The following is a 69,642-nucleotide window of genomic DNA, read 5'->3' as shown; positions in this document are numbered from 1 at the left end:
GTGACAGTCAGACACTGGGCTAGGGGCCAGGAGAAGCCCTGGCCTAGCTGGATCGTGACTCTGGCCAGGGGCTCGGCCAGGCATGGGTGACGTGAAGCCTTATTACGCTAGACACTGAGTCTAAGCTCAATTCAACCCGCTCAAGGAAGCTGGAAGAACCGGAGGTGACGAAGCACTCACTCAGTACCTGACACACGCGATCTCTCAATAAACATCAGCCCAAATGTGCAGCCTGGCAGGGTCAGATCTTATCCCTTTTTTATGGAAGGGGAAACTGAGTTTAAGTGCTTGGCCCAAGGTCTCTAACTCCGAAACCCAGGTTCTGTCCATCGAATCGCCACCTCCCCTGAGCGTGCCCACGAAACCAAGTCACCAACGGTGGACCTCCAGGCAGCGCTGGAGGCCTCCCACATACACGTAGCAAAGATGACACCGGCACCAAGCCTTCTTCCAGCTCTTCCTGCCCTTGGAGGACTCACCGGTTGGGGGGCCCTGAGCAGAGAGCCGGCGGGAGGCCATGTTGCTGTGCACAGAGGTGCCCAGGTCTACATCGGAGAGGGAGAGTTCAGACAGGGCTGAGGCCACACTGCTTGTGAGGCCTGTCATGGAGAAGAAGAGGTCTGTGGGCCAGAGGAAGGGGGTCAGAGACAGCCGGGCTCAGCCCCCTGACTCCTGCGCCCACAGTAGACACCCCGCAAATTGCTGGCTCTGGCTCCACACCCACCAGTGCTCTCCAAGTTGACAAGGGGGTTCGAAAGGGGGTCTGAGCTGAGGGGCTCAGCTACAGTCCCCGCCTGCAGCTGCTGATTCAGATCCTGTTCAATCAGCCACAGATCTTCAGCACCTAGTGGGCGGCTCTTGTTCAGCTTGTCGACCAGGCCCTCGGGGTCTACGGGGGAGGACACTTCCTTGTGTCAGTCCAGTCTGGCAGGTGCCTTCCCAGCCATCCCACTCCCTGGACCACCCAGAGGCCTCACCTGCAAGGCTCAGTGCGCCAAAAAGTTCCTGAAGCTGCTGGAGCTGCCGTGGGGTCAGGAGCAGGTGCAGGGAGCCCAGCTGCCCACACACCTCCAGCTGGGGGTGGAGGAAGCAACCATGGAGCCCACACCAGCCACTGCCGCCACCCACATGCCCTCACCCTGAGGAGGTAGGACGCCGGTTGCCAGGCTAAGCTCTGCCACCAACTAGCTGTGTGACCCTGGCTCCAACGTGAACACTCTGGGCCTCAGTTTCTCCACTTGCCTAGAAGGCAGTAATTTCCCCCACTCAACAACCCCGCTCCGTCCCAGGGAAGATCGGCATTGCTGAGGAGGATTCTGAAATGGGGCATACTCCTTCTTCCCCAGGGGCCTGGAGACCCACCTTGGGGCCTGGGAAGGCCTCATTTTGCTTCAACTTCACTGTCAGCTCCAGGCACCCTGAGCAGCTGCCAATCTGCAAGGGAGGCTCTGGGGGTCCTTCCTGGGAGACAAGAAGACATGGGAGGGGAGGGATTGAAAAGATGCAGCCAAACATGGTCAGAAGGGATGGAGAGGGGCAGATGGGTCAAGGGCCAGAGAGGACAGGGATTAGAAGGAGAAAGAGACGGTGAGGACCAGAGTCGGCCCACCTGTGGGCGGAGCTCCTCGAAGTGCAGGCAGACCCCTGCCAGCTGCAGCAGCTTGTGGAGGAAGGCAGGGGGCTGGTGCACATCCACGGGCGGAGCCTGGCTTGGGTCTCGCACGGCCTCATCGCAGTACTCTAGTCTGGGGAGTGTAGGATCAGCTCCTGCCCAGGCCACCCTCTCCCCACACAGCATTCTGTTCTAGGAGTCTGGGGTCAGTGAAGTCTGGCCTGCGGAGCCGTCCCATCATAGCCAGGCCATCCTGGACCTCCGTGGCCATTGCTCCCCAGACCCTCAGCGTGTCACCTGATCCCGGGGGCCCAGCCACCCTGGGCTTCTACCACTTGGCCCCGGGATACCACTCCAGGCTCACAACACAGCTCGCTGACCCCTGTCCCGGCCACAGCCCACGCCCACCCAGACTTGCCCTGACACTTCCCAGGAGCCCAGGCTGGGGGTGCAGGCGGGGCCAGGGCCACTCAGCAGCACCTCACTCCCCCTCTTCCTCACGCCGGCCCCCCAGCTCAGCCTGCCCCTACCTTTGCACGTGGGCTTCCACTGCCACGCCACGCTCCCCACCACCGGGCGAGTGTTCCACCCTCACGACAGCATCCAAGAAGGTCACCTTGATCCTTCGCAGTACTGAGGGGTGGGGAGGGGTCTCAGGTCAGGCAGAGCAGCAAGGGCCAGAGAGAGTTTCCCTGTCAGGCGGCAGGGTACTGTCCGAGGCCCTTGCCCTGCGGGCCACGGAGGGGCGACAGTGGCTGGGCGGGGCCTGCTCACCAGTCTCAATGGTCTGGGCAAACATCTCCAGTCCTTCCAGGGGCTGTGGTGGCTCAGAGGGCTCGGGCAGCCCATCCCGCAGGCACTCCTGGGCCAGCTGCATGCTCGTGGTCATGCACGAGGCCCAGCTCTGTGAGTCGGCAGCCCCCGGCCCTGCAGGTAGGAAGAGGGTCTCAGGGCCGGCAGGCCCAGTCAGCCCCCGGGTGCCCAGGCCCACTCGCACCGCCTGCTCCCCCACCCCCACCCCCGCCCCAGCTTTGCTCTGCCCTCACCCGGGCCCTGGCGGGGCTGTAAGGTGAGCTGGAGGCCTGACACGTGCACGGTGCAGTGGTCGGTGAGCAGCGCGGCCCAGGGCACGGCCACCTCGATAGAGCCCACGAAGCCTTCCACCAGCTCCAATGGCGACTCCATGGACTCCAGCACCTCATTCACAGACTGGGAGCAGGCAGGAGACAAAGCCAGCTCAGGGAAGCCCCAAACCCAGCCGTCTCCCTGGCTGCTGCACTCCTTGCCTGGCTGTTCCATCTTGGAGAGCACCCTCGCTCCCCGTGTCCGTCCACATGCTACCTACAAAATCCTACCTTTGCTCAACTGATCCCTACTCTTGGCCCGCCCTATTACCGTACAGTCCAATGTGCCCAGTCTTTCAAACCAGAGGAGGGGAGAGCTGAAGGACAAAGAGGAGGAAGCCAGGCAGAGGGGATGGAAGGTAGGGTTTCAGGCATGGGCATAGCACATGCAAAGGCCTGGCAGAGAGAGCAGCAGCAGCCCACATTTATCTGGGCGAGCGTGGAGTTTAAGGGGAGTGTCCAGGAGAGGCAGGCAGGGGGCTGACCTGAGCTGGAGGGGGCCCCCCAACTCCAAACACTTGGGGTAGCTGTACTCTCTCTGAGGCACAAGGCTAGAGCCCCTGGCTACAAATAGGGGAGCAGCCCCCCCACCAGTCTGGGAGCTCCCTGAGGGCAGGAGCCCACCTGCCTTCTCTGTGTGACTCCAGGTGCTCTGTGGGGCGCCACCCAGAGAGGGCCTCAGTAAACACTTGTTGGATCCATGAATGAAATACACGGCAGAGCTAGAAGGCCCACAGACATCACGTGCAAATTCCTCACCTACAGATCCACAGATGGGGAAACTTGAGGCCTAAGGAGAAGGGACTAGCCTAGTCACCCAGTGTACTATGGGAACTGAGACTGAGACCCAGGCACTTGGCTTCTTTGGGGGTCTGCAAGGGAGGGGCTGCAGGCGTGGCAGCCTGGAGAAGGGCGGGTATATTGGGAAAGCACTTGCATTCCACCAGGGCCCAACTCCTCCCTGGAGGCCAGGCAGGAAAGCAGCCTAGCTAGGAGCCAATACAAATCCCCAACCAGAGGGCAGGGCGGGTGGAAGTATAGAAAGGCAGCCTAGAGGTCTGGGCCAGCCTAAGAGGCTGAAGTCAGAGGTCAGAAAAGGTCTTCGGCACTGGGATTCACAGGCAAGAGGTGCCACCAAGTCTGGGCTCAGGGGTCTCCGCCTACCCCACGTTTGCTCAGGAAGACCTGGTCTACCCTAAAGCCCAGCTTTCCCTGCCCAGACTGTATTGAGGCCAGGCACCCTGTCTGCTCCCCCAGAAACCTGTGAAGCCCCTGTCCCCATACCCACCCCTGTTGCTCTGGACTGGAGGGTTGACCCAGTGCCAGCCCTGGTCTGGCGCCTCTAACTGGTGGCTCCTTTGCAACTTCCCAGGTCAGCTGAACCGTGAGACACAGCTCCTCACTGCCCCCAGCCGCAGGCCTCTGACCCAGAGCTTATTCCTCTCTGCTTCCCCAGCATCTCTCTCCTCTCTGCCTAAGGCCAGGTTTCTCCACCTTTCCTCAAGGGCTTTCCTCTAGGTGGGGATGCTGATGCCCAAGCTCCTCCCCAAACACCCATTCAGTCCATCCCACTCTCCTAAAAGCAGGAAGTAGGCAGCAGTGGCAGTCACACAACGTGTTGATCAACAGGGGTGCTGACGCGATTGTTGACATCCATATCCGGAGATGAACGCCACCCACCAAGCCAGGGTCGTGGGGTCAGGAGGTCAGGGCACCTTTCCCACAGGTGCCCACAGCAGGGCCCTGGACCCCTGCCAGACTTCCCTAACCAGCTGTATGCCCCAACTCTGTCACTTCCCTGGCCTGGTCCCACCAGAGCTCCCTAGTTTCCGAGGTTCCTCCTCACCCTCTCCTTAGCCCCTTGGCACCACGCTCAACTCAGGCCCCCAATTTGATACACTAATTCTGGCATTCTCCAGACAAGTGACATCCTGCTCCCCAGCTTCAGTTTCTCCTCCTGTGAAGTAGAGGCAGGGGCCCCTTCTGTCCAGCTTCTGGCTCTGGAGGCGATCAGCTGACCCCTGGAAAGGGCCGGACGCCCAAGGCCTCTCCACTCCGGTGCCTGGTCCCCTAGTCCAACCCTTTCGCAGGGAGCCTCAGGATGCTGCGCCCCCCAGTCCGACCCTTCCAGGGCTCGGGCCTGGATCCTCACCCAGATCTCCAGGTGTATATCCCGCAGGACAACGCTGCCCTTGTACAGATCGAGGCTGAGCTGGTCCAGGCTGAGGTGCTCCTGGAAGAAGTGACCCAAGTAGTGGTGCAGCAAGTAGCGGCAGACCCGCTCTTTCACACAGTTCGACCACGGCCATAGCCATCGTGACATCTCGGAGACCGCCGGGCCCGGGCCGCCTCCACTCGCCGCCCGCCGGCGTTCCCCGTCCGGTTGCGCTGTTCACTAGAGCCCCCGGCTCACCCCGCCGCTTCTCTTAGCGCCAGGCCGCACCCCCGGACGCCTGACCACGCCCCCCACGCTCACTGCCATTGGTCACTGCAAAGGGCAAGGCCTACTGATTGGCCGCGGGGGCGGAGCCTTCAGGCGTGAAAAAGGGACTGGGCTCTCGGTAAGATATAGGGCTCCCAATATTAATTTACGCTTGCGTATAAATTCTGTGTGGGAAGACCTTTAACCTCTCTTCTACGGGCTACGGGAAGGCTGTTGCTTGAGGTGCCAGCCCCTCAAAGGAATGCGCATGTGCTGACTCGTCCGACTAGTACTTGAGGTAGTTGGCGAGGATTTAAAGGGACAGTGTCCCACTAAACTTCGTAAAAAGCTTTCCAGAGGCATAGTTAGTGTGAGCCCAGTACGCATCTCTAGAAATGATAAAGTGAAAACATTTGCATTTTACAAAACGCTTAACATTCCGCTATCTCATTCAACCCCCACAGCAACCTCTAAGGTGGAGATTATTGTCACCATTTTACAGATAAGGAAACAGATTTGTAAAGGTTGCTGTGAGTCCACTGTGAAGGGGGTCTCACCTGGAATGCTTGACTGGAGATTAACTGATCTTCCCTTCTCTCTGTACTTGGTCAGGGCTCCAGCCCCTCCCTGTAATAATAGTAATAATGGTTTTTAATATCTCTAATCCTAGAATTCAATAAAGAATGGATTCTAACCCCCTTGAGCAGAGGTTTATTGTTTTGCACAGCCCTTGAGCTAAGAATGTGTTTGTTTTTTAAAAATATTTATTTATTTATTTATTTTGGCTGCCCCGGGTCTTGGTAGCGGCACATGGGATCTTCATTGCGGCATGCGGACTTCTTAGTTGCAGCACGTGGACTCTTTAGTTGTGGCATGCGAACTCTTAGTTGTGGCATGCATGCAGGATCTAGTTCCCCAACCAGGGATCGAACCCGGGCCTCCTGCATTGGGAGTGCGGAGTCTTATCCACTGGACCACCAGGGAAGCCCCCTAAGAATGGTTTTTACATATTCGAATAGTTGGGAAAAAAATCAAAAGAATATGATTTCATGACGTGAAAATCATATGAAATTCACAGTGTGTCCACAAATAAAGTTTTAGTAGAAGACAGCCATGCTCATTTGATTAAGTACTCTATAGGGCTGCTTTCTTGCTATAGCAGAGTTGAGTACTTGAGACAGAGGCCTGCAAAGCCTAAAATATTTATTTTCTGGCCCTTTACAGGAGAGGTTTGCCCACTCCTGCTCTACAGGTTTAGTCACACAAGTTCCCTTACGTCATGATGACTTAGGAGATACCACAGGTAATTATAATTTCATTTTAGCCTTACTAGGGAGAGGGACTCTACTGCGATCTAAAGCCAAAAGTTGGCCGGAAACAAGGGCAACCACCCTGGCCTGAGGGTCAGGGATCTGGATTCCAGTCCCAGCTCTGTGTGGCCTCAGGCAAGTCACTGCTCCTATCGGTGAGACTGTTTTATGCCCCTTAGCCTGGGGTTGGGTTAGTAGGCCAGACGGCTCATTACCTGGAAGGGGTCTGAGAGAACTGTGGGAAACACTAGGAAGGCCCCATTCTAGGAGACTGGCTAATAAGATGGCTGCTCAGAAAATGCTTGTGGAATGAATCAAGAGGTCTGCCTAACCCCCATGACAGGCCAGGGGCAGAGCTGTGTTCATCGAGTGTTCATTAAATTAATAATAAAAGTAATAAACACCATGAATTGAGCCCATGTGATGTCCTGGACCCTGGGCTTGTCACTTTACATGCATGACTTCATCTGCTCTTCACCACACAGGCTCATGAGGGAGGCACTGTTGCAGCAGAAATAGAAATGAAGTTTTCCCTCTCCTGAGAACAAGGTAAATAAAGGGAACAGTGAACAGGCTAGAGAAGAAACATAACCTGGCCTGAAAGAGTGAGTCAATCCTAGTTTTATTTTAACTGTTACTAAACTGTAATGTCTGTAGTTAGATTTGCCCTTCACAAAACTAACCTATCACCACTAATCCTGTGTAATTTACATTCTGCACCTGGTATTTGCTTTCCCTATAATCTCTAGTAGCAAATCACCCCTTGTAGCTGTTTGCATTTCAGAAAAGAGGTCCCAGACCAATTACCCAGAGACTAACGGACCCAATTACCAGCTTGCCTGACTGCAGCAGTGACTGTTTTGAAATAATGCAAGAAGAATGCAAGACATTCACCATTTTGATCCTTATCACTTACTTCAGACTGCGAACTCCCCTATAAGGATCCCTGTAATTCCCCAGGAAGGGGGGCACAGTTCTTGAGGTGCTAGCCTACTGTGTCTTCCCTTTGCCTGGCAAAGAAAATAAAAAAAGCCTCCCTATTTCTTACCTTCCAAATCTCTGTCTCCGTATTTTTATTCGGCATTGGTGTACAGGGAGCCAAGATTTTGGCAACAGCACTATTAATACCCCCATTTTACGGAGAGGAAAACTGAGGTTGTGTGCCTAAGTGCCTGTGGAGCAAGTGAATGAACAAGCATCACTTCTCCTCCCAAAGGCAGTGGGAATAGAAGGGAGATTCTGGAGTCTAGGAAAAGTTGTCCTTATGTTCCGTCTAAGAGGGAGCTACCATTCCCCTGCAGTGGGAATGGAGAGTACCACCTGCAAAAGGTGGGGACACCGGGCCATTCCCTATATCCAGACAGACCTCCAATCTGGGGTGGCTGCTTCCTAGGTTGGCTTTCTGCCACTGAGGCTGCATTCAAATCTTGTCTTTCATTGTAACTTTACTAGGAGCCACATCTGTCTCTCAGAAGTGGGTGCTTGTGAGTCCACTCCTAAGCCTGATTCCCTCTGTGGCCAGGACACAGTGCAGTGTCTGTGCCACAACAGAGAAGTAGATAGGACTCAGAGGGATAGAAAGTTCCTTCCTGCCACCTCCCCCTAGACAATACACAGTGAACTCCACAGAAATCCAACAAATACAGTAGCCCTGGGCACTGGACAACTGGATCTCAGAGAACTCAGGGGTCTGGAAAAGTATGGGGCCAGGGTTCCTCCCCACAGAAAGAAAAGGAGAGGGCCAGGCTTTGTGGGGCTTCTTGGGGGCCTCCCCACATCAGATAGGTGGGAACTTATAAGGCAAACCAGGTTCTCTAGGCCTCAGGGGCCCTAGAGGGAGGCTCTCCCTTCCCTAGGAATGGCCCACCCAGAAGAAGCCCCTCTGGGAATTTCCTCAGTGGGATCATGATAGGTGTAAAATTGATCACGGAAGGTAGCCTGGGGGCTGTGGCTTTTGACTTGGCCATGGTGGAGGGCCTGGATTTTGCATTTTGTCTAAATTGTGGTAAAATATACATGATAAATTTTACCATTTCTGAAAGTACAATTCAGTAGTGCTAAGTGTATTCACATTGCTGTGGAACTAATCTCCTGAACTTTTTCATTTGCAAAACTGAAATTCTATACTCATTAAACAACAACACCAAACTGGGTGAATTTTGTGGTATGTGAATGATACCCCAAGAAAGATGATTTAAAAAATAATTTTTAACTCCCCACCCCCCATGTGACATTGTATCTATTCTGAGACACAGTTCAAAGGCTAGTTCTTGCAGGAAGTCTTATGTGTGTCCTCCACACTTCAGTACCCCAGTCCTCAAACTGAGCACCCCCTTTGTACAAAGCACCAACCCTCCATGGCCAACCTGGCCTGGAGACCCTCAGAGTTCAGGGCACTAGCCCCCAGGGGACCTGGGATAGGGGGCTGGCACTGGCGTGCTCCTGACTTAGGACATGGGAGGTGGGGGCCTGGACCGTGGTCCCAGCTTTGATGGTAGGCTATGTAACCCTGGGCAAAGCACTTCTCCTCTCTGGGCCTCGGGGTCCTCACCTGGTTGTAGAAGGCTTGGTGGGCCTGCCCTCCCCCAGCTTCTTCTGCAGGGGCATGGGAGAGGCTTCATCTCCTGAGCCTGGGAGATGGGCAAGGAGAAGATTATGGGTTTCCAGTTGACAGACGAGGTCACCAAGAGCCAGATAGACAAGACCTGCTGAGCAAGGGGTTTCATCCTGGATCTCAGCCTGGCTAAACTGTGGCCTTTGCTCTTTATTGCTCCAGTAGGTGAGTACCTCTTGGGTACCCAGGCTCCCTCTGCAGCAGGGAAGGTGGCTAGGTGGTTCCACTGGGGTACTGAGTGGTCAAAAAGGCCTAAGGCAGAGTGAGGAAGACTCTAAAAAGGGCCCCAGCCCACTCCCTGACTTCATCGTGAGGTTTCATTGCCCACTCCTGATGCTCACATGGACCAGTTGTTTATTTAGGCAAAACTGCTGGGTGGAAGCAGAAGAAAGAAGAACTACAATTCTGCAGCCTGTGGAGGGAAAACCGCATTCACAGAAAGACAGACAAAATGAAAAAGCAGAGGACTTTGTACCAGATGAAAGAACAAGATAAAACCCCAGAAAGACAACTAAATGAAGTGGAGATAGGCACTTTCCAGAACAGTAATTCAGAATAATGATAGTGAAGATGATCCAGGACCTCAGAAAAAGAATGGAGGCAAAGATCGAGAAGATGCAAGAAATGTTTACCAAAAACCGAGAAGAATTAAAGAACAAACACCTAGAAGCATTAAAAAACAAACACCTAGAAGAATTAAAGAACAAACAAACAGAGATGAACAATACAATAACTGAAATGAAAACTACACTAGAAGGAATCAATAGCAGAATAACTGAGGCAGAAAAACGGATAAGAGACCTGGAAGAAAGAATGGTGGAATTCACTGCTGCGGAACAGAATAAAGAAAAAAGAATGAAAAGAAATGAAGACAACTTAAGAGACCTCTGGGACAACATTAAACGCAACAACATTCACATCATAGGGGTCCCAGAAGGAGAAGAGAGAGAGAAAGGACCCGAGATTATAGTTGAAAACTTCCCTAACATGGGAAAGGAAATAGCCACCCAAGTCCAGGAAGCACAGAGAGTCCCAGGCAGGATAAACCCAAGGAGAAACACGCCAAGACACATAGTAATCAAATTGACAAAAATTAAAGACAAAGAAAAATTATTGAAAGCAACAAGGGGAAAATGACAAATAACATACAAGGGAACTCCCATAAAGTTAACAGCTGATTTCTCAGCAGAAACTCTACAAGCCAGAAGGGAGTGGCACGATATATTTAAAGTGATGAAAGGGAAGAACCTACAACCAAGATTACTCTACCCAGCAAGAAACTCATTCAGATTCAACAGAGAAATCAAAAGTTTTACAGACAAGCAAAAGCTAAGAGAATTCAGCACCACCAAACCATCTCTACAACAAAGTTCCTTTAGGAACTTTTCTAAGTGGGAAACACAAGAGAAGAAAAGGACCTACAAAAACAAACCCATAACAGTTAAGAAAATGGTAATAGGAACATACATATCGATAATTACCTTAAACGTGAATGGGTTAAATGCTCCAACCAAAAGACACAGGCTCGCTGAATGGATACAAAAACAAGACCCATCTATATGCTGTCTACAAGAGACCCACTTCAGACCTAGGGACACATACAGACTGAAAGTGAGGGGATGGAAAAAGATATTCCATACAAATGGAAATCAAAAGAAAGCTGGAGTAGCAATACTCATATCAGATAAAACAGACTTTAAAATAAAGAATGTTACAAGAGACAAGGAAGGACACTACATAATGATCAAGGGATCAATCCAAGAAAAAGATATAACAATTATAAATATATATGCACCCAACATAGGAGCACCTCAATACATAAGGCAACTGCTAACAGCTATAAAAGAGGAAATTGACAATAACACAATAATAGTGGGGGGCTTTAACACCTCACTTACACCAATGGAGAGGTCATCCAGAGAGAAAATTAATAAGGAAACACAAGCTTTAAATGAAACAATAGACCAGATAGATTTAATTGATATTTATAGGACATTCCATCCAAAAACAGCAGATTACACTTTCTTCTCAAGTGCACATGGAACATTCTCCAGGATGGATCACATCCTGGGTCAGATATCAAGCCTCAGTAAATTTAAGAAAAGTGAAATCGGGCTTCCCTGGTGGCGCAGTGGTTGAGAGTCCGCCTGCCGATGCAGGGGACACGGGTTCGTGCCCCGGTCTGGGAAGATCCCACATGCTGCGGAGCGGCTAGGCCCGTGAGCCATGGCTGCTGGGCCTGCGCGTCCAGAGCCTGTGCTCCGCAACGGGAGAGGCCACAGCAGTGAGAAGCCCACGTAATGCAAAAAAAAAAAAAAAAAAAAAAAAGAAAAGTGAAATCATATCAAGCATCTTTTCCGACTACAACACTATGAGATGAGAAATAAATTACAAGGAAAAAACCGTAAAAAACACAAACACATGGAGGCTAAACAATACATTACTAAATAACCAAGAGATCACTGAAGAAATCAAAGAGGAAATCAAAAAATACCTAGAGAAAAATGACAACGAAAACATGGCGATCCAAAACCTATGGGATGCAGCAAAAGCAGTTCTAAGAGGAAAGTTTATAGCAATACAAGCCTACCTCAAGAAACAAGAAAAATCTCAAATAAACAATCTAACCTTACACCTAAAGGAACTAGAGAAAGAAGAACAAACAAAACCCAAAGTTAGCAGAAGGAAAGAAATCATAAAGATCAGAGCAGAAATAAATGATATAGAAACAAAGAAAACAGTAGCAAAGATCAATAAAACTAAATGCTGGTTCTTTGAGAAGATAAACAAAATTGATAAACCTTTAGCCAGACTCATCAAGAAATAGAGGGAGAGGACTCAAATCAATAAAATTATAAATGAAAAAGGAGAAGTTAAAACGGCCACCGCAGAAATACAAAGCATCATAAGAGACTCCTACAAGCAACTCTATGCCAGTAAAATGGACAACCTGGAAGAAATGGACAAATTCTTAGAAAGGTATAATCTTCCAAGACTGAACCAGGAAGAAATAGAAAATATGAACAGACTAATCACAAGTAACAAAATTGAAACTGTGACTAAAAATCTTCCAACAAACAAAAGTCCAGGACCAGATGGCTCCACAGGTGAATTCTATCAAACATTTAGAGAAGAGCTAACACCCATCCTTCTCAAACTCTTCCAAAAACTTGCAGAGGAAGGAACACTCCCAAACTCATTCTATGAGGCCACCATCACCCTGATACCAAAACCAGACAAAGATACTAGAAAAAATGAAAATTACAGACCAGTATCACTGATGAATACAGATGCAAAAAACCTCAACAAAATACTTGCAAACGGAATCCGACAACACATTAAAAGGATCATACACCATGATCGAGTGGGATTTATCCCAGGGATGCAAGGATTCTTCAATATACACAAATCAATCAATGTGATACACCATATTAACAAATTGAGGAATAAAAACCATATGATCATCTCAATAGATGCAGTAAAAGCTTTTGACAAAATTCAACACCCATTTATGATAAAAAAAAAACTCTCCAGAAAGTGGCCATAGAGGGAATCTACCTCAACATAATAAAGGCCCTATACAACAAACCCACAGCAAACATCATTCTCAATGGTGAAAAACTGAAAGCATTTCCTCTAAGATCAGGAACAAGACAAGGATGTCTACTCTCACCACTATTATTCAACATAGTTTTGGAAGTCCTAGCCATGGCAGTCAGAGAAGAAAAAGAAATGAAAGGAATACAAATTGGAAAAGAAGGAATAAAACTGTCACTGTTTGCAGATAACAAGATACTATACATAGAGAATCCTAAAGATGCCACCAGAAAACTACTAGAGCTAATCAATGAATTTGGTAAAGTTGCAGGATACAAAATTAATGGACAGAAATCTCTTGCATTGGTATACACTAACAACGAAAGATCAGAGGGCTTCCCTGGTGGCGCAGTGGTTGAGAGTCCGCCTGCTGATGCAGGGGACACAGATTCGTGCCCCGGTCCAGGAAGATCCCACGTGCCGCGGAGAGGCTAGGCCCGTGAGCCATGGCCGCTGAGCCTGTGCATCCGGAGCCTGTGCTCTGCAACGGGAGAGGCCACAGCAGTGAGAGGCCCACGTAATGCAAAAAAAAAAAAAAAAAGAAAGATCAGAAAGAGAAATTAAGGAAACAATCCCATTCACCTTTGCAACAAAAAGAATAAAATACCTAGGAATAAACGTACCTGAGAAGGTAAAAGACCTGTATGCAGAAAACTATAAGACACTGATGAAAGAAATCAAAGATGACAGAAACAGATGGAGAGATATACCATGTTCTTGGACTGGAAGAATCAGTATTGTGAAAATGACTATACTACCCAAAGCAATCTACAGCTTCAGTGCAATCCCTATCAAATTACCAGTGGCATTTTTTACAGAACTAGAACAAAAAAATCTTAAAATTTGTATGGAAACACAAAAGACCCCGAATAGCCAAAGCAGTCTTGAAGGAAGAAAATGGAGCTGGAGGAATCAGACTCCCTGACTTCAGACTATACTACAAAGCTACAGTAATCAAGACAATATGGTACTGGCACAAAAACAGAAACATAGATCAATGGAACAGGATAGAAAGCCCAGAGATAAACCCACGCACCTATGGTCAACTAATCTATGACAAAGGAGGCAAGGATATACAATGGAGAAAAGACAGTCTCTTCAATAAGTGGTGCTGGGAAAACTGGACTGCTACATGTAAAAGAATGAAATTAGAACACTCCCTAACACCATACACCAAAATAAACTCAAAAGGGATTAGAGACCTAAATGTAAGACCAGACACTATAAAACTCTTAGAGGAAAACATAGGAAGAACATTCTTTGACATAAATCATAGCAAGATCTTTTTTGATCCACCTCCTAGAGTAATGAAAATAAAAACAAAAGTAAACAAATGGGACCTAATGAAACTTAAATCTTTTGAAAGCAAAGGAAACTACAAACAAGATGAAAAGACAACCCTTAGAATGGGAGAAAATATTTGCAAATGAATCAACCGACAAAGGATTAATCTCCAAAATATATAAACCATTTATGCAGCTCAATATTAAAAAAAAAACCAATCCAAAAATGGGCAGAAGACCTAAATAGACATTTCTCCAAAGAAGACTTTCAGATGTTCAAGAAGCACATGAAAAGCTGCTCAACATCACTAATTATTAGAGAAATGCAAATCAAAACTACAATGGGGTATCACCTCACACCGGTTAGAATGGGCATCATCAGAAAATCTACAAACAACAAATGCTGGAGAGGGTGCGGAGAAAAGGGAACCCTCTTGCACTGTTGGTGGGAATGGAAATTCATACAGCCACTATGGAGAACAGTATGGAGGTTCCTTAAGAAACTAAACATAGAATTACCATATGACCCAGCAATCCCAGTACTGGGCATATACCCAGAGAAAACCATAATTCAAAAAGACACATGCACCCCAATGTTCATTGCAGCACTATTTACAATAGCTAGGTCATGGAAGCAACCTAAATGCCCGTGGACAGACGAATGGATAAAGAAGATGTGGTACATATATACAACGGAATATTACTCAGCCATAAAAAGGAACAAAATTGGGTCATTTGTAGAGACGTGGATGGATCCAGAGACTGTCATACAGAGTGTAGTAGGTCAGAAAGAGAAAAACAAATATTGTATATTAACGCATATGTGTGGAACCTAGAAAAATGGTACAGAGGAACTGGTTTGCAGGGCAGAAATAGAGACACAGATGTAGAGAACAAATATATGGACACCAAGGGGGGAAAGCGGCGGGTGGGGTGTGTGTGGGGTGGGATGAACTGGGAGATTGGGATTCACATGTATACACTAATATGTATAAAATAGATAACTAATAATAACCTGCTGTATAAAAAATAAATAAAATAAAATTCAAGAAACAAAACAAAACAAAATTGCTGGGTGGAGATTTCACAGCGTAGTGTAGGGGATGGAGTCCAGGGGAATGAAAGGTGTTGGGGTCCAGAGTGCTAGGAAGGGGGTCCCGGACTACAAGCTGGAAAATTTTGGCAGGAATGCCAAACTCCTGAAAGTCCACCTGTGCCTTGGATACCCTGCAGCAGGATTTTGAACAGGAGACCCCAGTAGCACATCTTGGGTCCCAGAGGGCCTGGGAGTTCCATCCAGGGAGGCTAGCTTGCCTGGGGTGGGGTGGCAGAACCAAGGAGCACCCCCTGCTCTGATGCTTTGCCACTCCTAGGCTGGCCCTTTAAACCCAGATCATGATGTCACCTTAGACAGCAAGGGACGGGAGGGGGACTGCAGGCCTGAGGAAGGACTGCATTTCCCAGCAGCCTTGGGTGCACCACACCCCTCCCAGCAGGCACTGGCTCACTGCAGACTATTAACCAGTCCAGTGCCAGTTTCTACTGGGGTTTTGAAGCGTCCAGCCATTCTGTAGTGAGGGTGGGGTTCCCTTGGGGGTGGAATGCCTGGGGCACAGATGGAGCAGGCCAAATCTTTGGGCCTGACATAGGATTGGGCCTCTTTCCTGCCGGAGTCCTGGCATCGCCCCCAGCTTCCTGGTGCAGACTCCTGAGTCTTCCTCTCTCCCTATGCAGTCTCCCTTGCAGAAAGCAGGAACCCAGCGCCAGTTGGACCCCTTCCCGCTCAGCTTCAGTCTTGTCCCTGGGTGCCCGCAGGAATTACCCCTTTGGTCAGGCAGCCGCTTTTATCGGTGAGGGGACTACATCTCCCAGCTGCCCCGGGCGGGAACTTCCTGACGCAGCACCCCACCCACCCACCCCCGCCCCCGGCCCCCAAACCCGCGGGGATGTGCGGGCCGACTGGGGGAGGTGACTTGATGTCATCGTGAGCAGCTGGGCGGCGGGTGCCGGTGCGCACAGAGCCGGGCCTCCTGTGGTGCTGCGCGGGTCGGGTGCCACGACTTGAGGAGAGGTCTGCGCGCTGCCCCGGCCAGCCCAGAGCCCGTCGGGCGCCCGCATCCCGACCCGGGGCTGAGTTGGGTGCACGCTCCGGCCCCCCCGGAGCCAGAGAGAGAACCCAGGAGCGCCGCCGCCCAGCGCCAGCGCCCTGAACCGGACCGCGGCTCGGGAGCCCTGAACAGCTGCTCCCCTCCCCACCGGCAGCCCCTGGAGGGTCGGCGACCAAAGTCTGGGCGTCTGAGAAGTGAGTGGCCCCCCCTCGAGAGGCAGATGAGATCTGGGGGCGAGGAAGGAGAAACTGAGGGGGGGGGGAGGCTGCGGGTCGTGGGGGGGGTCAGGGGGATGGGACCCTCATTCTTGGGGAAGTCCCTGGTGACCGGATTAGTGGAGCAGAAACGGGGGCCCCATTCTGTTAGGGGCCAGGGATGAGGAACGAGGTCCCCGTTCCAGGTAGGGTCTGGCTGGCGGGAGAGGCCCTATTTCGAGATGGGTTGTTTTGGAGTCTGGGGCCTTTCAGTCCGGGAGAAGGGAGGGCCCTGTCTCCTGTGGGAGAGGGCTGCACCTCTCTTTAGGGTCTGGGCCAGGGTAGGAGGGAAAGAAGACTTGGGCGCTCCGCCGCAGCCCCACACGCTGTCCTGAAAGAACTGACAGGCTCTCTCTGTCTCTTTCTTGCTGACCTCTCTGCCCTGACTTCTGTTTTAAAAGAGCCAGGGTGGGAACCCTAACTGGACTCTTCCGACCCTCAGGAAGGACCTGAGACCTGAGCCATCCTCCTCTCTACCGTGCTTGCCCCCCAGGACTGGGCAGTTGCCAGAGGCCCTGGGGGGGGGGGGCCAGGACTGTGCTTGTGCTCCTCCCCACCGCACAGGATGGGCCCAAGTTAGTCAGCCCAGCCTCACGCAGCGTCCTGCAGGCCCAGAGGGAAGCTCAGGGGCTCTGAAGGCTTGGCCCACCGCCTGACCGCCATGGAGACGAAGCTGCCCCCCGCGAGCACCCCCGGCAGCCCCTCGTCCCCAGGGCTGTCCCCGGTGCCCCCACCCGACAAGGTGGACGGCTTCTCCCGCCGTTCCCTCCGCAGGGCCCGGCCCCGGCGGTCCCACAGCTCCTCTCAATTCCGCTATCAGAGCAACCAGCAGGAACTCATCCCACTACCCCTGCTCAAAGGTGAGCCCGGCTCTTGGCCCCGGGGCTACCTGAGTCCTGGAGTGGGCAAGTGAGGTTTGGGGGTGGGGGGGTGGGAAGCAGCTGGCAGCTGCGATCAGAGGGAGTCTGGACGGCCCCTTCCAGGCCAGGGACTCCACGACCTGACCGCCACCCCCCAGCCCTCTACCCTCTCTGCTGACGCATGGCCTGACTGGCCTGTCATCCTTGGAGGTGGGGCATCTGGAGGTGGCGCCACCCTGGGGGGCAGACCAGGGCCAAGGGTGGGGCCTACCGCTTGGGTTCCAGGAGGCCACTAGCAGCCCAGCTGCTGCCGGGGTCCTGGGGCAGGTGCTTAGCATGCTTCCCTGCAGTCACCGTGAAGTCCCCCCAACTCTGGGCTACAGGCCCCAGCTGGCTGAGGCAGAGGGCACCCGAGAGGTCCTCGGTGCTGGCTCTTCTCCCCACTTCTGGCTCTTAGAACAGAGTGCCGCCTGTGAGAGGGAGGCAGTGGCTGTTTGGGCACCTGTGGAAAGCCCAGGCAGCCAGGGTCTGTTACCGTGCTTTACAATCAGGCTGTCATGTCCTCCGAGCCTAGGTTGGGATGAAGAGCTGAGGCTCCTTTACTTCACAAGAATGGAGGGTGGGACAGGAGTTGTTTGCTTTCTGCAAGGAGTGGGAGATGGCACACAAGCATGGGGTCTGGGGGGCAGAGGAGCCTGCCTGAGGGATTAGGAGGGCCCACCCCTGCCCAGCGCTGTGGCAGCTGGGGCCCAGGCTCAGCCCCCTCCTTCCTCCCCAGATGTGCCAGCCTCTGAGCTGCATGAGCTGCTGAGCCGGAAGCTGGCCCAGTGTGGGGTGATGTTTGACTTCTTGGACTGTGTGGCTGACCTGAAGGGGAAGGAGGTGAAGCGGGCGGCGCTCAATGAGCTGGTGGAGTGTGTGGGGAGCACTCGGGGGGTCCTCATTGAGCCTGTCTACCCAGACATCATCCGCATGGTGAGCACCTGGCACCTGGCCTCTGGGGGAGGGCTTGGTGCCCATGGGAACCCTAAGCCTGCCTGCGAAGCCCCCGTGTGGAGAATAAACCCACAGTCTTTGGCTTGGCCTCAAGGCCCGCATCTTGCTCCCCCGCAACCCCTGTCCCAGCCCCACTGCTGCCCAGCACCCAGCTAGTGTAGGTTACTCAGTGCCTCCTGGGCTTGTCCCACTCTGCGCTTTTGCTTATGCTCTCCTGAGGCCTGGTGTGCACTCCCACCACGTTCCTTATCGCCATGGCCTGGCTCAGGTGCTGCCTCTTGCATGAAGCCTCTCTCAATGCCCAAGCTAGAAATCTCCCTTTTGCTGCTTAGAATGTCCTTAGACCTTACCACTTTCCATCTCATCTTCCCTGCTGGACTGCACCTGATAGCGGGCAGGGATGTATCTCATCCACCCCTGGGTCCCCAACCCTGGGCCCAGGTCTATCCATGAACTAGATGTTCAGGTAATGATTGCCAAGGAGTGAATTGGTTGCTTGGGTAGGTGCTGAGGCCCGTTAAACTTTGGATGAGGGATGTCCTGGTTTCCGCCTTCAAGGGTTCTTCCATAAAGAACCCTGACTGTGTCCCCTCAGATCTCAGTGAATATCTTCCGGACGCTGCCGCCCAGTGAGAACCCTGAATTTGACCCTGAAGAGGATGAGCCCAACCTTGAGCCTTCATGGCCACATCTTCAGGTATGAGGGCTGGGGAAGACAGGGATCTGAGTTTCAGAAGAGATCCGAGGAGAGGGTAGAGGGTCTCCTTAGGCCCTGGACTGTTGGATGAGGGCCACAGGGTGGGATGAGGGGGGAGGCTGCTCCTGAGCTCACCTTTCCGTCTGTTCCCCTCCTCCAGCTGGTATACGAGTTTTTCCTGCGTTTCTTGGAGAGCCCAGACTTCCAGCCCTCCGTGGCCAAGAGATATGTGGATCAAAAGTTTGTCCTGATGGTGAAGTGGGGAGCCCAGGCCGGGTGGTGTCATGGGGCAGGGGCAGGCTCTCTGAGTGGCGTGGGGATAGGATGGAAGCAACCTGGCTTGGCCTCTTTCCTAACTCCTGATCCTGTGTCCCACAGCTCCTGGAGCTATTTGATAGCGAGGACCCTCGGGAGCGTGAGTACCTCAAGACCATCTTGCACAGGGTCTATGGAAAGTTCCTGGGGCTCCGGGCCTACATCCGCAAACAGTGCAGCCATATCTTCCTCCGGTGGGTGCCTGCGGCCTGCCCCGCTGGGACCTGGGGAGGGAGGGAGAGAGCTATGGGGAGAAGACAGAGGCAAAAGCTTCTGGGCTGGGGGGCCCAGTTTTTTCTTGGCAACATATTATATAATTTTTGCTTGTACGAATCCTGTGAGATCAGTGGAGAAAGGGTATTTATTTCCATTTTACAGATGAGGAAATTGAGGCTGAGAGATGAAGTGGTTTGCAGGGACTAGGTCAGTTCAGGGGGCCTAGGATCTAATGTCACACCAGGCCTTAAGGACCCAAAGAATGAGATTCTTTCTGCAAATATGTATTGAGCGCCAATGCCCACTGGGCATCAGGGACCCACACTGCCTTGTAGTTGAGACTGGCTCTTGAGCTAGATGGCCTGTGTTTGAGTTTGGTTCAAATATTTGGGTGAACTTGGGCAAATTATTTAAGCTCTCTCCTAGTTTCCTCGTCTCTAGAATGGGAATGATAACTATACTACACAGAGATAATCATGAAGATGAAATGAGGCAGTGCCTTCAAAGCGCTCAGTATAGCTCCTGGACCAAGGCCGGAACTCTGAAACATTAGCTTTTATTGTTATTAGCTACAAAATAGGTGAGGCATGATCCCTCTCCTCCAGGAGCTCAGTGTATTAGATCCCTTGCTTATTAACTTTGGAGCAAGTTTCATTGAACTGCTGAGCCTTGATTTCTTCATCTATATAATGGATCTAATAAGGTCTACCTCCTGGGATAATTTTGAGAAGTACATAGCACAGAATAGACACTGTAAGTGTTTGTCATTCTTTTGGTTGATTGGCATGAAGAGTGAAGGACTCAGGCTAGGTGCCTGTGGACTGGATGGGGGCCAGGTCATGAGGGTTAGGGTCTCGGGGAGGAAGAGACGAGTTGGAATGCTTCATAGAAGAGAGGTTTGAATAACAGAGGGGAAAGGGTGGGTGGGATGAATTGGGAGATTGGAATTGACATATATACACTATTGATACTATGTATAAAATGGATAGCTAATGAGAACCTACTGTATAGCACAGGGAACTCTACTCAATGCTCTGTGGTAACCTAAATGGGACGGAAATCCAAAAAAGAGGGGATATATGTATACGTATAGCTGATTCACTTTGCTGTACAGTAGAAACTAACACAACATTGTAAAGCAACTATACTCCAATAAAAATTAAAAAAAAAAAAAGAAGAAGGAGAAGAAAGGTTTGAGCTGGGACCCAGAGTGGCACTGGTGGCTGGGCTGAGAAGGGTAATAAAGAGGTGGGTGTGGATCTCAGTGGGGCCTGGTTTGGGGTTTTGGGAGGGGAGCACAGCCTCTGGGTGGGGAGAGAGTTGGATTGATGTGCAGGCTGGGGGTGGGCAGGCAGGATGACAGAGAGGAGGGCTGGGCCTGCTCCAACTGCCTTGAGCCCTTCTGCATCCTTCTCTTCCTCTCAAAGGTTCATCTATGAACTGGAGCACTTCAATGGCGTGGCTGAGCTGCTGGAGATCTTAGGAAGGTGACTCTCTCTGGGCATCAGCTGGAGCATCAGGATTCTGGGAGGAGGGACTGAGGCCGTCATCCCAACCCTCCTCTTCTCTTCTGACCCCTCCTCAGCATCATCAACGGCTTTGCGCTGCCCCTGAAGACCGAGCACAAGCAGTTTCTTGTTCGAGTCCTGATTCCCCTGCACTCTGTCAAGTCGCTGTCTGTCTTTCATGCCCAGGTAAGGCCCAGGCCTGGTCCTGCCACGGCAGAGAGGTCCTGGCAGCCACCCGGGCCTGCAGAGCCAGCCTGACACTCTGATTTCAGCCACACTAAAGCGTGAACTCACGGGATCCTCTCTCACCTTTTTCTTGACTAATTCTGTTCGTCTACCTTAGAGAATCCCCATGACCGTTTAAGGCCGATCTCAGACATTGGCCTCTGAAGACTTCCCAGCCCCCTCCCGCTCGACCTGCCTGGGCAGGATTGAGCTCTCCTCCTTCTGTATTCCCATAGATCATGATACAGATTCCGGCTAAGGAAACTTTTGTAAAATTTGTAAGGACTACTTGGCTGAATGTTTCCCCCGTGAGGTCATTATTGTGTCCCTGCACACCAAGCATGGTGCCTGGTGTATCCTAGGTGGTCAGTAAATGATTGGTGACTAAGAGAATAGACATAGGAAATGAGCCAATGTCTAGCGTCCTGTCCTGGTCCCCTCCTGACCCCTGTCCTCTTTCTCTCTGCCTCCTCCTCCCCCGCCGCGCCCCTCTGCAGCTGGCATACTGTGTGGTACAGTTCCTGGAGAAGGATGCCACTTTGACAGAGCATGTGAGTACCTCTGGGGGGAAGGGCAAGCCCCCACCCCTGCAGGTCTGACTCTTTTCTGCCTCAACCCCTACAGGTGATCCGGGGGCTGCTCAAATACTGGCCAAAAACCTGTACCCAGAAGGAGGTATGAAGAAGGGCTTTTTTTTTTTTTTTTTTTTTTTGCGGTACGCGGGCCTCTCACTGTCGTGGCCTCTCCCGTTGCGGAGCACAGGCTCCGGACGCACAGGCTCAGCGGCCATGGCTCACGGGCCCAGCCACTCCGCAGCATGTGGGATCCTCCCGGACCGGGGCACAAACCCGTGTCCCCTGCATCGGCAGGCGGACTCTCAACCACTGCGCCACCAGGGAAGCCCTGAAGAAGGGCTTTGATATCCACCACGGGGAGGTTGGGAGGGCTCAGCTTCCAGAGGACAGTCAGGTGTGTGTCAGGGAGATGGGAACTGCTGCTCCCTGTGTCCCTGCCCCCACCCCAGGTGATGTTTCTGGGGGAGATGGAAGAGATTCTGGATGTCATTGAGCCCTCCCAGTTCGTGAAGATCCAGGAGCCCCTCTTCAAGCAGGTGGCTCGCTGTGTGTCCAGCCCCCATTTCCAGGTATGGGGCCGGAATGGGTGGGGGTGAGAGCCAGGGTATGGACTGGTAAGGTTGGCAAGTTGACCTAACACAGCTTCCTCTGCCGTCAGTTTCTCCTCTGGACCTTCCTGGGTCTAATAATGGGGAGATGCTGGACTTAGGGTCAGGAGACCTAGGGTCAAGCCTCAGATCCACCTCCCACTGGCTGAGGAGCCTTGAGCAAATCACTTCACCACTCTGAGTCAGATTAGGCTTCCTTATCTGTAGAATGGGCCAACAGGTGGTGATGAGAGCCGAAGAGATGGTAGCATAAACACATTTCATAAACTGAAATGGATGTTTAGCAAACGTCCATGAATGAGATGGATGGTTGTAGTCACTTTTCTGCTTTCTTAGTGACCTTAGATTTCATTAGCACCACTTCAGAGCCCAGCAAGGCTTCTCCACACCATCCAGGCTGGCTGTAACCGGTGTTCTCCTACACGTGTGTGCAGACTTTCTCTCATTTTTATGAGCCATACCTGGTGGTTGTCAATTTTTCCTCACAGTGACTCTGGCACTTCAGTTTACTGAATACCTCATTTGATTCTTACAACAGCCATATGGAGGTAGCTATTATTAGCCCCACTTTACAGATTTGAAAACAGAGGCTGAGGGGTTAAATACTCTGTCCAAAGTCATGTGGCCAGTGTGTAGTGGAGCCAGGATTCACCTCTGAGCGCTGGACTCCTAATCCAGCGTTCTTTTCACCTCACCATGTTGCTTCCTTCCGTGGGTCAGATGAGCCCTAAAGACGGGGTGTGCGGAGGGCAGGGCGCCCTGGGTTTTGGGTTGGGGATGGATACCAGGCCTTGCATGTGCAGGGAAGCCACTGCCAGGCGCCTACTCTGCCATCTCGCTGCCCCAGGTTGCAGAGCGGGCTCTGTATTTCTGGAACAATGAGTATATCCTGAGCCTCATTGAGGACAACTGCCATACTGTGCTGCCTGCTGTGTTTGGGACCCTCTACCAAGTCTCCAAGGAGCACTGGAATCAGTGAGTGCCCGGGCCTTGACCTAACCCACAGAACCTGGGGCAGGGCCAGCCAGTCCAGAACTGGGGTTACTGCTAGTTTACTGCTAGCTGGAGAGGATCAGGGAAGGCATCCGAAGATGGCAGAGGGGTGGTGAAAGGGGCAGGCAGAGGGCAGTGCTTGTGGTGTTCAGGGCTGCATGCTGTATTTGGGACACAGGGACAGGCAGAATGCCAGAGAGGGAGGTGGGACCCAACTGAAATTGCTCTCATCTCTCACCCCCTCCCTTGACCCTGCCAAGAACCATTGTGTCTCTGATCTACAATGTGCTCAAGACCTTCATGGAGATGAATGGGAAGCTATTTGATGAGCTCACAGCCTCCTACAAGCTGGAAAAGCAGCAGTGAGTGCTGGGAGGCTGGACATGGAGGGAGAGGGGAGAAAAGCAGAAAAGAACAAGTTCCTAATGGTTGGAGGGAACCGAAGAGGACAACCCACATCCCATCTGATCAGATGTTTAAAGTCTCTCCCTTTTTTTTTGCCAAGTGCTGGGGCATCCAAGCCCAGTTATCCCCTGCATCCTCCAATTATCCTCCCAAGTACTTCTTCCAGGTATGGAGCATCCTATACTTCAGCTGGGGCCTCTCAGGGCCAGGCTGATCCATTTACTCCATGACCACAGGCTGGGACCAGTCTCTCCTTAGTGCCTTCTCCCCTAAGTGGAGTCTCTTTGCAGGTGGGGTGGTGGTGAGGGAGGCTGAATCGCAGGTGGGGCCCCAGGTAAGAGAACTGCCTCACCCTCTCTCCCCAGGGAACAGCAGAAGGCCCAGGAACGTCAGGAGCTGTGGCAAGGCCTGGAGGAGCTACGGCTACGCCGGTTACAGGGGACCCAGGGGGCCAAAGAGGCCCCGCTCCAGCGGCTTACACCCCAGGTGGCCACCGGTGGAGGTCAGAGCTAAAGATCCTCAGAAGGGGAGGAGCTAAACCCAGAGCTGTCAGTCCCTCCATCTCCCTCCTGCCCAGGGGTCCAGAGAGATACACACCTACTCCTGGCCTTGCCAGAGAGGGCTCGGAGGGCTTCCTGCCTGGCCCGGCGTGGGCAGTTTCCACTGGGGGGAGAGGAGGAGAGATGGGGGTCCTGGCAACAGAACTCTCAGGCCCTCCTGGCAGGACTTGACCAGGGCAAGCTTGACCAGGAAGCTGCCATCGGGGATCTGCCTCTGCCCCACAAAGCTGGGCTACAGACTGCAGGCAGGTCCCACCCCTGCTCCCAGCCTAGGGCAAGGGGACTCGGCCCCTCACCTGCCCCACCTTGTGCCAGCGGGAGGTCCTTCCTCACCCCACCATGGGATCCATGGTCTATTTATTCTCCCCCAGCTCACCTGCAACACAGACATTATCCTGGGCCTGGGGCACCCTCCTTCCTTCCCTCCCCTCCCTTGCCCTGTACATCCTTGTCCCCTTTTTATTTATTGGGCAGGGGGAGGGGTGAGGGCACAGGCAGAGGATTCCCTGTGTCCTGGGGCGGGGGGGGGGTGGTCACAGTAACCATGGTCTGTTCCCCTTTCCCTGGCTGGGGGTAGATTTAATAAAGAGAGAAACTCATGATCTGCTTGCTTTATTTAGGACAAAGAGGGAGACGAAATGATGAAGGACTGGTTAGGAAGCCAGGCAGAGGCGGGGAAGAGGCAGAAACGCCCCTCTGCTCACAGGGTTGGAGCTGTTGTCCTTGCTGAGGTTCAGGATATGTAGGATATACTCCAACATTAAACCCTCTGACCAAGGGGAGGGTGGCGGGAGGAGGATGGGCTAGTAGCGCGAGAGGCGACACATGTCACACTGGCAGGCCCTGGCCGTGAAGATCTCCAGCTCCTCCCTCCGGTCCCCCCCACAACGCAGCTGCACCTTCACCTGTGGGAGAGGTGGGTGTCTGTTCCAGTCCCCTTCCTCAGGCCATCTTAGATCCCCAGCTCCTCTGTCTCCCCTCCCGGCAACGAGCACCACCGAGCTGGGCCCCCTCACCTTCCTCAGGCTGCTGATGGTGCAGCACTGAGAGACGGAGGTGATGTTATGTCGATAGCCACTGGCCACCAGCACCGAGTAACGGGAAGGGAAGGCGCTGGACTCGCAGTGGCCCACACAGGCCTGTGCCACATGGGAGCCCTGGCAGGTGCCTTGGCGGTCACTTCGCACCGTCACATTGAAGGCTAGAAGAAGACAGGCGAGCGGTAGATGGTGCCTTGGCGAAGGCTCGCCCAGCCCCTGTTGCCTGAGCCTCACTGGGTCCCTCCAGGGTGCTGCCTGCCCCTCTGTCCAGTCCATCGGCTCTTTGCTCCCACCCAGCTCTCTGCTCCCAGGGTTACTTACAGTGCAAGTAGCAGCCTGGGATGGCTGCCTGTTGACCCCAGCCTTCAGTGACCGCTAGGACCAGAAAGCAGAGGAGCAGGGTTTGGGAGGACGCCATGGGCATCTGAAACACAGTAGGTAGACAGGTGTCCCTAGATGGGTGTGCAGGTGGGAGGGGGAGTTCTTTCAACACTGCATGCCTCCAGGTGAATGAGGCAGGGCTAGGTTGGTCTGACTGGGGTGAGGCCTGCCTGTGAGGGGCTGTCTTTTCTTTGTACCTGCCTTTGGGTGTGTGTGCATGTGGATGTGCGTGTCTGCCCGTGTCTCTCTGGATGCATGTGAGTGTGCGCAGCTGTCCCAGTGTGACGTGTGTGAGCCCACTGCTGTGATTCTCCCCTGGAATTTCCTCCACCATCTGGGCCACAAACCTTTGCCTCCCTCCATCTGCCCCATCTATCTGCCCGCAGGACCCTTATCTGCAGTCCTCAGGCCCTCCCAGGGCTCTTCCTGCCTCAGTGAGCTCACCAGTTCCAAGGCCCAGGAGCTGAGTGGCTTGTTGAGTGGCTCCTCTGGCCTCCTGCTGGTCTCCAGGCGGTGCTGGCTCTCCGGGTTTTTATTTGCCATCATTCTGGAGCCACGCCTTCTTGGAGATCGGCTTTCAGGCCTGCCTTCTCTGCCTGAAGCCTCACAGCAAAATCACCTGGGAGATCCTGCTCTTCTCTGAGGTGTGGTCCTCTAGGGCGGTTTCTGCTTCCCCTATGTCCAAAAGCTGCTGGTGGCCCAGGGCTCGGAAGTGAGGTGTAGAGAAAAGCCCAGGAGCTGGTGGAGTAGGCAGCGTGTGTGCAGTTGGGGAGGGAGGGCTCTCACTGGGCTGAGTTGTGGCCACCTGGGTTCTCTTCTTTGCTATGTGACCTTGGGCAGGACACTTCTGTTTAGGGCCTTGCCAGCCCATCCTTAAAACTATTAAACCCAGCCCTGCCTGTCTCTTTTACCCACTGCAAAGGAAAGGGTGGAGAGGATATTCTTATGGACAACGGAAATGCTATCAGTGGGGGGTCTCCTGAGAGATGCCTGGTGGCAGAGCCAGGGAGAGTCAGGGGGCTGGTTCTAAGTCCGTTTCAGAGCTTCACTTTCACCGTCAAGTGGATGACTTCTCACCCTGGGGGTCAGCTACAGGGGGAGGCTTCCCCTAGTTTCTGGACTAACAGGGACCTGACTCCTGGAAGTGCCTGAAGCTATCAACCCCAGCAAATCGATCCTTTAGTCCAGCCCTGGCTCTGGTTTTACAGGTGAGGCAACTAAGGCTCAAGAGAAGGAAAGTTACTAAAGGTCACACAGCTAGTTCATGTCAGGGCTGTTCTGGAACCCAGATCTCCTGCTATTCATGCCTGGTGCTAAATTACACTTGGGGCAAGAATGTGGCAAGTTAGAAAAAGACCCCTAGTCAGCAGGAGCCACAGGGGCTGGGGCAGGGTAGTGACCAGAAGGAAGCCTGTGGTGGTTCTGTCCCCACACACCCCAGGGCTACTGGCTCAATGACCTGCTCCGAGAGGCAGACGCAGCCACAGACTGCCAGAGCTGGAAGGCACTGAGAGCTCCTCAGATCCTACCCTTTCATTTTCCAGATGAGAAAAATAAGAACCAGAAAGGAAAGTGACTTTGCCAAGCCTTCATTATAAGCTTGTAAGTCAGAATGGCGCTCAGATCTCCAGATTCTGGAGCTGTGCCTTTGAACAGCTTTGTAAAGTGGGCTGTGTTTGGGACAGCAGGGCAAAGGCTGTAAACACAACTTGTCCCTAGTCCTCCAGTCCTCACGCACGGCGACTTCCCCTTTGGCCCTCCTCCCCTCAGGTCCCAGACCCTTCAGCAGCCCACCTCTTCTCTCCTCCCCAGCCAAGGGAAAGGCGTCAGAACAAGGGGTCTCTGAGGGACTTGAGCAGTCCAGCCCCAGCATTCCCACCCACCGAGAGTAACTTCCAGCATCTGACAGACAATCAGCTCTGTTTAAAGACTAGGGTTGACAAAGGCTTGTTACCTTACAAGGTGGCCCATTCTAATACTGGACATCTCTATGGTTACAAAATGATTCCTTTGGCCCTAACCTACACTGACTTCCAGTTGATCCAATAAACTAATCTGCATTACTGTCAAAAGCCAAAGGGGTAGCTAGGTGAGAAGCATTTACCCACTAAGAGACTGCACTTTGGGGCCAAACTGGGTGAACTGAGGAGACATGATTTCTTGAGGGTCAGCAGGGCTCAGGACATTGAGTCTTGCAAAACTCCATTCTCTAACCTGGCCAGGGGAGTTTAAGGTTTGAGGTCAGGTACGGACCCCACCTACCCAAACTGTTCTGTCAACAACAACCAGGGAGACCCAGGGGAGGTTTCAGGCATTGTTTCCCTGTATCTTGAGGAAAGAGTTGGCTCTCTCGCGCTCTCTCTCTACTCCACTAAAATTCAGTCAATAACTCTTCATAAATAATGTATTTTCATTAGAAATCTAAGTGCTGCAGATGGAAGACCTAACTGGCTCATAGGGCAGTAAAATTCTCAGACTAGAGCATTTTAGAAAGTTATATTCTTAGTGTTTTAAATTGGGGAAGGACATTCCATTGTAAAGGACAAACCCACAAGAGGACTCAGGGAGTTTGGGGCTCTCATTCCCCAGGACTGGAATGTCATAAGCAGGGAGTGGAGTGGGAGGAGTCGCTGCAAGAGATAAAGCTCTTCCCACCGCTGCATTTAGGAGGCTCACTGGCTGCTCCTTCTGAAGAAATACCGAAACGGGAAGAGAGAGCTGCAGGAAGAAGAGCAGAGCAGGTTGAGACTCTAGAGGTCCACTTCCCTTCTCCCAGGTCCCATTAGGGCTCCATTATTAGCTAGGGCATTTTTGCTCTGAGACCACTGAATGGAAATTCAAGTCTGAAACAGCATTTGACAAGGTACCCAAGTTAGAGTATACTCGGGAGGTGGAAATAAAGAAGAACAATTGCAATGGTATGGCTGAGCTCTAGATAGATAAAGGGATTTGCTAACTGTACTCTGCAAAAAGGACTCTGAAGACAGCCTAGATTCAGAGGGGAGAATGGAAAAATTTTGGTAACGAAGTCATCTGAATAACCCAAGCACGATCAGAATAGTTTCTGTCCAAGCAGCATTTGTGGAATCAGGTCCAATGCTGGGCACATTGGGGTGAGGTAGATTGTGTAAAAATGAACAAGACACAGTCTTTGTTAAATTCACAGTTAGGGCCCTAATGCTCACTTCATTTCCATCATCTATCCCGCACAAAATAGAGATTATGCAGGTAATCTGCTTTCTTTTGTATTCTAATTTCCCTGAGAGACTCAGTGGGGCAGGCTCTGGAGCTAGACTGCCCTGGGTCTCAGTTTGATGGCAGGAGAGAAGTCTATCCTACCTTAGAAACCCAAAGAAGCCACTGGTTCCCAGCTCCGTGCGTCCTTCAGGAGGAGGTGGATTGTTTTGCTGCAACGGTGGGATAATCTCCCCTGCTCGGCTGCCCCCCAACTTAGAATCTGCAAGGAAAACACTCAGGCAGGGAAAAGGTGTCAGTCCTCAGCTACTTTTTGGTGAGCAGGAGAAGGCAGGACACCGAGCATGAGCCCAGGGCAGCCTCAAACCAGGATTATTCGAAGCCAGGTGAATTGCTGGTTCTGACCTTCCCAATTTCATCTCAGCTCAGTAAGGTGCTATTCTGACCTTGGAGTATTTTCAAAGTCAGGACCCTGAGATTTTTTTTTTTAAAATAAATTTATTTATTTATTTTTGGCTGCGTTGGGTCTTCGTTGCTGCGTGGGCTTTTCTCCAGTTGCGGTGTGCATGCTTCTCTTGTTGCGGAGCACGGGCTCTAGGCTCGTGGGCTTCAGTAGTTGTGGCTCGCGGGCCCTAGAGCACAGGCTTAGTAGTTGTGGCCCACGGGCTTAGGTGCTCTGTGGCATGTGGGATCTTCCTGGACCAGGGCTTGAACCCGTGTCCCCTGCATTGGCAGGCGGACTCTTAACCACTGCGCCACCAGGGAAGCCCTGCCCCTGAGATTTTTACACTGCTCAAATCCTAGACACCTACCATGGCTGGTGTGTCTACACATGGAATGACAACTTACTGAAGAACTCACTTGCTCACAGGACTGCATCTGTGATAACTGCATCCATACCGAATCCTCATGCTGACTGAAAGATCAGCAAGTTGAAAGGGCGATACCTCAACATGCATTCCCAGCCCTTGCCAAGCATCCACCTGCACCTTCAATATTAACACTAGTGCCTCAAAGGGAAGAGGAGGAGAGACAGCTTCCCAGAGATTGTTCTCTAGGATAGAAAAGTGAAACATACCCCTCCCAACTTTTCTGTAAAACTTATCACACAATATGGAAATGTTCTGAAACTGGGAGCATCAGTTTCGCTATCAGAAGCACAAGAAGGACATGCGTTGCCTCCTTCACTCCTTCTGGGAACTGCGGGGGCTTCTCTTACTCAAGAGCCTGCCCCCAGACTGGAGGACAGCCAACAAGCACCTCCACGGGAGCGAGGCACATCACCCACTGAGCGTGTCCAGACTCAGAGCTCTGTGCTGCTCTGCTCATCAGACGACTAAAGAGGACAGGATGATTATCAGAGGAGAATACATATGAATTTCCCAGAACTTACCCTGGTCCTGAACATCAGTGATATCAAATGCTGGGGTCTCCTGCCATTCCTGCTGGGTTTTTCTTTCTCTGTTCTGATAAAAAGACCAAGAAAAGTCTTAAACTTTACTCCTTTACAGCTTGGGGGTCTGAATGCTATTTGCTGGTAAGGTGATACCACATCAGGGCTGGGGCCTGCCTTCTGACTGCCCAGGCAGGTTCTATTTTTCCTTCTATAGGACTGTCCTTTTCTCATATCGGCTTCCCAAACACTGTCTCTCTAAAATCATAACATCTAAGAGCCAAGAACAAACCAAGCTGGGTATACCTTATCATTCCATGTTTCTGAGTGCCAACTATTGCCAAGGACAGAATATTGAGGTTTCAGAAATCAGGAGGACCTTTACTTTACCTTGGAGAAAAGTATAATCTATGTGGTAAAACTGACGTATAAACTAAATATTTTAAGTCAGTGTGATAAGACTACTCCATCAGTCTATATAGAGTGTCGTGGTTACTGAGGAGGACATGAATAGAGTGGGTAGTGGTTAGTCAAGGAAAACTTCACAGGGAAAGTGTGATTTAAATGGGGCCTTGGTGGATGGCATCAAGGGGTCAGAGACAGCAGGGCATTCCAGAAAGGGACATGATGTACAAGGGCACATTGCCGTTAACATGTAAATATGATCAACATGGCTAGAGCCAGGGCAGCAGAAACATGACTACGGCATAAGCAATCTTATTATTTCTGTCTACTGCTCTATAGACAGACCTTCCTTTGTACTTTGAAGGGGACATCCTACAACCTGGTTCCAAGCCTATAATATACTAGGAGACACCCTGGTAGCCAGAAACATGGTTGATATATTTTCTTTGAGAATCTCTGCCAACTGGCCACTTCCCTCACCCAGGCACAACCTGAGGGCTTGACTGCCCAGCAGTGCTGGGGAGTTAGTTCCTTGAGCCATTTTGCTGGTGAAGAATTCTCTCTCTCTCTTTTTGCTTTTGCCACGCCACGCGGCATGCAGGATCTTAGTTCCCCAACAAGGGACTGAACCCATGCCCGCTGAAGTGGAAGCACAGGTTCTCAACCACTAGACCGCCAGGGAAGTCCCGCTGGTGAAGAATTCTATAGCAAGGGTGTATCTAGGAGGCAGAGGCACAGCAATCCCAGGAAAGTTAGGACAGATCCCCCATCCTAAGCATAAGCTGACATTTCTGTTAAGCTATTCCACAAACCCCTCAAATCCCAGACCACATAGGCAGCCACCTAAATCATACTCCTATAAAAGTGAAAGGTAACTCTGGGGAGGAAGAAGACTACCTCTTAACTCGTCCAGACAGGGTGGAGATGAAACTTAGAGGGCCCAGATTGATTTCTAGCTTGAGGGAATGATTCTCACCAACTTACTATGGTAAGGTATGGAAACTATGGTTTGGGGTTTAAATACTGCTGCATTGGCCCTAATGGAAGCATCTACTAAGGTTGGTAGTGGGGACCAGAAGGGCAAAGGCCCTGGGGCAGAGGTATAGCCTACCTCTGAACCAGGGGAAATTTCCCTCATAAGGCAGCCTTTGTGCTCTCCTGAAATCTTGATAGAGGTTTCCTCAGGCAAATGCTGTTAAGAGAGGAAAACCATTATAGCCTGAATTAAGACTGAGGGTACCATCTAGGACATCCAACAACACATAATACCCTGAAAACATGATGCAGGGTTGTCCGCTGCATGTTCAGGGTCAGATCTGCTGAGAAGTGCAGTTCAAGCAGAGGCTTGAAAAGAAAGCTACGTGCACGGCAGTCCGTTTCACTTCTGGTCCATTCATCTGCTCTCTCGCATTTTTTATCTTTTTAAAGTCTGGATCTCTAGATCTGGGAGCTAAAGTAACAAAGGGAATGAGTCTGTCCTTCCGTCCCATTCTCCTCAAAACACCTCTTATGAACAGAGGCCTTACTCAGGCACAGGCTGTGTTCTTCTAAGCTTTCCCTGCACAGGCTCACTATGTGTACAGACGTGCACAATCCACACTGACTGTGTTTCTACACCTTAACTTCCCCCAAAGGGAAGAGAAGATAGTAGGCATTGGACCATAGGAGTAAATTTAATTCTTCCAGCTCAAGTGACTTACACTAAGAGTCCCTGTGATCACTTTAATTTAGGAGAAGTCTGCTCTCTGGAAACAGGGTCTACAATGGAGACTGCTTGGGCTTTGAGTCAAAATCAATAAACATGTTCCTTTTTTTTTTTTTGCTCAGAGTTTTTTCTAAACCCAGTATCAGGTTGAAAAGGTAATTATGTTGAGTAAGAAACTGTGGGTTCTTAAGGGAGATGATGTGTCAAGCTAAGAATAGGAAGGTACAAAGGGTAGAGAGTGAGGGAAATGTTCCTTTAACAGTAATTATCTTGGTTGTATAAAGTGTCTTTGTTCTCCAGAGCTTCATGTACTCTTCTTGTACTTTCTAATTTCTTCTTCTTCCCTCTCTAAAGGATGAGAGTATAGAAGAGGGAAACCATCTATTTAAATCACTCCATGGGCCAGCTGGCCATGGGCACAACCGGGCTCTGTACCCTGCCCCCGCCCACAGAGGCAGAGGTCTTCATCTTTAAGGGTTCACTCTATTCCAACTAAATGCTAAGCTCCTGGAAAAAAACTAGGTTTTATATGTTTGGGTGCATCCCAGCACCTAACACAATGCCTTGTTAACAGGAGACAGAATTGTTTAGAAATGAAAATCACTTCACTTTTCTACTTTAACATGTTTTAGGGAATTCCTGTGATCTTGAAGGTGGCTTTAAAGCCTTTTAGGATCCAGCCCGTGCTGACCTCTCCAGTGACATTTCTCAGCACTGTACTCTAAGCGCCAGGTGCATTGGCTTCCAGTCACCAAAAGCACTGTACTCTTTCCTCTTAGCCTTAGTTCTTTGAGCTACTCTGAGCTACTCTGGGAACTCTCTTTCACACCACTTGGTCTGAATGAGGTTCTCCTTTGGGGTCCCTTTGTACCCTGTGCTTCCTTTATTCCTGCACGTAGCACATTTATCAGTAATGTCTACCCAGCTTTACACTTTTGGCATTTTTCGGGGAGAGTGTGTGTGATAGCTCTAGTACTTGGCACATAGGAGTCACTCAATAAGTGTTTGTGGAATGAATGCATATGTAAATGTTTGTTCGATAACTGATCATGTTATAGATCCTGAGAAGGTGAGGGAGGTGAGTTGGGAATGTTTGGATACCTAAGGTCAGAGCTGCTTTGGAGCGATGGCAGAGAAGTAAGAAAAGTCACAAATAACAGCTATTTCAAGAAAAAGGGCACTAGTTTAGAGACTACTATGGAAAAGGAGTCCTGAAATGGAGGAGTAGCAGATGTATGAATATCTAAATGGAGAGCAGACCTCACAAAATGAAATGAAATATTATTAGGGCCGGACCATCACTGCTCTAAATGAAGTTTTCTCTTACCAGTATCCTGTGCTGATATATACCTATTTTGTCTGTAAAAACTAGATGTTCCCATACAGATGAACTGGTTTGCTGGGCAGAAACAGAGACACAGATGAAGAGAACAAACGTATGGACACCAAGGGGGGAAAGTGGTGGTGGGGGGTTGGTGGGATGAACTGGGAGATTGGGATTGGCATATATACACTAATATGTATAAAATAGATAACTAATAAGAACCTGCTGTATAAAAAATAAATAAAATAAAATTCAAAATTTCAAAAAAAAAACAAAAACAAAAAACTAGATGTTCCTCGACTCAGAGTCTAGTGCAGATGAAGGCAAAAAGTTTTCTAAAAAAAATTCTAAACTGGATCCTACCTCAATTCAACAGATCTATTTTCTTTTTCAACTGCAGAGTATAAGAAAGCAGCTTTTTAAGCTAAGAGAAGACCTTTTAACAAAAGGATTCATCAATGTGTGTATTATGCAGCTACATTTAGGACAGGTTGTGGCGAGGGTGGAATGGTTGAAAGTTGTTCTGCAGATGGTGAAACGTGAGAATGAGTCCAGTTGAATTCAGTCTGTACTAAGGATCAAGATGTGCTGGTAACAGGAATCCTGACTTGTAATTGAGCAGAAAGAGCCAAGAGTCTGGAAGTCTCCATTTTGGTGCTTACCCTCCTGGTTTCCATAGGGGCCTTCTTTTTGCTGAGCCCTTGGCTGGAAGTCCCCTTCTTGGGCCTGAGGTGGGAGAAAAAAGCCCAGGAAGTGTTACTGGCAGCAGCAACATCACCACATTCAAGCAAATGTGGCCCAAATGAATATTTCAGCAGGTTGGCTATTTTTATGCCACTCCTGGCCTGCAGAATAAATCGTGTGGCCAAACTGTCTTTGGGTGCTGCTTTAATTCACAGTAGAATCACAATTTGAGACATTTTGGGATCTAGGGGTTGAGAAAGGGAAAATCTGATTGACAGCAGGTATCAGATTTTGAAATACTTGGTTGTACATCAAAACACAGAGAAAGGGAAGATGTGAGGCCTCATCTCCATGGATAATTCAGTCGAATGGAACTGACCAAAGCTTCATACCTCCAAGTACCCTCACATCCCACCTGGCTGGGAAGGGAATTTCCTAACTCTTCACTGATGTGTGCACTTGGAGGGTGTAGGGGTCAGCTCCTTCATGGTCTACCCTCACTGCTCCTGTATGTCTTGGGGCCCACACAGTACCAGGAAAAGAACAGCTGCTTTCTGTGAACCTGGGCTGAAAGCACTTTGGGCTGGGAGCAAACCACACCTTGGATTATTCCAGCATCCCTCTCTGGGTGCTAACGTGAACAACTGAATTGTCTTACTGACTCATTCTGTCCCTGACAGAGAATCAAAAGAAGAAAATAAGTAGCCTCTACAACAGCAACTTCAACATGTTAACGGTTGTGCTCAACACTCTCCCTAATTCGCAGCACCTCACCCAGTAATTGATGCATATCCTGTTGCAGACGTTTATGTTTCAGCCTGTACTACCTCTTAAGGTAGAGTTCCAAAAGCTTACTGCTATCTGGGTAAAATAAGATTATATTTTATTCACTCTCACTCTTTTGAGAAACCCTCAAAAGAGGGTTTCTCTATGTTCTTGGATAATATTTTGGGACTTCATATCTTGTGCCTTTTGTGTTTTCCTATAGTACGACCATAGTAAGTACTCAATGAATATTTGTTGGATTCAATTGTACAGATATGTTTACATTTCCTCTCAGTCTTCATCTTTTTTTTCTGGCTGTGCCAGGTGGCTTGTGGGATCTTAGTTCCCCAGCCAGGGATCGAACCCGTGTCCCCTGCAGTGGAAGTTCAGTCTTAATCACTGGACTGCTAGGGAATTCCCTCAGTCTTCATCTTGATGAACAGAAGAATTCTACTTTGCTGAGGAAGGGACCGTGGTCCAATTACACTGCAAACATCAACTTGCTTCCTTCTCTTAGTCCACCCACTAGAATAGGCAGGTATGAATGAAGCCCTGAGACAGAGAGTGACACGCCCAAGGACAAGATCAACCAGCAGCAACAGCTGGCAAAGCCTAACTAGGATGCAGGATTTAGCCCCTCTGCCAAAACCACTGACCTGTCCAGCCCTGGCCTGGTTGGGGAGCTGGGCACTTCTGCGTGTTTTCGTTTCCTCATCATGGCTCCTTCTGCTTTCCTCTCTGCCAGGACCTTTAGAGAGGAACCACATTTCCTGTGACTCTTCCTTTTCCAGAGTTGCTCACATGAGGGCACAGTAAAGAGAACTCCCCATCTTTAAATTGCCAAAGGCAACTTTTAACACCAGCTTTGCAAGTAAGGATAGACATAGTCTCAGAAATCTAGCCAAGGGGAAAAAGAATGTCTCATGTATACAATTCTGATTGGACTTGGGCAACAACCAAGGGGCATAAAAGACGAGACAAGAGCAGGACTTTTGGGACAAGAGAAGGCAATAAAGGCAATTTTCATTTCTTACAGAAGAGGCAAACTTACCAACCCAAGAGGACTGCTGTTTTTTGGTTCTCCTGCAACAGAAAATTTGAATCATAATGCATCAAGACTTTCTGACTATCATTGACGTCTTAGAACTGGTCCTAGACAAAACTTTGGTGCGTGCCCTCTTCCCTACCGCCCAGTACCACTTTTCCTACAAATACTGTGTCCTCAAACTTTCTTCCTCCCTTATTTTATTTTATTTATTTATTTATTTATTTTTGCAGTACGCGGGCCTCTCACTGTTGTGGCCTCTCCCGTTGCGGAGCACAGGCTCCGGACGCGCAGGCTCCGGACGCGCAGGCTCCGGATGCGCAGGCTCAGCGGCCATGGCTCACGGGCCCAGCTGCTCCGTGGCATGTGGGATCTTCCTGGACCTGGGCACGAACCCATGTCCCCTGCATTGGCAGGCGGACTCTCAACCACTGCGCCACCAGGGAAGCCCTTCCTCCCTTATTTTAGAACTACTGTCATCTACAAGCTAAAAATAGTTTGATTCGTACTATATTCTAACTATATGTCACTTAAAAGGGGATGATCCCTATTATGAAAGAAAAAAAGTGGAACTTTCAGCAGCAGTGACAAATGAATTGAGGAGATATTTTGAGGTAAGGCCTTTGTACCTTTTTTCAAATCAAACTGGCAGGTGTCTCCTTATCCCTCTATTTGTAAAAATAGCAGTGGCCCCCAGAGATTAAAAATTGGGAGATATCTTTAAGACACTACTAAGGTGAAAGTCATTAAATACTCTAAAATGGAGGAATTATTTATATAATAAGTGTTTTTCATTGAGTGATTATTCTAAGTCACACTGTACTTTCCACCTTCCAGTATTTATACATTTAATCTTTTTAACAACTCAATGAGATAGGTACTATTATTATTTTTCACCATTTCACAAAGGTGGCATAGAAAGACTGAGTAATTTATCTAAGGTCACAGAGCTATTAAGTGGCAAAGCCACCAAGATTTGAAGCAGGCAGTCTAGTTTGGAGCACATGCTCCTGACTTCTGCAATGTCAGTGTTGGCATCCAATCTGCCTGTTTCACCATATTCAGCTTGCACTGCTAACCCATGGATGTTCAACCTTCCCTTTTTTCTTCTCCACCACCTACACTTCTATCATTCTACTTACCAGCTGACAGGTTTTCATGAAGCCATTTCTTCTCCACGTACAGAGTGAAAACAAATGGATAAGGGACCAAGGCAACCTCTCCGTGTTTGAATTTCAGGTGGGACACTCTCTCCCATTTGCTTTTATCTGGGAAATGTGCTAAGGAGTGAGGAAAGAAGCCAGTACGAATCCCTGAGTACTATTTTAGGGAAAAGACTCCCTCTGGTTTCCCTGACCTACCCTCCAAACTGCCTATGGGTTTGCTGCTTCCATTTGAATCTACAGTGTGAATTGTAGTTCATTTCCACCCAGTAAAGAAAGGATACAGGGAAATACATTGAAGTGTTCTGTAGCAAACGGCTGCAGATTATCCAGGTTTCCCAAGACCACACGAATAGAATCCTGAAAAAAAAAAATTGAAATGACTTTAATACTGTCTAATCTCAGCCAATCTATCAATTTATCCTTATCACTGCTCTTCACATACTCTATACACTTTTAAAGTTGAACTATTTGCTGTTCCCTGAATATGCCTTCTGCTTCTCTATTTCCATGCTCTTGCCTGAAATACCCTTTCAACCCATCAGTATATGACCAAATTCGACCTATCCTTTTATGATACAGTTCAAAAGCCATCTCCTCCAGAAAGTTTTCCCTGATTTCCTGAGTTTTATTAACTATTAGTCTCAAATTTCACAGTACTTAGCCTTGGGCCTTTACTATATTCCATGTACTTCTTTTTTTTTTTTTTTTGTCATGCCCCGTGGCTTGCAGGACCTTAGTTCCTTGATTAGGGAGTGAACCCTGGCCCCGGCAGTGAAAGGGCTGAGTCCTAACCACTGGACTGCCAGGGAATTCCCTCCATGTACATATGTTTATTTTCCTTACTGAGAAATCTTCTTGAAGTAAAATATACACCTGATTTATCTTAGCATCCCTTCTATGGTGTCTACCATTAGTGGATGAAGCATAACAGGTCCTCAACAAATATATACTGGATTAGTGAATAATACTGGTATTTATTTACATATACTTATTTTGCTTTTGCTTAAATCAAATCTTTTCTTCTCTCTTTAAATCTGAATTGATTAGTCTCTAATTAACCTATGCTTATTAGTATACACTAATTAAACAATTGGTATCATGAAAAGACTACTAAATTTCTATGGGAAAAAAAATCTGAATTTCAGTCTCAGTTTGTTTTTTGTTTTTTGTTGTTGTTGTTGTTGTTGTTGTTTTTGCGGTACGCGGGCCTCTCACTGTTGTGGCCCCTCCCGTTGCGGAGCACAGGCTCCGGATGCGCAGGCTCAGCGGCCATGGCTCACGGGCCCAGCCACTCCGCAACATGTGGGATCCTCCCAGACCAGGGCACGAACCTGTGTCCCCTGCATCGGCAGGCGGACTCTCAACCACTGCACCACCAGGGAAGCCCTCAGTCTCAGTTTTGTCATTTCATCTCTCTAAGCCTCATTTTCCTCATATTTGGGCTCACAGAAAACGGAAACTGGGTCATGTTCATCTTTGTATGATCTCTATTAGCATAGTATCTAGCTTATAATTTTAATAGCTAGTATTTATTGAGTAATCACTATGGCAAATATTTTTGATTTTATACATATTAATGAATTTAACACTCATAAAACCCTATAAGATAAACACTTCTATTATCCCCATTTTACCCATAAGGAAACTAAGACAAAGAGGTAAAATGACTCATGGAAGGCTACACAGGTAGTAATGATGGAGTTAAGATATGAACCCAGGCAGTGGGGCTCCAGAGCTTACACTCCTAACCATTAGACTAAACTGCCTATCAATAAATGTTTTCGAAATGAGTGAAAAAGGATGATAACATCTGCTTCAGAACTAATGAGAGTAAGAAAAAGAGCATATAAAAAGCACTTCAGGGGCTTCCCTGGTGGCGCAGTGGTTGAGAGTCCGCCTGCCGATGCAGGGGACACGGGTTCGTGCCCCGGTCCGGGAGGATCCCACATGCCACGGAGCGGCTGGGCCCATGAGCCATGGCCGCTGAGCCTGCGCATCCGGAGCCTGTGCTCTGCAATGAGAGAGGCCACAACAGTGAGAGGCCCCCGTACCGCAAAACAAACAAACAAACAAACAAAAGCATTTCAAAAACTTTAAATATGATTATAAATGGACGTAAGTGCTCTCTAGCTACTCTTAGTTGAACTACTGTGTGGCAGGCATTGCATACATCTATTTCTAATCCTCACCACAACCTTGAAAACTGGTATTATTTATCAATCTCACTGACAGGTAAGGAAACAGACTCAGAGAAGGAAGACAAATTTCCCAAAGTCACACTGTGAAGGCAGAACTAGAGTTCAAATACAGGTTTCACCGGCTCTAAAGTCTAAGCTCTCTCCACTCTACTACACCGCCTTGAGCTTTTCTCTGCCCATATTAAGTGAAGCAAAGTGAAATAAATTCTGCTCTACTCATAATTAAAATAAGCAGAAAACTGTCATGGTCCTATATTAAAATAATTGTTATTTATAATGATGCCTCTGAAGTCCTCAAAGATCCTAATGTATCTTACAACACACAGCTGAAGAGCCACAGGTACCTTTAAGACTTTGGTTTCACAGAGTTTTATGTTTGTGTATGTAATTATATTCAAATTCTTTGAAATGTGGCAACATATGTCTTCATAAATCACAACAATCATAGATCACTCGGTTGTCAAGTTAGAAGAGAATACGTTAGTTTAATACTCTCATTTTATGAATGAGGCAATTAAGACCCAGAGAGATAAATGATTTGCCAAGGCTCACACAGCTAATTAGTGGTTCAGCCAGGACTGGAATCCAGGGCCATCCCCCAGAACTCTAATTTCTTTTCCAATGCTTTCACCAATCTGCGAATTTGCCCACCTTCTCTGTCTTCTTCTTGTGGGAGAATCTAAAGCTAGAGGAGCTGGGTAGCAAAGGAATGAAAATGAAGTGGGAATAAAGCAATTGCAAATGTTTCCAATTAAAATGAAGACACAGCAGCCTTGTCTGTGTATTTACAGTTGAGTTTCCTGAACGTCAAGTACTGGGCAGTGGTTGGGATGGTGAGGTTTCCCAGAGCCCTGGAAGGCTGCAGTCCTCCGGAAACTCTCTCTATGCCAGCTGCCACAAAAGAGAGCTGCCCATGGCTGGAAACTCTAGTGGAAATAAAATAACTCTTAGCCTCAAAGGTGCTGACACTTCAACCAGGAGAATTGAGGAAGAGTATAGGCTCTAATTTCCCTGAAAAAACAGTAAAGTTTCTTTGCAGAGGAAATGTGGCAGGGAGAAGCCAAGTAATCAAGTGGAGGTTGTGACTCAGTTTGCAGGAAGTAACTAAAATCTGAATATGGACGCATCCTCAGTTCAAAGAATAACATTCCCAGAAGTTGTCTGCTTCTTTCCCTACCTCTAGCTCCTGGACGATGACTTCCTTGTTTTCTACCTCTTCCCCTCTAGAAGGTAAACAGACAAGAGATAAGTAAGCCAAGAAGGAAAGCTCTGGAGACAACAGACTCTAGTAGAGCACAAATGAAACTTCCATTCAGCTAAGGAAACATAACTAAATAACAATTGTGTGTGCTGACCCAGTGCTCAAGGGAAGAAGTGATCACCTAGGTGGTGTCGTCTGAGAATTGGTACAAGGCTGTACCAAAATATCTTCTCCATTAACCCGCCAAGACCTGAAATTTCCACTGTGAAAGTTAATAATTTGTTAGACCAGTTGTACAAGTGCAGTCTGTGGACCTCGAGGGGTCCTCAAGACCCTTTCAAGGAGCCTCCAAGCGCAAAACTAGTTTCATAATAATATTAAGATGTTATTTGCCTTTTTCACTATGTTAACATTTGTAATCTGTAGTGCAAAATCAATGGTGGGCAAAATTGCTGGTGCCTTAGCACAAATCTAGCCAGTTGCACTAAACTGTACTAGCAGTTGTAGTCATCTTTACCACCACACAGGAAAAAAAAATCCAGTTTCATTTAATATCCTAGAGGAAGCAGTGAAAAATTAATAATTCTATAAATCTCAACCCTTGAATACATGTCTTTTTAATATTATGTGATAAAACAGGAAGTATGCATAAAGCATTTCTGCTGCATACCAGAAGATGATGGTTGTCTTGAGCAAAAGCACCTGTACAACTGTTTAAGTTGCAAACTGAACCACTTGCTTTTTCATGATATTTTACTTGAATGATCAGCTGACAGATAAACTATGATTGTTATTCAGACTTGGGAATGTGACAGACATTTTCTCAAAAATGGACAGTGAGCTTATCAATTTAAGGAAAACAACTGACAGTATTTGTTGTCAAGGATAAATTTTGGGATTTCAAGCAAAATTTTGAATTTTGGAAAACTTCTATCCACCACTGTGGGGTTGACAGCTTCCAAATACTTAGACATTTTTCTGACAAGTTTGGTAGTGATATTAGCAAATATGATTTTTTGATATTATATAATGAAATGTGTTGACATTTGAACAATCTGCATAAGCCAGTGAACCAATATTTTCCAAATGACCAACGAAACACTTCAGGTTACAAAATCAAGTGGCCTCGCTGCACAGCTTGTGGGATCTTAGTTCCCTGACCTGGGATTAGACCTGGCCCTGGCAGGAAAGTGCTGAGTCCTATCCACTCAGGGAATTCTCACTGCTGAGGGTGTGGGTTCAATCTCTAGTCAGGGAACTAAGATCCTGCAAAGCCACATAGCACAGCCAAAAAAGAAAAAAAAAAAAAAGACCATGTCATCTGCAAACAGAGAAGTTTCACTTCTTCCTTTCCAATTTGTATGCATTTTATTTCTTTTTCTTGACTAATTTCTCTGGCTAGAACTCCAGTACTATGTTGAGTAGAGGTGATGAAAGTGAGCATCCTTACCTTGTTCCCGATCTTAAGGAAAAAGTTTAAGTTTTTCACCACTGAGCATGATGTTAGCTGTGGGTTTTTCATATATGGCCTTTATGTTGGGGAAGTTCCCTTCTATTCCTACTTTGAGTATTTTTATCATGAAAGGGTGCTGGATTTGGTCAAATGCCTTTTCTGTGTCAATTGAGATGATCATGTGTTTTTTTTTCTCTTTTTTCTAATAATGTGGTGTATTATGTTGATTGATTTTTGTATGTTGAACTATCCTTGCATTCCTGGGGTAAGTCCTGGGAATATAAACAATGTCAATCTTCTCATTAATTTTTCAAAAATATAGTTATTTTAATAAAATGTTATATTATTTAAAAATTAATAAGTAGTTATTTTAGTTTTTCTGTTTCAATTTTATATGATGAATATTGACAGGTATAACCCTCTTAATCAAACACTTTGGGATCCTCAATTTTAAGAGTGCAAAGGGGTCCTGAGATAAAAAAATTTGAGAACCACTGCCCCAAAGGTATGCCATTGTTAATTTAAAAACTTATGTGAATAATAAATATATAGAACACAAAATACCTGGGAAAGAGTCCTACAAGGCGCTGCTTCAGCCAGTCTCCTGGACTGGGTGAAGGCAGAGAAGGAATGACCTGTGGGAAGGTAGTAACCTGTGTTTGCAAAGACTACCCTCCTGGTTTTAAAATTACCTGATGCTGTTGCCATATCTAATCTTGAATTTATACACATTGGGTCCTGCATGAAGAAACCTCGTCTCTGGAAATGGGTAGGTGAAAGGTTTTAAACTCATTGCTTCTAAACAATAACCTAAAGAAAATAGAAATATTAGAGAATTATATGGTACCTTATGTACAGGAAAGAGAGCCTGCCTAATCTGTAGCATCTCCTCATCAGTATAATGTCCAATTCTCAGTGACACTGCCTATGTCCCAGGCTCAGTTCTGATACTAATTACCTAGACCATTTCCCCACCTGCATGGGGAGGATACATGATATTCTGGGACAATCTCTATATTTGAAGTCAAAAGACCTGAGTTGAAGTTTTGCTGTTTACCTTATGACCTTGTGCAAATTACTTCTCTTCCATGAGACTAATGATACTAACATCTGATGACTAACAGGGTTTTTTTTTTTTTTTTTTTTTTTTTTTGCAGTACGCGGGCCTCATACTGTCGTGGCCTCTCCCGTTGCGGAGCACAGGCTCCGGACGCACAGGCTCAGCGGCCATGGCTCACGGGCCCAGCAGCTCCGCGGCATGTGGGATCTTCCCGGACCAGGGCACGAACCCGTGTCCCCTGCATCGGCAGGCGGACTCTCAACCACTGCGCCACCAGGGAAGCCCCTAACAGGGTTTTTGTTAGGATTAAATCTATCTCCCAAATATCTCTTGAATCTGTTCTTGTCCCTTGCCCCCACTTTCCTTGGAACCTATGTCAAGGTGAAGAGGGCTCAAATCAAATAATGAAACAAAGGATGCACCAATAAGAGGCACAATTGGGAACACCTCTGCTATTAATTTTAGATGAAGTTTAGGAATTAGCACACCTCCCTGCTACAGCCAATGCAGTAAATAAGGATGTATACTAATGTTTTCCAGTGTTGCCAAGGAATGCCTTATCTTCCCTCTCAACTACTCTTCTTCCTCACCACTTGTGAGAGTGCCCTGTGCCATAAGAGTGCCCACTCTTCTCCTAGCACTTACTAGTTTTACTTTTCCTATTCCAGAATCTCTGCTCACTTAAGGTCCTCTCTGCTGGAAACTCAGGAGAGGAAGAAATGGAAAAAGAAGTACGGCATGTCTCTTCTACTCCAAGAGAGCATTTGATATGCACTCAGAAGTAAGAATCAAGCACGCTGTGATTTCCTAAGTCACTAGGACTTTTCTACGCCTCTTTTTATTTGTAGAGATAATAAACCCTGTACTTTCTGTCTCTTCATATAGAAGTTTAAATAATAAACAATGAGAGTAAAATGTCCGGAGTTCCTAGGATCAAATCTACCTATATACAATGCAAGGTATTGATTTCAGAGGCAGCTGAGATGGGGTAGATACAACAAGCACAAAGTAAGAATAATTTGTGTTTTAATCTCAGCTCCATTGTCCCTACCTAGTTTCTCTTGGCCTTGGTTTTCTTGTTGATATTTATACAATAATAACAACTTATTTATACAACAACTAACAACAACAACTTTTTGTAATACCCTATTCTAAGTGCCTTATAAATATATCTCACTTAATCCTCACAAAAAGCCTATGAAATAAGTAGTCTAAATTTGATAGATTAGGAAATTGAGGCACTGAGAGATGAAGTTTCCCATGGCTATGAATGTTGGAATTGGGATTCAAACTGAGGCAGTGTAAATCCAGACTTGATGGCCTTAATCACTTTTCCTGGGGTTATTAGGAAGAAAAAAATGAGATAATGAATATAAAATCATTTTGTAAGTACTAAAATATTATACACACATAAAGGACTATTTTCATTATTCTTTCCTTCATTTCCCTGATTCCATGTCTACTCAGCAGGGAGAACTCTAGTATGGTAGAATCAGAAGATCTATGTGCCCAAAGAATGAAATTTCCCACAATTTCCAAAGCTTAAGTCTGGGGCTGCCAGTAAAGAGATACCCCAGTGTCTGATCTTGGCTGTTTGGGATTAGAATCACAGGAGGCTGGAGCCAGAGCCCGAGACTATTTAGACTAAAACTACAGTCAAAAGTGAAAAGAAATAGTTGGTGCCAACTGCAAAGTTACCAGAGAGGAAATACCGTTCATATCCTGAGAAAAACTTGCAGATTCCCCATGTCCTAGGCATGGCAGGAACCTATGCCAGATTTGATGGTGTTTTTGGTCCTAGATGACTTTACTAAGTAAGCGGGGAGTCCACTTGGTAAAACTTAGGGTGCTGTCACAAAAACTGAGCCCTTAATTATTCAGAGGGTTCTTCAAAAATGCAGTCACCTTTCCCCACAGACTGAGGACTGGGGGCATCAGAGCAAAGGAAATGAAGAACATTTGCTGGAAATGACGATCCAGAGAGGAAACTTCATGTGCTGTGCCACAGCTGGATGGCTGAAAGAAGTAAAAACAACCCTCTTCTAGCTGGGGCCTGTTCCTGTTAATTGCTGGCTGCCTGCTTCAGAAACAAACACCACACACTAATTACCCTATTTGAAAATAAAGATTAGACAGCACAATCCCAAACAACCACATAGTAGTAGTGGTTCAAAGATTTCACAAGGTTATTTTCCAACATGAGTACTGCAGTCATGGTGACACTGTCTCAGGGACTATCATTAAGTTGATGAGATCTTGCAGATGAAGGGTTAGACTCTCAACCAATTTTAGGTGATCATAAAACATGATGCCTTTAAAACAAAAGAAGAGAAGTTATAGGCAATATGGTATAGTGGGAAAGACACAGGATTTGGAATTGGAGGACCAAGGCTTGAGTCTTAGCTCTGTGTCTTATCAGTCATTAGACCCTGATCAAATCACTTAGCCTTTTCATTTCTCAGTTTCTACATCTATAAATGCGGATTACACCTACCCCTGGAATTGTTGTGAGGATTAAATGAGATAAAGCTGTAAAAAGCACTTCGTAAACTCTGGATTATTATATTAACATCAGCCGTTTTGATAGATTTGAAGTGTTTCTTAATGCTTTACTAGAAAAGCAAATTCAAGAGAAGAAAACTGATTAGCTTTAATAGCAGTACAAAATCTGACAAATCTCCATTAAGAATCTTTCCTTGAAAATCCCCAGTAATAGATTTAAATGACACATAGGCACTGATGTTAGAAAGGGAAAGATTTTTTAAGGTTTTAGTAATTTGTCTCACGTAAAGAAACATCTGGGTCAATGCATAGAACCTGAAGCAAGGCTGAATGTGATATGAGGATAATGATACTGACTATTGAAGCTGAAGGAGAAGATCATACAGAAGTACTGTCACTAAATATATCTGGTGATATTTGATGGGAAAACCCTCCACAGTGTTAAAGAATAAAAGAGCTTTCATAAGCATTTAATAAAAATACATTTACTGAGCAGATCTAACATGTCAGGCTCTCTGACCACTAATGAGTGTGGGCAAAAAAACAGGGAAATCCCACTGATGCTATGAATCCAACACCCAAGTTTTAGAACTGAGTTTGAGGACAGATGCTCAGCTTCTCCTTCTACCTTCAAAAGTCCCTGGCTAGTTTCAGAGGTCTGTCTGCCTTTGCTGAAGTAGATCCAGACTCTCTGAAAATCTATATTCCTAACGAGATTCACGCTTGCCTATGGTTGGAAGTGCCTTTCATTTTAGAGGGGACGAAAAGGAAGTGAATTCATCAAAGAAGGAAATGACTCCTATAGGTCACTAACTCAGTATGGAACCAGGATTAGCACCCTTGAGACTGTTGACTCCTTTGGCCCATACATTTTCCATTATAACACATCGACTGGTCATTTTATTAAACTGTAACCCTGGTCACTCTCATAACTCTGGATGACTCAAGGCAAACTCAATTTGGGTACAAAGGCATCAAGCCAAAAGGGAAGATTTCCTGATTAAAGCTTCTTAGGGTTATATCTTGGGGTGCAGGGGTTACAGTCACATGTTTGTCTTCAAGTTCTATTTTCAAAAGGAACTATTCTCAGTTTCCTCACTTGCAGGGTGATTAGGATGATTAATGAAATAGTGCATGTATAATTGCTTACTGTAGTGCTCCATGCATAGGTTACTCAATAAAGAATAGCCTTTTTGGACTTCCCTGGTGGCGCAGTGGTTAAGAATCTGCCTGCCAATGCAGGGGACACGGGTTCAAGCCCTGCTCCTGGAAGATCCCACATGCCGCGCAGCAACTAAGTCCGTGCGCCACAACTACTGAGCCGGCGCTCTAGAGCCCGCAAGCCACAACTACTGAGCCCATGTGCCATGACTACTGAAGCCCGCGGGCCTAGAGCCCATGCTCCGCAACAAGAGAAGCCACCGCAATGAGAAACCCACGCACAACAAAAAGTAGCCCCCGCTCGCCACAACTAGAGAAAGCCCACGCGCAGCAACGAACACCCAATGCAACCAAAAATAAATAAATAAAAATAAAATAAAATTTTTTTAAAATAGCCTTCTTTTTTAAACATCTTTATTGGAGTATAATTGCTTTACAGTGTTGTGTTAGCTTCTGCTGTATAACAAAGTGAATCAGCTATATGCACACGTATAACCCCATATCCTCTCCCTCTCGCGTCTCCCTCCCACCCTCCTCATCCCACAAGAATAGCACTTTTTTTTTTTTTTTTTTTTTTTTGGCGATACGCGGGCCTCTTACTGTTGTGGCCTCTCCCGTTGCGGAACACAGGCTCCGGACGCACAGGCTCAGTGGCCATGGCTCACGGGTCCAGCCGCTCTGAGGCACGTGGGAGCTTCCCGGACTGGGGCATGAACCCGTGTCCCCTGCATCAGCAGGCGGACTCTCAACCACTGTGCCACCAGGGAAGCCCAGCACTTTTTTTAATGTGCCAATATTTTCTCACATTGATAAGCAGCTACTATTTTCTATTACTTTTTAAAAAATTTTTAAATTTATTTTTGGCTGCGTTGCATCTTCGTTGCTGCGCGTGGGCTTTCTCTAGTTGCGGCGAGCAGGGGCTACTCTTCGTTGCAGTGCGCAGGCTTCTCATGCAGTGGCTTCTCTTGTTGCAGAGCACGGACTCTACGCGTGCAGGCTTCAGTAGTTGTGGTGCGTGGGCTCAGTAGTTGTGGCTCGCGGGCTCTAGAGCATAGGCTCGGTAGTTGTGGCGCACGGGCTTAGTTGTTCCACAGCATGTGGGATCTTCTCAGACCAGGGTTCGAACCCGTATCCCCTGAATTGGCAGGCAGATTCTTAACCACTGCACCACCAGGGAAGTCCCAAGAATAGCGTTTTTAAAAGCAAAACAAATCCAAGTGTTAAGATACAGGACAAGAAGAGGCTGATCTAAGACTACCCAAGATACTCCCATGCTTATTGATAACATTCTCTTTCTCATTAGATTTCTACCTACTCTTTCTGGTAAGACACAATCTTTAAAACACCACTGGCATTTATTCAGAAATATATTTGCAATTGGAACTGTGTCAGATTTTGTTTTGTTTTGTTTGGGAGGGGAGGAATAACTAAATCTTCTAACAGAGGGGTAGGAAGATGCCCTGAAATGAAATCAAAAGGCCTTAGTGAACAACTCAATAGGCCAGAAAGGAGATTAAGTCAACCTCTTAAGTTACTCTTTACACCTAAATGGCTCTTCCACTTCCATTTTAACCATCCTACAAGTTAATAGCAAAACTATCTTTGGTCAATAGGTCCAGGACTGTACTCCTTATTCTAGAAAAGCAACAGAATGGTATCTCATCTCACCACCTGCCCATTAGTTGTGGTTTGTTACGTGATGATCAACCTATTAGCATTCACATCACACTGAATTCACTGCAGCACTCTAAAAATCCTACTAATCCCAGGAACCCTAAAAGCATTTGGATGTAAAATTGCAGGCAATGAGGGACATTTTATTTTTTGGTTACACCACTGGGTGATTGCCCATTGCCCTGAAGCAGTAAATGTAAGAAAGAAGATTAAAAATGATGAAAAAGCATCAGTAGTTTCAGAAGGGCAAATGGTGGAGAGAATATCCTTAGCTAGAGAGAAAGGAACATCTTTTACAATTTTGAGCTATAAACTCTGAGTCCTTGATGTACATATCTCAAGGGTCTTAGTGACAGAAGACAGATATAGGAAAGTGTGAAAAGAAAGCTTCTAAAATATAGCTTTGTTCTTGGCATGAAACAATGGCAGATTCTGAAGAAATTGAGTTAATAAAAAACTGTATTACTTTTTATATAAAGAGATCAAATTTCACACAGGAAACCTGGAACGTTTTACTGACTTCAATCTAACTCTGGTGAGATACGGGGGAGATAAGAATTGTATTCACTAGGTTTACAAAAATATTAAACGTGACTTGAGGATATCATCTAATTTGACCAAGGTCACAAATCAAGGGCAAGACTAAAACTCAGACATATTGCTAAAGCAAGATAGTCCAGCTGAATTAAGGGTGTCAAGAATATAGTTACCTTATGAGTTAGCCTAGACTCAATATTAGCCTCAATTCTTTATATTTTACCACCTAAGCATAGCTCTAAAATAACAGAATCAGGCATTACTGTTAAGAAACATAAAGCTTTGTACTTTGAAAGACCATCAGACCATAGGGATCTGATGAAAAAAAATCTTATATTTATAAAAGCACTCTCAGTTTATACAATGCTTTCCTATCCCTATCTCACAAGATTCAAAACATCTATTGAAGTAGGCAGGGCAGATTCAGCTAACTTACACTCCACGCTAACTGCTCTCCTAATTTTTACCTCATTTGACCCTCTCAATCTTATGTTCACTCAATATTCATTCATTCAGTTCACAAATAGCTGCATGCCTCCTATGTTCCAGAAACTTAAGTGCTGGAGATAAAGTGCAGAAGAATAAGAACTTGGTCACTGCCTACAAAGAGCTTACAAATAATTTTAAGTGTGATGACTGCTACAAAAAAGGATAGGATGGGGCTTCCCTGGTGGCGCAGTGGTTGAGAGTCCGCCTGTTGATGCAGGGGACACGGGTTCGTGCCCCGGTCCGGGAAGATCCCACGTGCCGCGGAGCAGCTGGGCCGGTGAGCCACGGCCGCTGAGCCTGCGCGTCCGGAGCCTGTGCTCCGCAGCGGGAGAGGCCACAACAGTGAGAGGCCCGCATACCGAGAAAAAAAGAAAAAAAAACGGATAGGATGATATAGGAACATGATAGAGAATCCTAACCTAGAATGGAGGTCAGGGAACTCTAAGTAAGTGACTCATATCTGAAGGATGAGTATGAGTTGGGGAGACACAAATGGAGAGTGGGTGTGGGGTCTGATGTGGGTACAGGAAATAGCAGATACAAGAATCCTCAGTTGAAAGAGAGCGTGGTAATTTCAAGAGAGAGAAGTATAGTACTTCAGAACACAGTCGGCAAGAAGGAGAGTGCTACGAACTAAGACTACAAAGATAAGCAGTGAGTCAGCACACACTTGAGAGCCTACTATGAATCAGGCATTGTTCTGAGTACTGAGAAGAGTGGGTAACAAGAAAGACATGTTTCCTTGTCTTTAGGCTCTGGACGCGCAGGCTCAGCAGCCATGGCGCACGGGCCCAGCCACTCCGCGGCATGTGGGATCTTCCCAGACCGGGGCACGAACCCGTGTCCCCTGCATCGGCAGGCGGACTCTCAACCACTGCGCCACCAGGGAAGCCCTCCTTGTCTTTAAAAGCTTAGATTTCAGGAGGTTTGGGGAGCAATAATAAACATATAAATAAATAAATGTAATTGAAGTACTGTAGGTATTATGAAGAAAATAAAACAGGGTTTTGTAGTAGAGAGTGACTGGGAGGCTGCTTTAGCTAGTGTGGCCAGCGAAGCCCTTTCAGAAGAGATCACAACTGAATTAAGGCCTTAATGGAACGTGAAACAACAAAGTCAAGGGGAAAAGCATTCCAAGAAGGAAAAAACAGCAAGCACAGACGTCCTGTGATGATGGGTAGTTCAACGCAGCAGTCTCAGACCTTTTTGGCACCAGGGACCGGTTTTGTGGAAGACAATTTTTCCATGCACGGGGGTGGGGGAGAATGGTTTCAGGGTGATTCAAGCACATTAAATTTATTGTGCACTTTATTTCTATTATTATTACATTGTAATATATAATGAAATAATTATATAACTCACCATAATGCTGACAGGAGGCGGAGCTCAGGCGGTAATGTGAGCTATCGGGAGCGGCTGTAAATACAGATGAAGCTTCGCTCACAGGCCTGCTGCTCACCTCCTACTGTGCGGCCCGGTTCCTAACAGGCCACAGACCACTACCGGTCCGTGGCCTGGGGGTTGGGGACCCCCGGTTTAATGGACAGAAAGGTCAGTGTGACTGGATCACAGAGAATGAAGACAGAGTAGAAAGAAATGAAGTCAGAGAGATAGGCAGGAGCTAGATCATATAAGACCTGTAGGTCATTGTAAAGAGTTCAGATTTTATGCTAAGGGTTTTATAAAAAGAAGTGAAATTGAGGTATGCTTTAGAAATAGCACTCTGACTGCCAAGAAGAAGACGAACTGTAGTTAAGAGTACAAGAGTAGAAGCAGGCAGACTAGTTAGGACGATTTGTAGTAGTCCAGCAGAAAGATGCTTCTGATTTGGACTTTGAGGTCTTAGTAGTTAGTGACTAGTTAGATTTGGGGTATATTTTATTTTATTTTATTTTATTTTATTTTTTTTTTTTTTTTTTTTTTTTTGTGGTATGCGGGCCTCTCACTGTTGTGGCCTCTCCCGTTGCGGAGCACAGGCTCCGGATGCGCAGGCTCAGCAGCCATGGCTCACGGGCCCAGCCGCTCCGCGGCATATGGGATCCTCCCAGACCGGGGCACGAACCCGTATCCCCTGCATCGGCAGGCGGACTCTCAACCACTGCGCCACCAGGGAGGCCCTGGGGTATATTTTAGACTGATGGACTAGATGTGGGAATCAAGGATGGCTCTTGATTTTGGCCTCTGCTATTAGAAGGTAATGGTACACACACTTTACTGAGATGGAGAAGGATTCTGGAGAAAAAGATTTGTCATTCTCTTTCTGTTCTGTTTTGGTTAAGTGTGAGAGACCTGTTAGACATCCTAATGGATGTTTCCAGGGGGTGGTCTCCTACTATGCAAGGAATGGAAATCAGGATAGAAATATAAATGAGTCATCAGTGTTCAGATAGTATTTGCAGCTATTGGAACGGATGAGATCATCCAGGGAGAAAATACAGATAGAGAAGGGATGAGGGCCTTCCTTGCAGGCCAGGTTATGGACTGCGAAGTCTATCCTAAGAGAAACAGGACTGCACTGAAGGGCATAATAAAGAGATGACATGACCACATGTCTGTGAGTTTTAAAAAACAAACAAAACAAAAAACCAAAACAATCTCTCTGACTGTAATGTGGGAAATAACCCAGAACCAGAACAAATGAAAGAGGATCAGCCAGGAGACTCCTGTGGTTCCAGGCAGAGGCTGGTAGCAGCATGGTCTCTAGTGATGAGTGGAGATGAAGAGAAGTGGACTGGTTTGGAAGATGTCTAGTCATGATTTGGTGACTTCATGGCGTCAGGCAGAAGGACAGATAAGGATAGTTGTGAGTTGCTTGAACAAATAATTGAAAAAGTAAAAGTGCCACTTCCCCAAAAAAGGAGCCTTAGAAAGTAAGTTTTTGAGGGGAAGATGTTGACTCCATTTTTGGACATGCTCAATTTTAAGGTGCCCACGAGATATCCCAAGAGAGACTCTAGGTAGACTGCTGGCTATTGTGGTAGATTTACTATCTGCAGATGAAGCAACTAAAGTTCAGAAAAGTCCAGCCGAGATGTACGGCCGAGTATACCTTTCCCAGATGCCAACATTCAAGGACCCGAGTAGCTGAACAGAGAGATCTGAGTGCCCTGACTCAGATTCAGGCAGGCATCTGAAAGCCAGAAACTCATTCAAATCATTAAGACATGATGTGACAAGACATGTTGTGATGCAAGACTTGTTTTCAAGGCAACTGCTAAGCCTGGGTTAGAGGACGGTTATGGACAGAATGATCACTTTTGTGGGTGGTTTTTTTAAGTGTTTTTTTTTTTTTTTTCTTTTTTCAAGAGGGTGCGGTGAGCGGAGCTGGGGGCCTAAGAAGACTGGATCTCTGCCAGAGGCAGCATTCGTGCTGGGTGTGGTGTGGCGGCAGGAACAGCCCCCGGACAGGGATCTTCGCCTCAGCGCTGCTCACTTGCCCGTGGAAGGGGATGTGGACACAGCTCGCGGCGCCCGCCCGGCTTCCCTCCCTGCCCGCGCGGCTCCCCCTCGCACCTCCACAGCCTGCGACCTGTGCGCCAGGCCTGCCGCCCCAACCACGAGGCCCTGCACTGGGCACAGCCCAGGCGTTGTGTGCACTGGGCTTCCAAAAGGGCCCGGAACTGCGAAGGCTGCCTCAGGGGGCGGCTGTGGAGTGGGGCTGGGGTCTGAAATCTCCCTCAGAGTAAGGCGCCAACCCCACCAGAGCACCAGGCCGGTGCCGACCGTTACCTCAGACCCAAGGACCTCCCAGGCTCGGTCAGGCTCTTTCTCATAAGGGTTCTTCGTGCATCATCAAAGTGGCCTCGGCCGGGGTACCCACTAATAACTGCTCTCTGAAAAAGGCAGGCGCCGACCTCTCACGAAGCCTGGCTGGCTGACTCGACGACTCGCCCGGCCGCTTGGCCCCGCCTCCGTTAGAGCCGCGCTCCGGCCAGGCCCTTGGCGCACGCGCAGCTGCGCTCCAGGGTCACCAGGTGGGCGCGCGCTCCGAGGCCTGGCCGCGGTCTGCGCGTGCGCGCCGCTGCGACCGCATCCAGGGGTCGCGCGAGGCCAAGACCCGGAGTGGTCCGCCACGCGCCCCACCCGGTGGAGCACAGAAGTTCAGCGCCTTTCCGTGGTTCCCGGGCTTGTCCGCCCATTGGTCTTTTCGCGCCTACTGCGCGCCTGGCGTGGGAAGGTCCGGTGCTGTGGACCGCGGAGCCCCTACTGTGTGTGGAGCGTCGTGGAAGCACTTTTCGTACACGCTCTCCTTTAGTACTCACCCCGGTGCTGTACAGCAGTTATTAATATCCCAGTTCTAAAGAGGCTCCAAAACGGGAGCGATTTGTGGACATTCAAGAACTGGAACACTGGGCTTCCCTGGTGGCGCAGTGGTTAAGAATCTGCCTGCCAATGCATGGCACACGGGTTCCAGCCCTGGTCCGGGAAGATCCTACATGCCGCGGAGCAACTAAGCCCGCAAGCCACAACTACTGAGCCTGCGCTCTAGAGCCCCCCGCCCAGCCACAACTACTGAAGCCCGCGCGCCTAGAGCCTGTGCTCCTCAACAAGAGAAGCCACCGCAATGAGAAGCCCACACACCGCAACAAAGAGTACCCCCGCTCGCCACAGCTAGAGTAAGCCCGCACGCAGCAACTAAGACCCAACGCAGCCAAAAATAAATAAATAAATATAAATAAATATATATATATATATAAAGAACTGGAACTCTCAGATGGGTATGGGTCTTTGTGATTCCAAAGCCCAGCACATTCCCATCCACTTCCTGCTGATCAAATTCTGACGGTGTTGTGAATTATTAAGCCATTTCGTTGCAGGAAGGGGGGCCCCTTCCAGGGCCTGAGAGTGGGCTCTTGTCTAACACTCAGAAATGAATTGTCCGAGGAGACACACGTGCTGACAAAGCAAGAGACTTTATTAGGAAGGGGTGCCTGGGTGGAGAACAGGAGGGTAAGAGAACCCAGGAGGACTGCTCTGTGCCACGTGGCTTGCAGTCTGGGGTGTTATGGTGTTGGGATTAGTTTTGCCACCACTAATCTGTTCTCCATCTCCATAATTTTGTCATTTTGAGAATGTTACATAGTGGAATCTTACAGTAGGTGGCCTTTTGAAATTGTCTTTTTCCACTCAGCATAACGCCCTTGAGATCCATCCAAGTTGGTATGTGTCTCTGTAATTCACTCCTTTTTATTGCTGAGTAGTCTTCAATGGTATAGATAATTTCCCCCCGGCTTTTCAAATTTCCTACTGAGCATGAAATATTTCAAGTCTTAGGGAAAAGGAAACATACTTGTGAGAGGAGCAGTGCAGAGAGAAGCAGTTCATGCGTTCAAGGAAATTTTGTGTTGAATTAAATAATAGAATTTTAGTCTTGGCGTGCCCTCAGCATTCACCTGGGTAAGTTCTTCATGTTGTAGGAGTCCTCCTTGCAGTATCCTGGCAGGTTTTTGTGCAGCCTCTGTGTGGATGCTCCCAGTAACAGGGAAATCACTACCAGATGAAGCAGCTCATTAAATTGATACAAAATATGCCTTCCTTCCTGGAGCCTGCTCATGACTGGGAAATCTTCTGTCATAGGTTATTTTTACCCTGCCTGGAGTCCTTCCCTCTCCCCACTAACTAGATAAACACAAGCCCAAGATTGTGAGCAAAGCCTGCAAGAACCTGAGCAAGAAGGGGATGTCCTGGATCCAGGATTGGCCTCTCTAGGGAGATTTCAGCATTCACTGGCTTAGAAAAACAAGGGGCTGCAGACTTTTTAAAATGGAATGAAATTCTGCATGAACACACACACGGATACCCATGGTCCCCTAGGAATGTTCTCCTTTCTGCACGATAGGAGTGCCCTTCAGAAGGAACTGAACTGCTAATCTCAGAGGAAAGGTCTTAGATTCTCTCCGGCCTCGAGTCCCCTGTATCAGACCAGTGATCTCTTCCTTTTCCTCCAGCCATCCTTTTTTTTTTTTTTTTTTTTTTTTTTGCGGTACGCGGGCCTCTCACCGTTGTGGCCTCTCCCATTGCGGAGCACAGGATCCGATGCGCAGGCTCAGCGGCCATGGCTCACGGGCCCAGCCGCTCCACGGCATGTGGGATCTTCCCGGACTGGGGCACGAACCCGCGTCCCCTGCATCGGCAGGCGGACTCTCAACCAGTGCGCCACCAGGGAAGCCCCCTCCAGCCATCCTTGAATGCAGATTCTGATCTGTCCATGGTTCTGATTGTCAATGGCTTCATGGGTTCTTTCATTCATTCCTTTGCGGTAGCTTATATTTATTGCTCACTTGCTATATGCCCGGGACTGTGATGTGCTCCTTACATCCACCCTCTTTCTATTTAAGTATATAAGACATAACAGGAAAGAGCACATATCATAAACATACAGCTCAGTGAATTTTCGTACAGTGAATATATTCATGTAACCACCACAAAGCTCAAGAAACAGAACATTATCACACCCCAGAAGCCCCCTCCTGTCCCCTTCGAGGTTCTATCCTCCAACTGTAACCATAACCCTGACTTTTTACAGCATAGATTAGCTTTTTTCTACTTTTAAACTTTTTCTTTTTAATTAATTAATTAATTAATTTTTGGCTGTGTTGGGTCTTTGTTGCTGCACGTGGGCTTTCTCTAGTTGTGGCGAGCGGGGGCTACTCTTCGTTGTGGTGCGCGGGCTTCTCATTGCAGTGGCTTCCCTCATTGTGGAGCATGGGGTCTAGGCGCACGGGCTTCAGTAGTTGCGGCACGCGGGCTCAGTAGTTGTGGTTCACGGGCTCTAGAGCACAGGCTCAGTAGTTGTGGCACATGAGCTTAGTTGCTCTGCGGCATGTGGGATCTTCCCGGGCCAGGGATTGAACCCGTGTCCCCTGCATTGGCAGGCGGATTCTCAACCACTGTGCCACCGGGGAAGCCCTCTACTTTTAAACTTTATATAAGCGGATCATACAAATTGTCTCCACTTTTGTGTCTGGCTTCTATGGCCAGACATTTTGTTTGTGAAGTTTATTCACATTATTCCATATAGTTGCAGTTTGTTCATTCTTGTTACTGTGTAGCATTACCTAGTGTAAAATATTCCACAAGTTATTCATTATACTTTTTAAAATAAATTTATTTATTTAATTTATTTATTTTTGGCTATATGGGTTTCATTGCAGCTTTCTCTAGTTGTGGCGAGTGGGGGCTACTCTTCATTGCAGTGCACGGGCTTCTCCTCATTGCAGTGGCTTCTCTTGTTGAGGAGCACCAGCTCTAGGCGCACGGGCTTCAGTAGTTGTGGCTCGCGGGTTCTGGAGCGCAGGCTCAGTAGTTGTGGTGCACGGGCTTAGTTGCTCCACAGCATGTGGGATCTTCCTGGACCAGGGCTCGAACTCATGTCCCCTGCATTGGCAGGTGGATTCTTAAGCACTGCGCCACCAGGGAAGTCCCTATTCATTATACTCTTGATGGGGCATTTGGGTTGTTTCCAGTTTTCTACCCTTATCCATATTCCTGATATAAAAATTCTGTTCATGTCTTTTGGTGAACATATGCTTTTCTATAATATATATAATATATATTATATTTACATGTATATATGGATATGTATACACATATACATAGGGTAGATTGTGGGTGGGTACATTTTTCAGTTCCCATTTTTCAGATAAGAAATCTGAGGCTTGAAGAAGTTGAGCCAGGAAGTAGTGGAGCTGGGACATGAACCCAGTCCTATCTGACCCTGGAGCTCAAGCTCTCTCACCATCATGCTTTACTGCCTCCTAATGAATGAGCTGTTTAAAAGTACTCATGGAGGGCTTGACTGGTTGCTGCCATTGAAGGAGATGGAAAGATAAAAAGCCACAGTCGGGCTTCCCTGGTGGCGCAGTGGTTGAGAGTCCGCCTGCCGATGCAGGGGATGCGGGTTCGTGTCCCAGTCTGGGAAGATCCCACATGCCGCGGAGCGGCTGGGCCCGTGAGCCATGGCCGCTGAGCCTGCGCATCCAGATCCTGTGCTCCGCAACGGGAGAGGCCACAACAGTTAGAGGCCTGCGTACCGCAAAAAAAAAAAAAAAAAAAAAAAAAAAAGCCACAGTCACACAAGAAGGAAAATCATAGATGCTGGTGAAAGGCACATGGGTGTGATGAGGAGCCTGAGGGGGTCATTTTTATCTTGGAGGGTCATAGGAGGCTTCCTGGAGGAAGACGCATTTGACGAGAAAGGATGGGGGCAGATTCTGGGCATGCAGGAGGGAGGGAGTGCCAGGCTGAGAGAGCTCTGGGGCACAAGAAGAGGAGGCCCACATAGAGACACAGCTGCAAGGGCCTTCACAGATCATTTTATCTGGTCCCCAGTGTCCACCCACCCATCTGTACACTGCTGGCTTCCAAATTTATATACCCGGTCTTGACCATTCCCCTAATTGCCAAACTCTTTTCTATTCAGTTAGATGGCAAATAGGCATCTCAAACTTGACATGGCCAAAACAGGCCTCCAGATCTCCCCTCCCCGCCACACACACCCACTCCAAGCTGCTCCTCTCCCAATCTTTCTTGGTCTTTGGCACTACCAACCACCAGTTGCTCAGGCCCCAAGTTGCAGCATCATCCTTCCTTCCTCCCTCTCCCCACGTCCAATCCATGAGCACATCCCATCAGCTCTATCTATAAAGCACACCCTGAATCAGACCTCATCTTACCACCTCCCTGCTACCCCCTGGTCATGGCCACCACCATTACTCACCTGGATGAGTGAAACAGCTTCCTCACGGCTCTCTCTGCTCCTTCTGAAGTTCCATAGGGGAGAAGCCTTCTTTGCCTCTTCCAGCTTCTCGAGGCTCCAGATGTTCTTTGGTTTGAGGCTGCCTAACTCCAATCTCTGCTTCTGTCTTCACATGACCTTCTTCTTTGTGTCTTCTCTTCCCATTACTAGGGACCCCCTCTTATTGGTCATTGGACTTAGGGCCCACCTGGACAATCCAGGATGATTTAATCTTGAGATTCTTAACTTAATTACATCAGCAAGACCCTTTTTCCAAATAAGGGCACATTCACAGGCTATGGGTGGACTTATCTTTTAGGGAGCAACCATTCAACCCACTATAGAGGTGAATACCAGAAAAAAAATAGCTCAAAGAGTTTAAATTGAATTTAAACTTTAGTCCTCCAGTGAGTGATTACTTTTCAAAGCATAGAAGACTCTTGGCCTACACCTACCTGCTATTTCAGCACTGACTGTTCATGCATCACTTCAAAGGTCTTTCTGAGGAGTGAGCGTCTGCATTGTGCTTGCTGCAAGGCTGACTTGAGGCTGTGGGTCTCTAGCCTTGCTGCAGCCTCAAACCTACCAGATCCTCTCTGCCCACTCTAGGGGCATTGCCACTGCTGCAAAAGGTTCAAAATTGTTTCCTTCTAAAGAGATGGTCTCCCCAGAGAAAGCCAGCTGCTAGTGGTGATGATAAAAGGAAAAAGAAGGGATCCAAGAAAGTGCTGGTTCTCACCCAGTGTGATGGGCAGCCTCTAAGATAGATGTCCCCCAATGATCCTGCCTCCTGGGTTTTATGCCCTTGTGTAATCTTTTCTTCTTGAGCATGGGCTGGATCTAGTGAGTTGTCTCTACTCAGTAGAATATAGTAAAAGTGACAGGATGTCATGTCTGAAATTAGGTTACAAAAAGACTATGGCTTCTGTATCACTCACCTTTTTTCACTCTCTAGCTTACTTGCTCTGAGGGAAGCAGCTGCCATGTTGAGTGGCCCTGTGGAGAGGCCCAAGTGGCAAGGAAATAATATCTCCAACCAACAGCCTATAAGAACCTGAGGGGGACTTCCCTGGTGGTCCAGCGGTTAAGACTCTGTGCTCCCAGTGCAGGGGGTCCACGTTTGATCCCTAGTTAGGGAACTAGATCCCGTGTGCTGCAACTAAAGACCCTGCACAGCCAAATAAATAAATAAATATTAAAAAGAAAAGAAAAAGAACCTGAGGTCCTCAGTCCAACAGCCCTCCAGAAACTCAATCCTGTCAACAACCTTGTAAATGAGCTTGGGGGTGGACCTTCTGAGGCCTGCAGACAGCCACACAAGTGAGCTTGGAGGTGGATCCTCCCACTCGAGCCTTCAGATGATTGCAGCCCTAGCCAACACTTAGACTGGAACCTGTGAGACACCCTGAGCCAGGGGTACCTGCTAAGCTGTGCCCAGATTCCTGCTCCACAGGGACTGAGATGATAAATGTTTGTTGATTAAGCCACTGAGTTTTGGAATAATTTGTTACGCAGCAATAGATACACCCAGATACAGATTTCTAGGATATATTCAACCATGTGGAAGGCTTCTGCTACAGTGGTAGCTGTGTTCACAGTTTGGGAATTCACAGATATTGGCTCATCTCCCTCAAGAATCTACAACACCTCCTTGCACTCCTTTGATTCTGTCTATATTTTTAAACAAACATAATATCACACTATAGTGACAGTTGCACATTCTATTTTTTCTGCTTGATATGTCATAAGCATTTTCTCACCTCACTAAACATTCTTCAAAGCATTCTTTGTTCTTAGCATCTGTTCAGGGTATGAGTGTACCAACGTTAATTAAGTCACTCCCCTCTCTTACTTGTTTTGAGCTTAAAGTAGGGTTTTACCTTCTTGGGTCACATCTATGGGCATGTTTCGGCCCCTCCATTCAGGGCCTACAGGGAAAGTTCTGGGAAGGTAGAAGGCAGGATCACCTGTGGTTAAGTGCTCCTAAAGTTACATTGACAATATACCATTTCCTAGCTATGTGACCTTAACACCTCTGGGCTTCACTTTCCCCTTCCAAACAGAGGGGTAATAACTATATCTACCTTGCAGAGTTATTAGAGTCATCATTGAGTTAACCCGAGTTAAACACAGAGTGCCTGACAAATTTTAGGGTATATAGACACAAGCCAGGCCACAGTATCCTCATCTCCCTGTGAGTCCTGGAGCACCGTACATCATAATCGACTCTTGTCCCAGACCTCCAACCAACAGCATCTTGGCTTCCCTCCCACCAGTCTGTTCTCCCTGAACCTACTGGTGACCCCAGCTCTGCAGCCATCCACAATCCTGTGGCCATGACACCTCCTTTTACTGTATGAGTCCAAGCACTTCCATCCCATCTCAAGGCCTCAGTTTCCTCATCTGCAATATGGGAGGGGGGGTTGGATTAGGAGGTCTACAAGGGGTCACCTGTCTCTGAGATTCTAGACTATTCCCTCTTCTTGCAAAGGCCTTTTGGTTTCAAGAGTACAAGGTACAGCCAGAGCTTTAAACAACTAACCAAAGCAAAAAGAATTGGACAACACTTTATTTACCATAAAGTCTAGGTACCAAGACTTGTACTCAGCATCCTGGAGTGTGTCAAATACTAGCATAGTGTCTGTTTACATGTGTGTGAAAATCTGGGTGAAGAGCTGGAGTTTCTCATCTCAGGTCCCTTACAGTGTTTGTCCTGAGTCTGAATGAGAACCCGCCACCCCCCACCCCACCCCCATCCCCGAGCAGGCGCTACAGCTGAGCTCCCACCTAGCCCCAAGCCCCTGCTCTTCCAGCTGCCATCGGGCCAAAGAGCAATGAGGGGCACTGCTCAGAGGGGCCTGAGGGTAATGAGGGTCTGAGGGCTGCACAGGGATGGGGGTGATACCGGAGAAGACAGTTCTCACCGCGGCCAGGTTCAAGTCCAGCACTTGCTTAAACATAACTTTGCACCTGGTCCTTCCCTCATTCTTTCCACCTGCCTTTTGTGCATGACATGAATGCTCTCAGAAGTCCACCCACCATGGCCCTGGGAGAAGCGGGGAGGCAGGGAGTTACTGGGGAATAGCCTGGAGAGCTAACCCTTCGCAATCTCCCCAAGGTCATGGTATGGCTATGGGTACTCAGCATGTAGAAATCCCAGGGGGGACTGCTTCAGGCTTGTCCCCAACTCCAACCCACAGGTTCAGTTCTTTGGCACTGAAAAGAACAGAAAGAATTCACTTCTGGGCTCCTGCCTGGCCCCTCCCCCCCCAGGCTTGGACTCTGGACGAGCCGCAGCGAGGGCAAGGTTTCAGAGACTGCAGGGCTCTGTGGCCCTGGGAATCACAAAGCAGAAGGGAGAGCCCCTCTCCACTCCCAGCACTTAAACCTCTCACACCAGTTCTCAGTTTCTAGGACTTCAGCCCCTGGGGTGCCTGAGCCATGATTCCACTAGGAGAAGGAGGAGCACATCGTGGTGTTTCAGGTCCCAAGAAAGGCTGTGTGACCTTAGACAAGTCATTTGGCTTCTCTGAGCCTGTCTCCTTCCCACTCCTGAAAAATAGACTGACAATCTGGATTCTGCAGGATGACCAAGAGGTTGAAATAAGAAAGTAGCGGTGACAGGACCTGGCAGAGTGGTGGGCACACAGTGACGGCTTCCTTTCCCTGGTGAAATACTGGTTCAGCTGGTCAGCCAATAAAGGCAGCTTCCAGTGGCAACAGAGGAGATGCCCATGTGCTGAGGCTCCTTCCTGAGTCCAAGGAAGGGGCCAGCCCAGCTCTGGGGGGCGGGTTAGAAGTGGACTTGAGCATAGGAGAGCAGGGGGAAGGCCAGAGGGGGTGGGGCCCTTGCCGATCTGTTGCTGAGGAAGCAGGCTTTATGCTCCCTGCCCTGCAGAGAGCCCAGCCCCAGAGTAGCTGAGGGGCTGTGGGTTGAGGATGCCAGCTTCCCCCTGGTGGGGTGCTCCAGCCCGAGGGACTGTAGAGGGGGAGTTTGGGCTGGGGGGCTGGGCAGGAGGGTGCTGAGCTTGGAGGAAGACCTCAGCAGGCCGGAGCCAGTGAGCGAGGCAGATTGGACAGGGCTAGGGGACGGCTGGGCAGAGGATGTAGTGACAGGGGTGGGACCAAGGGACAGTGAGGGCAGAGGGGACAAGAGGAGGCCAAGGGAACCATGAGGCTGTGGATCTGGAGAGAGCTGCAGAGCCATTGGAGAGGAGACCGGGGTCCGAAACGGGTTTGGCTGTTCCTGGCAGCCATGTCGTCCAGGGCGCACGGGGCCTGGGGGCCACTCAGCCTGGCCCCAGCGGCCAGGGGGCACTGGAGCCAAGCAGGAGGCACAGTCCATGGGGCATAGGCGCTCATGCATGTGCAGGGTCCGACTCCACCACGCCAGCTCAGCCTGAAGGGCCTGGATCTCCTTCCGCAGGGTGTGGTTGTGTTTCTCCAGTGACTCATGCTGCTGGGGGGAGAAGCAGATGGGTGGGGAACGTTATGTCAGCCAGAATCAGGGGCCCAGCAAGAGCCCTATTTCCCAATCCCCCAGGGTCCTCGATTTAGGAGGAAGGATACCACCGCCGTCTGAATGCCCTTTGGCTACTCTCTGGCCAGCCTTCCGTAACATCAGCAAGTCCCCCCAGCTCACCGTCCTGCTAGGGCTCAGATCTGCCTGCTCTCCATCCCTGCTGCCAGGTCCCTGAGCTAGTCAGCCTGGGATCTCCACTCACCTGGGAGCTCCACCAGCCTCCTAACTGGTGTGCCCCCCAAACCACCCAGATCTCTTGGCCCAGAGGAGACATTGGGTGATTGCGTCGTTAATCGAATATTAAAGCCCTCTGAAGTCTCTCATGACTCCCTGTGCATGGTGGCCCCAGTTCACACCCCCAGTTTTCTCTCTCCGACTTCTCTTGACGCCCCTACTTCCTGTTCCCCATATGGATGCTGCTTCCTTGCCACATTTCCGTTCTCCCCTGCCTGGACACTTCCAGCACCCCCATCCTCGGGCTAATCCTGACATGGCCTTCTTGTGACAACTTAGATGTCCTCTGTCCTGGACACCTCTAGGCGGCTTAGTGCCACTGCCAGACCTCCCCAGTGCCCAGAACTTTCCCACTGAGGCACCGTGGCCGGAGTCCAGGGTCATGTTTTACAGGTTGGCAGCGCAGGTGTGTTCTGTTCCGCATTTAGGTTCTGTTCTGCTGAACCCTGGGTTCTGAGAACCCAGTGGGACAGTAATCAACGTGCAGTTCTAAACAACCATTTATGATGACAACAATGGTGGAAAACGCAGAAGGAACTCTATTTCCACAGCTCATCAGGCTCAGTGACTTCCTTTGGTCCCCTCCCCCACCTACCCCCCTTTATGGACACTTTTCAAAAGAAGAAGCTGCAAGGGTGTTTTGCATTAAAATGTTGCTTAAGCCATGGACTCAAAGTTCTAACAGGCCTCAAAGCCACCCGCAGCCCCACTCCCAAGCTGGTTTCTGCCGTGGAATGTGGAGACATTTTAAAAACATGTCATTAGGTCACCCTTCACCTAAATTCTCCAAAAGCTTAAATTCACCTCCAGAAATTGAGTCACTCGCTCTTCACTCTTTCGTTCACTCATTCATTCATTCGCCACCTTCAGGCTGCTCAAATGTCACCTCCTCCGGGACGGCTTCCCTAGTTAGGTTTCTATCACCCCACGTGCCCCAGTCCCTTCCCTCTTCCCTGCTTTACTTTTTCCCAAAGCACGTATCACCATTTGATATCCCAAATACCTCATAGGTCATTTATTTGTCCAGCTCCCCCATGAAAATATGAGCCCTGGGGAGGGTGAGCTGGGCTTTTTTCTGCTGTAGTCACAGCTGTATCTCCAATGCTTAGAACTGTGCTTGCCACACAGGAGATACTCAATAGGGATTTCTGGAAGGAAGGAATAAACGAACGCAGGAAGTCTCTACCGCTGCCAGGCAGGCACCATCCTGGGCATCAGTCCTCATTCTCATGCATTCTACAGGGTGCTACTCTCTTATGGCCATGCCAGCCCTATTTTGCTTGCCTGAAATGTCTTTTCTTACCTTCATCCATTTGGAAAACTCCCATTCATCCTTGAAAACCAGTTCAGGCTTCACCTCTATACCACCTTGACCCAACTACCTGTGTGTTGCTCCCACCTATGTGTTCCCAAAGCACTTTATCCTGACTCTATGAATCGCTCCACAGGGAATTATTGAGTCCCTTCTATTTGTCAGGCACTGGTCCAGGTGATGGGGAAACAGCAGGGAACAGAATAGTTCCCTGCCCTCAGAGTGCTTACAGTCTGGTGAGGAAGACAAGCAATGATCACATCTAAATATGTGATAGGAAGTGAGTACTAACCAGAAAAATAAAGCAGAGTAATAGGAGAGGTCTCTTTAGCTCAGATGTTTAGAAAGACCACCTCCTTCTGAGGAGGTGACATTTGAACCAACAACTAGAAAGAAGTGAGGATCTAGCTAGGCTGCTGTCTGAAGGTAGACGGAGCAGCCAGGGGGAGCCCCTGAGGTTGGATGTGCTTGGCCAGTGAAGGAACAGAGAGAACAGGGTGTAGGATGTTAGGAGAGGACAGTGGACAGGTGGGGGCGGGGTTACAGAGAGTGTAGGGCCTTTGGGTGTGGAGGGCTCTGAATTTTACTCATTGCTATAAGGACTAACATGTATGCAGCCCTCCCAAAGCCCAGGTCCTGAACCCAGCCTAATCGTCCCCCTGGGATGGAACTGGTGGTGTCCTTTCTCTCTTCATAGAGGTAGAAGGGAAGCTCCAAGGTCAGGTTACCATCCAAGGTCAGGTTACCGTCCAAGGTGAAGAGGCAAGTGTAAGTGGAGACCCCCCCTTCCCACCGGGCTCCTTTGCCTCCTTTAGTCTCCACAAGGGTCCTGCCAGTGGGCAGGGATTATTGTCCCCATTTTCAGATGAGGACAGTGAAGCTCAGTGAAGGAAGTAACTTGCAGCTAATGAGTGCCACAGCTGGGACTCTAAAGCCAGCCCATCTTAACCCTGAACCGGTTTCTCACAGCGTGGTCTTGGCCACCCCCATCAGAACCTGTCCATCAGAGTGCAGCACCTCTTGAGGTGGCTCCTGGGTGGGGAGGGGCCAGGAGCTGGACTGTAACCAGTGCCTCAGCTGGTCACTGAGCCAGGTTTTCCCTGTTTGCCTCCCTCCTTGTCTCCTCCCCCTAGATTGGGGGTGCCTTGAGGGTAGGCCCGGGCTGAGGATGCACCGTCATGTCCCTGGAGCCCAGCGTGTGTCTGGCACACGGTTTCCACTCAACACCCAGGAATTTCCAAATCTCAGTTGCAAAGCCCTTCCCTCCTCCCAAACTCAGGCCCCCTGGCACATACGGCAGTGCAGGGGGAACTGCTCATAGGCGGGACAGAGAAGAGGTGGCCGGGCCAGGTAAGTGACATCAGGAATGGGAAGGGAGGCATCCGCCACCTGGTGCAGGGCATCCGCCTTGTTCGTGTGCTTCTGCCGGCTTCTCTGGGCGGCTGCACAGTTATTCTGTTTCTTCTTCAGCTGCCTCTGATGTTCCTCAGGGTCCTGTAGGGAGAGAGGCCAAAAGCTCAGGGGTCCTGGCAGGGGCTGGCTAGCTGTAAAGCCATACCCTTCTTGAATCAAGTCCCCGAGGGTCCCCCTTCTCCTCGAAGCTCTCTCTGGCTCCCCCAGTGTCCACACACCCCATCGCAGACACAGCACTCCTCAGTGGATTGCCAGCCTCACCCACGTGTCCTGCTCACAGCTCACGATGGGGCAGCACAAGCGAGGATTCAAACCCAGACAGGACCGACTTCACACCCACCGTCTCCTTATCAGCCATGTTGCTCTGGGCAGATCACTCACTTCTCTGTGCCCAGCTACCTGATCCATACAGTGGAGGCACCAGCGCCTTCCTCACAGGACATAAAGCAGGCAGGGGTTAATAAAAGTCAGCCGCTCTTGTTCTGATCGCTATTACTTCCACGGTCAAGGTGTTGATTTCTCTAGCCATGAGCTCTGTCTGTAAGGGCAGGGTGGGGGTTCTGATTTCACTCCATATTCCCATGCCTAGCTCAGGCCCAAAGCTGATATTCACTTATGCAAGAAATATTTCTTATGCACCTACTATGTGCCACACACTGAGCTATGGGGACACAGCAGCGAACAAAAGAGGCAAAACTTCCTGCCCTCAAGTTGTTCGCATTCTAGGGGGACAGCATCCTAGAATGGGTGAATCAAGTCCCTTCTGGTAGAAGAGTGGACTCAAAGGTTGACAGCTGTGACCCTCCCCCTACACTGGGGTTCATGAAACTTAGATGAAATGTTTAACCCAAATGCCCAGGGCTCTGGAAGGTCAGACAAGAGGGAACATTGGAGACCCCACAGCTCAACCCGCCCTCCCACAGGTCACTCTGGGAGGTGTGTTCTGAGTGTAGGGACCTCAGGCAAGACCCTGGCCTCCCTGGTGGAGGACTCTGTGCTCCTAGGTTCATGGCCATAGCAGGCCCCTTCCTGGTGATGTGGGGACTGAGAGACTGGAGCCTGGGGGAAAGACCTGCAGAGAGAGAAGTGGGTGGGCCTCTGGTACCTGGGTCCTGGGAGAGAGGCAAGGTTCCAAGGGAACCATGGCCAGAGAACTCGGGGAGGAAAGAGAAGGCTCCTGTAATGGCAGTGAGCGAACAGGTGGGTTAGGAGACAGCAGTATTCAGAGGCTAAGTTCTAAACTGGAGGCTGGATCTGCAATGGGAGAGCAGGAAAGCCCTCGATCCAATCCCCTCAAGAAACTAAGGCCCAGAGAGAGGGTGTGTGAGCCCTCGGCCACACAGCCCATGTGAACAGAGCTGGTACCGGGCACCCTGGGGCATACTCCCCTTCTCATCCCCTGAACCTGGCCCCTGTACTCACCATCCTGATCAGCGGCCCATTAGCCCCACAGAGGTGCATGGTGGGGCAGGAGAACAGAGGCTCACACCCGGTTCAGGGTGTCCCTCTGCCGCTGTGACCTCCCAGTACCCTCTGGGAACCCAAGGAAGTGGCAGCTCTTTAAATCCTCCGTGACCGCTCCACCCCCAGTAAGCCAAGTTTCAGTTTCTCCTAAAGCCACTGGCTGCTCAGAATCCCAGGCTTGGGTTGGCTCATGTGGCTGGAATTTCCTAACACGAACTGGCCTTCCGGTTGGGCCCCTTCTCTGGAAAGAGGGCGGTGGAGGGTGGCGAGAGGAGGGAGCCTGGATGCCCGGTGTGGGGAGGGGTGTTCTGGGAGAGGGAGGGCAGGCTGCCGTGGACAGAGCCAAGAGGAAGCCAGTGGGGGACCGAGGGCTCATATGTGATACGGGAGAACCCCTGGTCTCTACAGTTGCAGGAGCCCAGGTTCACAGTCCACCTCTGGTTTGCTGGAGCTGTGCAGTTTTGAGAAGGTGATTTACCCTCTCTGAGCCTTAGTTTCCTCATTTGTAAAGGGAGATGATACAGACATCCACTCTCAGGCTTGATGTCAGAACTAAGCAAGATAATACAACCGCCCCCAAACCCTGTGAGACTAAAGTTGAGGCGTGTCTGCAAAAATAAGCAACGGCCCTTAAATAGGAGAACAGATGGCTAATGACTGTGTTTTCATACAACAGACCACGCAGCAGTAGAGAGAGTGATGTCTAGCAATTAAGAGCACAGCTTCCAAGCTATGTGACTCGGGTACATAATTTCACCTTTCTGTGCCTCTGTTTCTAAATCTGTAAAGTGGGGATAAAAATAATTTTGTCGTGAAGGTTAAATGAGTTAAGGCAGGTAAGGCACCTAAAAGCATGCCTGGTGTAGAATGAGGGCTCAACAAATATTCACAATTATGATACGGTGGAAGATTCAAAGCTGCACTTATCATCATGCCTAAAAGTTCATAACATCCAATTGTATGAAAATGACAAGTGGCAACAAGATCTGAACAAAAATAATTTCTGTAATGTTGAATAATATGGATGTGTAATTATGTGAGAAAAGTATAAAAATATGCATGAGAATGAGAAACACAAAATTCAGAGCGTGGTAGCCGGCGGGGGTGGAGGTAGAGATGGACTGAATGGGACACACAGGGATTTCGGTTGTGTTAGGGATGTTTTGTTGCTTCAACTGTGGGAACACAATTGTCTGTGATAATATTATTAACTACACTTTGGGGTATACCTGAATGTTTCATAATAAAAACATCTATTAAAGACCTAAAAAAACCTGAAGCCCCATGCAAACCTGTATGGTTGTTGTGTCTCTAAGAGAGACCATGCTTGGAAGGGACAACAGTTCAGGGGATGGTGGAGCCATTAATCCCTCTCCAAGAACAACACAGCAACTGATGTACAGTGAAGAGCCCTGTGCCCTGCTGACTAGAGCATCTGGGGGTTGTACCTGAGTCCTGAGGACTCAAGGCTGATGGTGTGGGCTCACCAGAATGGCAAATACTGTGGATTCGATCTTCTGATAGGAAATGGTGTCCTGGAGTACTGTGTTTAGGAGTTCACAGCTGCCTCTGAGCTTATTAGAAAAGAACACTGCAATTGATTAGCAATGTCTGCCATGCCATGATTGATTAGTGACGTCTGTCATGAGCAGGGCATTAACTGTAATAGTCTCCTGCTATGCTGTGAAGTGGGTATGAAACCAGTTTGGGCTTTAGAGTCAGACTTGACTCTGACACCTGGCACTCTACTCAGCAGGTCTATCACCTGGAGCCTCAGTGTTCTCGAATGTATGCTGTGGATGACCAAGAAATTATACCTATTTATAAAGTTGATTTGAAGACCGAGAAGAATGAGATGAGAAGAGAGCTCTTTGCATATTGGCTAGGATCCATTCCCACTCCTGAGATTTATGGGTACACAGGATTAATTATGCAGCCTCATAATTTAAAACACCTGGGTGGGTGGGGCTGGGCATGACAGCTGGGCCTGGCCCTCCTTGCTTGTGAGGGGCATGGGAGAGGAGCCTCTCTGAGTTATTTTTGTTTCCCAGAAACCAGGAGGGCTGAGGCATCTTGCCTGAGGAGGGCACCTGAGGGGCTCATTAAGCCATGAGCCCCTCAGGGAAGGATCCAGAGAGCCGTGCATGATGTAACCAAGAAAAAACATCTGGAGGCAGATGGGGTGTGGGGAGGCTAGGGCCCAAGTATCCCCACTCTAAGCCCCCAGGCCCAGACCTGGACCACCAGTCTTCCCCTCTCAAGACCTTGGCTTCAGGTGTAGAGGAGACAGTCAGCGAGTA

General features: G+C 48.7%; 5 protein-coding genes across 8 annotated transcripts in view; 1 reads left to right on the top strand and 4 right to left on the bottom strand.

Moving 5' to 3' along the window:
- Positions 1-5,059, bottom strand: part of ATG2A (autophagy related 2A) — a gene marked incomplete at its 5' end in the record, with an annotated part of 20,427 nt that extends 15,368 nt beyond the window's left edge. For all 3 annotated transcript variants that reach the window (XM_079708698.1, XM_079708699.1, XM_079708700.1), the window contains 9 exons: positions 480-620; positions 725-889; positions 978-1,074; positions 1,363-1,461; positions 1,610-1,745; positions 2,143-2,245; positions 2,387-2,539; positions 2,659-2,821; positions 4,889-5,059. In XM_079708698.1, the coding sequence (XP_079564824.1) occupies positions 480-620; positions 725-889; positions 978-1,074; positions 1,363-1,461; positions 1,610-1,745; positions 2,143-2,245; positions 2,387-2,539; positions 2,659-2,821; positions 4,889-5,059 (1,228 nt within the window). The remainder of the gene's footprint in view (positions 1-479; positions 621-724; positions 890-977; positions 1,075-1,362; positions 1,462-1,609; positions 1,746-2,142; positions 2,246-2,386; positions 2,540-2,658; positions 2,822-4,888) is intronic.
- An 11,926-nt stretch (positions 5,060-16,985) lies between these two features.
- PPP2R5B (protein phosphatase 2 regulatory subunit B'beta) lies at positions 16,986-24,766 on the top strand (the record flags this gene model as incomplete). 2 transcript variants are annotated; one of them, XM_079708056.1, is made up of 14 exons in its annotated part: positions 16,986-17,184; positions 17,963-18,159; positions 18,776-18,877; positions 19,038-19,130; positions 19,256-19,386; positions 20,836-20,895; positions 20,994-21,102; positions 21,639-21,692; positions 21,766-21,816; positions 22,166-22,285; positions 23,172-23,299; positions 23,578-23,679; positions 23,823-23,888; positions 24,088-24,766. In XM_079708056.1, the coding sequence occupies 14 exons, from the start codon at positions 16,986-16,988 to the stop codon at positions 24,233-24,235; spliced, it is 1,560 nt and encodes a 519-aa protein (XP_079564182.1). In that variant the 3' UTR covers positions 24,236-24,766. The 2 variants fall into 2 exon arrangements, with proteins under 2 accessions (XP_079564182.1, XP_079564183.1); XM_079708057.1 differs by lacking the exon at positions 23,823-23,888.
- Positions 24,767-25,085: 319 nt separating this feature from the next.
- On the bottom strand, positions 25,086-25,746 carry GPHA2 (glycoprotein hormone subunit alpha 2; the record flags this gene model as incomplete). Its single annotated transcript, XM_079708787.1, has 3 exons — positions 25,086-25,187; positions 25,299-25,483; positions 25,644-25,746. The coding sequence occupies 3 exons, from the start codon at positions 25,744-25,746 to the stop codon at positions 25,086-25,088; spliced, it is 390 nt and encodes a 129-aa protein (XP_079564913.1).
- A 561-nt stretch (positions 25,747-26,307) lies between these two features.
- On the bottom strand, positions 26,308-43,030 carry MAJIN (membrane anchored junction protein; the record flags this gene model as incomplete). The annotated part of the gene is given in 11 exon segments (XM_079707728.1): positions 26,308-26,362; positions 26,364-26,408; positions 29,043-29,160; positions 30,292-30,364; positions 34,388-34,451; positions 35,831-35,922; positions 36,226-36,257; positions 37,362-37,487; positions 37,667-37,742; positions 40,761-40,806; positions 42,930-43,030. Coding segments are annotated over 11 exon segments (828 nt in total).
- A 19,160-nt stretch (positions 43,031-62,190) lies between these two features.
- BATF2 (basic leucine zipper ATF-like transcription factor 2) lies at positions 62,191-67,339 on the bottom strand (the record flags this gene model as incomplete). The annotated part of the gene is made up of 3 exons (XM_079708786.1): positions 62,191-62,856; positions 65,855-65,959; positions 67,301-67,339. The coding sequence occupies 3 exons, from the start codon at positions 67,337-67,339 to the stop codon at positions 62,191-62,193; spliced, it is 810 nt and encodes a 269-aa protein (XP_079564912.1).
- Between the last annotated feature and the right edge of the window lie 2,303 nt (positions 67,340-69,642).

The sequence above is a fragment of the Hyperoodon ampullatus genome (assembly GCF_949752795.1).
Source record: "Hyperoodon ampullatus genome assembly, chromosome: 7".
NCBI classification, from domain to species: Eukaryota; Metazoa; Chordata; class Mammalia; order Artiodactyla; family Ziphiidae; genus Hyperoodon; species Hyperoodon ampullatus.
This window is presented reverse-complemented; position numbering and strand designations above follow the sequence as displayed.